We start from the raw sequence: 70,305 nt of genomic DNA on the forward strand, positions 1-70,305 counted from the left end.
AGTTGTGAGATTAGACATGGGGACAGTGGAGATCCAACAACCTTTACAACTGTAATTGCAGCTGCCTTCAGTTCAACACTCCCCAAACTTAGTGCCATCAAATCCCACCTAAACTGCACTTTTTCAGAAGCCCTCCACCAAAATGAATTTTCTTCTCATCTGGAACCATGTGGATAATTAGACCTTTTGTTCCAAATCTCCCTGCCTGCCAGAAGGCATTTACGGTGCAGCTTACAGACATGAGAGTCTCTATGTCCGGGGTCTGCTCTCACACACACACACACAACTCTTGCTGGCCCTGAGCAGCTGCCCTAATCCCACATCTTATGGTAGATGACTACTCCACCCCCCCCAAATACGCGTACAAATCATAGATATTGTAGCAAAGAAAGTCAAATATATTGAAAAAGAGCTTGAATTCCATCTCCCAGTTTGGGCCTGTGATTAAACAGTCAGCGTGACAACATTTCTGAGACTGCAGTTACAGAAAAGTCATCCTGCCCGAAGCTTTGGCAATAGACTGCAGATGTGATCAGTGAGGGCTCTGTGTTTTCCTTCAGGATCCCACACTTTGCTATGGTTGGTCCTTTCCTTCAGGACTCCAGGCTTTGCTAGGGTTGTACTCTGGCTATGATTTGTGAGCAGACACTGCTCTCTCTTTCCGGGGTCCATGCCCTTGGAGAAGGTTACTGTGGAGACCAGAGAGGAGGAGTGGACTGTGCTGGATCCAGGCGCAGGAGGTCAGGGGGGATGATCATGGAATTGGGTCCTCCTTGGTTAAGGATGCCCTTTCTCCCTGATGGGCAGGAATCAGCCAAGGACAGCAACCCAAAAGTAGAGCCATGCTCCCCTCTTTGGAGAGAGAAGGGGGCCTGTGCAGGATGAAGTGGGGACCCCAGTTTCTCATCAGGACTCCACACTCTGGAAAGCTGGGAGCAGCGAGAATGGGAATGAGGCTCTGGCCAATGCTGTACATTGAATATCTCTCCTGCAACAATAATAAAAATAAAAGCTGAATAATAAAAGCTTCTTCAAATATGTTAGAAGCAGGAAATCCACCAGAGAAGCGGTTGGCCCTCTGGATGGTCAGGGAGGGAAAGGGGAGATAAAAGGGGACTTAGAGATGGCAGAGAAATTAAATGAGTTCTTTGCATCTGTCTTCATGGCAGAAGACCTCGGGCAGATACCGCTGCCTGAACGGCCCCTCCTGATCGAGGAATTAAGTCAGATAGAGGTTGAAAGAGAAGATGTTTCAGACCTCATTGACAAATTAAAGATCAACAAGTCACTGGACCCTGATGGCATCCACCCAAGAGTTATTAAGGAATTGAAGAATGAAGTTGCTGATCTCTTGACTAAAATATGCATCTTGCCCCTCAAAATGGCCACAGTGCCAGAGGATTGGAGGATAGCAAATGTCACACCGATCTTTAAAAAGGGAAAGAGGGGGGACCCGGGAAACTATAGGCCGGTCAGCCTAACATCTATACCGGGTAAGATGGTGGAATGCCTCATCAAAGATAGAATCTCAAAACACATGATGAACGGGCCTTGCTGAGGGAGAATCAGCATGGCTTCTGTAAGGGTAAGTCTTGCCTCACGAACCTTATAGAATTCTTTGAAAAGGCATGTGGATGCGGGAGAACCCGTGGACATTATATATCTGGACTTTCAGAAGGTGTTTGACACGGTCCCTCACCAAAGGCTACTAAAAAAACTCCACAGTCAGGGAATTAGAGGACAGGTCCTCTTATGGATTGAGACCTGGTTGAAGACCAGGAAACAGAGAGTGGGTGTCAATGGGCAATTTTCACAATGGAAAGAGGCGAAAAGCAGTGTGTCCCAAGGATCTGTCCTGGGACTGGTGCTCTTCAACCTCTTCATAAATGACCTGGAGTCAGGGTTGAGCAGTGAGGTGGCTAAGTTTGCAGACAACACCAAACTTTTCCAAGTGGTGAAAACCAGAAGTGATTGTGAGAAGCTCCAGAAGGATCTCTCCAAACTGGAAGAATGGGTAGCAAAATGGCAGATGCGCTTCAATGACAGTAAGTGTAAAGTCATGCAGATTGGGGCAAAGAATCAAAACTTCACATATAGGCTAATGGGTTCTGAGCTGTCTGTGACAGATCAGGAGAGAGATCTTGGGGTGGTGGTGGACAAGTCGATGAAAGTGTCGACCCAATGTGCGGCGGCAGTGAAGAAGGCCAATGAACTTCTCCTCCAGAAATTTGTCCAAACCCCTCTTAAAGGCATCCAGGCAAGATGCCGGAACTACTTCTTGTGGCAAAGAGTTCCACAAACTAATTACAGGCTGATTAAAGAAATATTTTCTTCTGTCTATCCTAACTCTCCCAACACTCAACTTTCGTGGATGTCCCCTGGTTCTGGTGTTATGTGAGAGGGCAAAGAGTGTCTCTCTATCCACTCTGTCCATCCCCTGCATGATTTTGTATGTCTCAGTCATGTTTCCCCTCAGGTGCCCCTTTTCTCATAAGCCTTTCCTCATAAGGAAGGTGCCCCAGCCCAGTAATCATTTTGGTTGCTCTCTTTTGCACCTTTTCCATCTCCACTATATCCTTTTTGAGATGCGGTGCACAGAACTAGACACAATACTCCAGGTGTGGCCTAACCATTGATTTGTACAGCGGCATTACAATATTAAGATGTTTTAATATTAATATTTAATATAATTTAATATTATAATTAAATATTAAGATTAAGACTAAGATGATTACTGGGCTAGGGCACCTTCCTTATGAGGAAAGGCTACGGTGTTTGGGCCTCTTCAGTCCAGAAAAGAGGCGCCTGACGGGGGACATGATTGAGACATACAAAATTAGGTACGGGAAGGATAGAGTAGATAGAGAGATGTTCTTTTCCCTCTCACACAACACCAGAACCAGGGGACATCCTCTAAAATTGAGTGTTGGGAGAGTTAGGACAGAAAAAAGAAAATATTCCTTTAATCAGCATGTGGTTGGTCTGTGGAACTCCTTGCCATAGGATCTGGTGATGGTATCTGCCCTGGATGCCTTTAAAAGGGGATTGGACAAATTTCTGGAGGAAAAATCCATTTTGGGTCACAAGACACGATGTGTATGTACAACCTCCTGATTTTAGAAATGGGCTATGTCAGAATGCCAGATGCAAGAGAGGGCACCAGGATACAAGTCTCTTGTTGTCTTGTGTGTTCCCTGGAGCATTTGGTGGGCCACTGTGAGAAACAGGAAGCTGGACTAGATGGGCCTATGGCCTGATCCCGCGGGGCTCTTCTTTTGTTCTTAACAAGCGAACCAGCCGAGAACTGATTTTCCAGCCCAGGAGAAAAAGGAAGGGCTGCTGGAGGAGCCATCCAAGGCCTTCTGAAGGATCCACCCATGGAGGACATTCTCACCAGCTCGAAAACATGTGCTCTTGTCATATCAGTACACAACACAGCTTGGTTATAATTTTATTGATTATTGTACTTCTAAAACACAACTGTTTAACTGTTGGATGTTTTTAAAGTAACTGTTTAAAGTTTTGAATGTTGAACACTTCTGTACTATAATTTAATATGGTTCTGCTTAACCATAACAATAATGAGTAACTGCCCACAAATTGCCCCCTGCCCATCCCACCCTGTTCCCTCCCCAGCTTCACACCCTTCTTCCCTCAAAGCCCCCTTCCCTCACCTGAACAGAATCATCTGGGAGCCACTGGAGGGCATGCAAAGCCTGGAGCCATGTGAGTCAAAGGTATTTTAAACTGTTTTTCCCCAGCTGTGAATTTGTGTCTGAGAAGTTTGGGCTGAGTGCTCACTGACTCTTTTTCCAGACTCCAGGCAATTATAGACTTTCTCCCCTGTGCAAATTCTTTCATGCCTGATCGGGGTAAGCTCTTATCTTTAGGGCTTGTCCCCTTGTGTGGGATCTTTGATGCTTACCCAGGTGTGAGCTCTCCCTGAAGCTCTTTCCACACTCCAAGCATTGATATGGCTTCTCCCCTGTGTGAGTTCTTTGATGTACACTCAGACATGAGCTCTCACTGAAGCTCTTTCCACACTCCAAGCATTTATATAGCTTCTCCCCTGAGTGGGTTCTTTGATGTACACTCAGGTGTGAGCTGATTCTGAAGCTCTTTCCACACTCCAAGCATTGATATGGCTTCTCCCCTGAGTGGGTTCTTGGATGCTTAGCCAGGGATGAACTCTCACTGAAGCTCTTTCCACACTCCAAGCATTGATAAGCCTTCTCTCCTGTGTGGGTTCTTTGATGTACAGTCAGGTTTGAGCTCTTACTGAAGCTCTTTCCACACTCCAAGCATTTATATGGTTTCTCTCCTCTGTGAATTCTTTTATGTTCACTCAGGTGTGAGCTGATACTGAAGCTCTTTCCACACTCCAAGCATTGATATGGCTTCTCTCCTGTGTGGGTTCCTTGATGCACAGTCAGGTTTGAGCTCTTACTGAAGCTCTTTCCACACTCCAAGCATTGATATGGCTTCTCCCCTGAGTGGGTTCTTTGATGCTTAGCCAGTGATGAACTCTCACTGAAGCTCTTTCCATATTGAAAGAAGGTATGTGGTTTCTCTCCTCTGTGGGTTCTTTGATGCACAGTCAGATGTAACCTACTACCGAAGCTCATTCCACACTCCATGCATTTATATGGTTTCTTCTCTATGCTGGGTGCTCGACTTCTTTCCTGCCTCCCTGATCCATCCTGTTGTCCACAAGTCACTTCCTCTGAATCAACCATGCTAACTTCTGGTGGCTCCCCACATAGTTCTCCCTCATCCTGAATATCTTCTGTGTTACTTCCTGGAACAGAGAGTGAATTTTGATTAGCAGTTCAGTTGATAGATGTCACTGTAAAGTAGACTCTATCCTTGTGTCCTAATCCCCAGTGGATTCACTGGAAGTGACTCCCAGGTAAGTGTTGTGGCCATGGTCATGGGTTGGAGGTACTTTTGGATCAGAGGAAGATGCTAGTCCAAGGCTGTCACAAAAGAGCTTTATTCTAACTACACGTTCGGCCAGTGCAAGTCCCTGACAGAGGCTCTGAGTCTTGCGTTGGCCAAGCTCCAGCCTGGGTTCTAATCCTTAAAATACAACTTAAGAAGACACAGGCAAGGACAGTGGCCATGCAAGGTGTGTTCCCATCATTAGAGATGAGCTCTCTGGCAGGCGCATGTGGGTGAATACATGTGGGCTGGGGGCTTAGAAGGAGACACATTTTATCGCACTCTTCTCACAAGACTGGGCACGTGCAGCAGCACAGGGCACTCGTTGGAGCCCTGCTTCTCCTGGGAACAGTTCAGTGACAAAGCAAACAGATCCTCGGGCTGAGAAACTCACAGAAGATGACTGACAGGCGCACCAGATGGGTGGTGGTTGCTGGGCCTTGCACCAGCTGCTACAGTAAGGATGTCCAGGACTGCAGCCCTGCTCAGTGGCCGACTCTCAATGAGCTTTGTGGAGAACTAGCCCCAATCACGGCTCCTCAGCCTGGCAATCTGGCCCTATATTCTGTCTAAGGGGTCTGGGCTACTGCACAGAACCCTTCAGTGGCTGCATGGACACTGGGCAGTGTCTCCAGGTTCTCAGAGACGTGATCTCTGCAAAGGGAAGGGAAAGGTGTTGTCCTTTAACTCGAGCAGATTCCTGTTTGTCAGCCCTTCCCTACTGGATGCAGCGCTCCCTCTGTCAGCGTGGCTGCACTGGTGCCAATGGTGGCAGACAGCACTGGGGTCAAAGACAGTAGCCGTTTCTGACTAGAGCATCTAGAGAAGGGCCAATGTTATCCACAGTGTCAGGACCGTCAGAGTTTGTTCCCCGAACCAACGGGTTGGACCCACCTGGACTCTCCACAGGTGAGGGGAGCTGTGCTCCCCTTGCCTCCGGAGGGTGTTTTCAGGGGTGGGGAGGCAGCACGCAGCCTTCAGGTCCTCCAAACACCTTCTAAGGCAGAGATTCTCAACCTTTCTTCATCTCATGGCAGACTGAGATGTCCCTGAAATTGTCACGGCACACCATCAGTTTTTGGGACCATGGACAAGGCACACTATGATACTGCTGGGGGCTCATATCCTCCAATGGCCCTACTAATAAATGATCCTCCTCCAAATTCCTGAGGCACACCTGCAGACCATTCATTGTACACCATGTGCCAAGATGGAAAATCACTGCCGTAAATTTCTGTCTGCTTTCCGTAGAACTGGAAGTGAGTTTCCAGGTTCCCAGAGGCCTCAGAAGGCTTTTCAAAGGCCGAGGAGTCCAGGCACAGGTCCCAAAATCCGTGGATTTGAACAGGTACAGATTTTGGCATCCGTGGGGAATCCCCGCGGATGACACAGGCAGCCCTGTGAGGACATTTCAAATCCATCTGTTGCAATGCTCTCTCATCCGTCTCAGGTCAAGATGCTGGTTACCACTTCTCAAGACCTTGAGATCTCTGGACCAGGAATGGCCAAGACCTACGGTCACCCATGACTCTTCTTGCCAGCTGCAGGCCACTTCTGCTCTCGGTTTCTCCCCATCCGAAGCCCGACTTCCTCCCCATGAAGGCTGGTTGGACCCCTTTCTGCTCGTCTGGGTCAAGCGTTTTTGCTCCAAGAAGCACTGAGTGAATGGATTCAATGCTCTCGCTTCTTGGCCATGGGTTCTCCTGCCTCAAGTTTGCTTCTGCTTTTGGTTGCACTAATTTAGTTGAGGTGCCTGACTGGTTCATTTGAACGTGATCTTTGATTTATTTATACTGTGTATTTTTAATTGCCTGCTTCCTTTGATACTGAGGCACCTTGGGTTCGCTGCATGCTATATTTTAATCCACTTGGAGGTGTCTCTCATTGGAGCAAACGCTCTTTCCAGTCTCGTCTGGAGCTGAATCGGAGACTGGTGGGGGGTGGCCACGTCCAACCTCCCACCCCTTCCCATGGCTCCTCTCCTAAGGATCCTTTCACAGGGCACATTCTCCCTTACAAAAGGAGCCAGAAGGACTCAGGAAATCTGGAGGAAAGTTACAGGCCAGAGCATCAGTCACTCAGAACACACCAGCACTTTCAGTCTACAGCGCAGCAAAGATGCGATCGCGGCTTGCAGGTGAGGGGCTGAGAAGGTACTGAGAATGTACAGTACTGAACCTGTACTGAGTGGAATCATCCTAATGCGCACTGAGTTACCCCAAAAGGAAGTGAGTGTCGGGTGTGGTGGAATCCGCACTCACCACAGCACCCTTCTGGTCCCATTCATCCAGCACCCTCTGGGCTGAAGCTTCTGATCCTGTACATAAGCAACTCACCTGAGGATTGATCTTCTTCCTGGAGATCCTGATGTGTGCTAGTTACCCCACGGCATCTGCCAAGCTTTATCCCGGGGCAAAGGGACAAAGCATCCCCAGGAGACCTCTAGCAGCCAAAAAACCCTGCGGAGATTTGGTACTTTCCGGAATCAAGCAGTTTATGTTGGAATCTACATCCTGCTTCTCATCTCCCAAGAGGGCATTGGCCAGGCCATGCTCAGCTCTGCAACAGCGAAGTACATCAGGCATCTCCTGGGCACAAGTTCATGCCCCACAAACCCAATTTCTATAGAGCAGGAGTCGCCAAACTTGCGACTGCTGTACGCACTTGGACCAGAGTTTATTATTCTGCTGCAGTGTTTTATGTAGTCCAAGTAGACTGGGGCACAGGGATGCTCTGGGCAGTCGTGCCTGTTGCCTGGTGTGCCGAGCATGCAAGAGGATGTTTGGGCAGATAAGACTGCCCAGAGCGTCCCTGTGCCCCAATCTACTGCGGCTACACGCACTGCCGTGGCAGAATGGTAAGCTCCTCTCACAGGGCAGAAGGCTTTCCCCAAACGCCCAGCAGCCGGGGTTTGGAAAGCCCTGCTATAGAGCGAATAATGAAAACGGTAAGATGGAACATTCATGCCTTGGTTTCCTACCCACCATGGAGAAAGTGCATCCTTACCCAGAGAGGCTGCATTATCGTAGTTCTCCAGCAGGACCTCCCAGTACAGAGACTTTTGGCCGGGGTCCAGCAGAGCCCACTCCTCCGCCGTGAAACGCACAGTCACCTCCTCAATGGACACCGGACCCTGGAAGGAGAAATTGCCCACTCCTCACAAATCATGTCTCCATAGCATCCTTTGCCCTGATCTTTTATGCACAGCCTGGAAGGGAAAATGAAGTGGGGGGAACTGGGCATTGATTCCCATGCAGTATATTCAGTAAGATGACACCTGTTGGGTGCCCATTTTTATTCTCCTTTTCTGAGGGGGAAAATGCCAGCCCTACACAGGGCTTTGTGGTATGAGGGAAAATGCAGTGCCCCACATGGAGTGATCTCAGCTACAGCCTCCGTGGCCAAAGATGGGAGGGAGGACGAGTGGCCCATAACTGTGAAGTGATTTAAGTCACATTGGCAGAATGTCTGAATGTCACATAAACCTTGTTGCTTAAGAAAGAAAAACCAGCTACCGGAGCTCTTTTGAAGGAAACCTGGAGCTCTTTGGATCTTCCTGAAGTTGTAGGATAAAGGCAGGTGCAATCATTCCATATTTTTCCAGCCTGGTTATTTCAGTCTGCAGTTCTTTTCTACTGTGTCTTTACTATGCTTTCAGATGGCGAATCTCTGAATTTTATCTTCTTGCCAATAAATTAAGCATTGCTATGGAGATCTTTCTGAATATTTTTAAGTACCTATGATCAATATTTACTTATTGGACAGGGAAGTGGCAGCTAGCTCTCCCCCCCCCCCAATCCCAGCTTGTATAGTGGGTGGCTGTCAGGGGCCAACAGGTATGAGTGGTCCATACTGGTGTCCCTGCCAACTCATCTGCTTAAGCCATTACTGCCCAGCGTTGCATATATGCAACAGGGATCAAAGGTGTACACCTGTGGGCTGGGGAAAAACTCGTTAAGCAAGTCCTGGTTGCAGATGGCCAGATGTGGACTTTTTTGGAAAGATGGATGCTGCTGCCTCATTAGCAGCCCAAGAGGGGAAAGAGCCTGAGTGTCTCATCGGAAACTGAGGTACCTGGGAAAGCCTGAACCCCGTGATGGAATGTCATGTGGGTGTTCACTTGGTGCTTCTTCCTGATCATGCCAGATCACATGATCCAAACAAGCTCCAGGGTCATGTGGCTACAGGGGAGTGGGCAGAAAGTCTTAGCAGAGGATTGTGGAGCATTTCTAAGGTCAGTGTTGTGTGTGACTTTGATTCCTACAAGGCTGGGGAGATTCATACACACCCTTCTAAGAACTAAGGTTGAAGAAGAGAAGGAGAAGAACTGACCAGAGATCTCAAGGTTGCTGCTGCTGCTGTGGAAAGGGGGCACCTTCCACAGCTCTTTCCGCAGAAGCAGCAGCCCAGAAAGGAGCTTCCCTCCCTTTCAGGCCGTTTGCAGCTCAGTTTCCCTCCGTGGCCACTGCAGTCTCCAGCAGCATCTCCCCCTCACTGATCTCGCAAGCGGAAATGCTGCAGTGTTGACAGAGGGAGGAAGCGGAGGGAGGCCTGGCTGGCAAGAAACACTGACTTTCGGTTTGTCACCCTGGAGGGAGGGGGGAGGCTTCTGCTCTCCATTAAGTGCCAGAGTCCAGAAAACAGGAGTCCGGAACTGAGGCTCGGCCCCTCCCAGCAGGACCAGGAGGCTCCAGGACAAGTTTGCTGCAGTTTTCTGTCTGGCTCTGCCTCCAGAAGAGGTAAAAAGGAAGGTGCTTGTGCTCAAGAGAGGCAGGCACCCTACCTGACTGCTCGCTTCCTGCTACTTGTTTTGTATGGTATAGTTTGTTTTGACACTGCCCTGCCTCCCCCCCCCCCCCCAGGAAGCCAAGAATTCTCCCTGCCAAACCTGGGCTCCAGGGATCCCACCCCCTCGAGCTGATCTCCTTTGATTTATGCCAGCCATTTTGCTGGCAGAGGTCCAACAAGAGCAAGGGAGAGGAACGTGTGCAGCCTGGCTGCCACCGCAAGCAGTGAGTGGCTGGGTCCATGTGAAGATGGACCAGGCCCTCCACCAGAGCAAGTTAGGACAAGCAGGGGTGGGAAGGAGGGATGGAAGGCAGCAGCAGGCAGGCCGAACTGGGAGGAGATGGGTTGGAATTGCGCCTTGAGAGTATGCTGTGAAGAAAGGGAATAGAGGGATTTTCTCAATCCCTCGCTACCCTTGAATCATTTGACCTAATTGGCAGTGGCATTCCCAGGGGGGCGGGCACAGCACTATGTTTTGCAGGGGCCTCATTGCACCCTACAGGAGGCCCCTCCCCCTCATGGTCTGAGCCACTCCAGGAGGTGAATGCAATGTACAGGGATCTCCTCGGCATTGATTTCACCTCCCAGAATGGCTCCAACGACAGGGGGAAGGGGCAGCTTGCAGGGTGTGACAAGGTGTCCTGAAAAATATAGGACTGCGCCCCCACTTTGGGAACACTGCTGTTAACTGGTCATCCAATTAAAGTGACTGGCAGGTCACGTGCAGGGCTGGCCCAGTCTTGCAGCCAACTGAAGCTGTAGAATGGGCAGCAAACCAAGGGGGAGACTTTCTGGCCTCCACAGCTTCTCCTCCTCTTTCCGTCCCTGGACTGTAAAAGGAGGAAGGGAAATGTGGAGGGGAGGGGAGTGGTGAGCAAAGACTTTGGTGAGTGAGAGGAGCAGGGGCTGGCGCACGGCTGGGGAAGGGGGACAGCATTTGGCAGGCCATGCCAGGTATCTTGAGGTCGTGGGCAGGCCCTGGCATTCAGAGATAGGCTATTTCTAAAACCAGGAGAAGCAACATCCGTGTTTCAGAGGTGGCCTGTCTCTGCAAAGCCAGATGCAGGGAGTGGCATCCTAATGTCTTTTTGGTCCCTGAGGCATCTGGTGGGCCACTGTGAGATGCGGAAACCTGGACTATTTGGGCCTTTGGCCTGATCCAGCAGGGCTCCTCTGCCACCTCTGCCACAGTGCCGGGGGGGGGTGCGATGTCCTTACAGTGCTTCACTGTCAAATGCAGACATGCAAAACTTCTGGTTTCATGAGATTGAATGGCATGAACAAAGCAGTTCCTTTGTCCATGTAAATAAAATAAGTGGTATACTGTCAGCAGACATGGCCATGGTTTTATTTAATTTCTGGAAAATATTTTTGTTTTTCTTTTTGATCACTTAAACACCAAAACACCAAAATGTGGTGTTTTGCGCTTTTATGTTATCAACAAAAACAAACACCTCTAGTTATTCCCAAAAACTGGGCATCACAGTGGAAAATTCACAGATCTTCTGCAATGGGCAGTCTGTGAAACAGTCATTCCCCGGGTGGTATTTCTTCTGTCGCTGACCCACACCCACCTGCTGTCCTTGTACGGGTCTCAGAAGCTGCCTGAATCCATCCCTGGAGTCTCCATCGGCCATGGCCTCAGCCTCACCATCCATGGATGTAGAGGAAGAAGTCAAGTGTCCCATCTGCATGGAGTACCTGACAGACCCGGTGACCCTGGACTGCGGCCACAACTTCTGCAGGGGCTGCATCTTCCAGTACTGTGAGACCTGGGAAGACCTGGGTGAAGAACCCGGGGACTTGGAGTGTCCCCTTTGCAAAGCTAAAATCAAGAGAGGGAATTTCCGACCAAACTGGCAACTGGCAAACATAGCAGAGAAATTTAAATGTCTATCACGCAATCGGGGAAAAGAGCATTTATGTGTGATACACAAGGAAAAACTCCACCTGTTCTGCAAAGAAGATCAGGAGTTGGTCTGTCTGTTTTGTGAGAGATCCCCAGAACATCAGTCACATACGGTCCTGCTTTTGGAAGAGGCTGCCAAGGAATACAAGGTGAGTGAATACAAATCTCCAGGCCCAGGGATGGGTGTAACATGCAGCTTGGTTGGAGAGAAGCCATTGAGGGAAGGCCTTGAGCCCCACAGCAGAAAAAGGGTTTGCCTGCTGCAGGAGATGACATCTTTCTAGAAGGAGTGCTCCTGATGTCAGGGTTGGACACAAGGGGAGGTTGAAGGGCATCTTTTCCCTGCTCCATCTCAGGAAGGACTAAACACAAACTGAATGGACTTTGGCTGCAATCTCCTTCTACTCATGCAAGATACCACTGTTGGATCCTAAGTCAAGAGACCTGCTTAGAAAGCAGTGAAATGCAAAGAGCAAGCAGATACCTCAACTGCTTTCTCATTCCTATGCAGAGTGCTAATGCACCTTTAGGTAGTAAATCCCATCCCCTCCCTGAAAAAGAATCCAAACAGAAACTTTTCTCTTTGCTTCAGGACCAATTGTGTAGCTGCCTGGAAGATCTAAGGAAGGAGAGGGAGGGAATTCTGGCAAGTAAAGCAGGAACAGAAAAGGAAAGCCACAACCTGCTCGTAAGTGCCCCGGGGTTATGTGAAAATCCCCCTTTTTGTCTTTTAGCTTTTGATTTTCTCTTTCTATACCTGTTTATGCTCTATTATGAACTCTAAAATCATGCAAGCTAAACTGTTCTCCCAGCATACAGGCTACATTTCCAGGACTCTGGTCAAGCCACAAACCCATTGCTAATTTACACAAGCCCTTCCCCCGCCCCATAGTCACACCTTCTGGAAGGAACTCTTGTGTCTTAATCAAATCACCATTTAAGCATCTCCTACAATACTGTATGCAAACCTGAATTGCCTTCCAGGAACTCCCTGTATTTTGGTGTTGAAACTGGGTTTCTGGTTCATTGTATCGTACCTACATCCTGTTGGTTTCCCACACAGTCTGTTAAGTTCCCCTTTCTAGGAAGCCAGTCATGGACCCCCTGATTGACTTTTGCTGATAACTGACACCTACTTCCTGATCCCCATTCAGACTTCAGGGATACTTGTACATGTGAAAGCATTACTCCAAGCACCCAGCATTTAGTTAAGCAACCAGCAATCCAGCTACCTTCCAGCTCAGCAGGTAGGCGCGATCTCCCAACCCTTGTAAGAGAGGTCTTCCCCTCCCTTTTTTCTCTCCAAGGCCCAACATACTTGTGCTGTGTCAGAGTGTCCTCTCCACAGGACTCTCTCTCCCCCTCCAACTGCTCTACAGGACAGGAAACTATCTTGAGCCTTGAACTCTTTCACTTCTCTCCCCATCTTTAGCTAGCAGTTGAGGTTGGCATAACAGGGGCCTCTAAAATCCTTCCCTATAACCCCTTTCCTTTTGCACCAAATAGACTTCACACTCAACCACCATGAAAGGTATTCAATTATTAGGACCAAGAAACAGACCCCTATCATTTCTCCATATGCATTATTTTTACTTTTGTTCTTGTGTAATAAAACCATAACCCTTTATTGAAAGTTATCTTTTTCTCAGTCTCCTCTTTAAGCAAAACGGAATTTCTCTGCATTACGCCATCGTCTTATCCAGCCGGAAATCCTAATTTCCATAATTGTGCATACAATACTCTTGCTGCTGTATTAATCTGTATGATAAGGTATTTCTTTTGTAAGTCTTTAATTTCTAACATTATATTCAGGAGAAATTTTTCCGGTTTGAATTGTATAACATTAAATAGCTCTTGAAAAAATTTTTTGTATCAATTTCCAGTATATCTTGGCTTTTACCCAAGTCTACCACATATGATAAAAAGTACCCTCAATCTGGTTACATTTCCAACACTTATTTGACATACCTGGGTACATTTTTGCTTTTTTATCTGGGGTCAGATGCATCTGTAAAACATTTTTTATAAATTCTCTTTAAAAGAAACCACTTTTGTTCATTTAATATTTGAATTCCACATTTGGTTCCAATCATCAATCGAAGGCTTTCAGATCCCTCTTGCAGATATCCTTGTAGGGCCGCTGTGGTCTACCTGTAGGGCGCTTTCCCTGCACATGTTCTCCATAGAGGAGATCCTTTGGGATCCAACCATTGCCCATTCTCACAACATGACCAAGCCCTGCTCTCCTCAGGCACCCTTCCTGCTCACCCACTCCCCTGCTTACGGCAACTGGATCACAGCAATTCAAATACAGTAAAGTCATTGGAACATTAATTTTTTTTCAAACTGGGAAAGGCCATGCTGCACAGCCTGCCTCCAAGCGGACCGCTCAGAGGCCAGGGTTTCCCACCTGTTGAGGTCCATTCGTAAGGCCTTCAGATCCCTCTTGCAGATATCCTTGTAGCGCAGCTGTGGTCTACCCGTAGGGCGCTTTCCCTGCACGAGTTCTCCATAGAGGAGATCCTTTGGGATCCGACCATCGCGCATTCTCACGACATGACCGAGCCAACGCAGGCGTCTCTGTTTCAGCAGTGTATACATACTGGGGATTCCAGCTCGTTCCAGGACTGTGTTGTTTGGAACTTTGTCCTGCCAGGTGATACCGAGGATGCATCGGAGGCAGCGCATGTGGAAAGCGTTCAGCTTCTTCTCCTGTTGTGTGCAAAGAGTCCATAACTCGCTGCAGTGCAGAAGTGTACTCAAGACGCAAGCTCTGTAGACCTGGATCTTGGTATGTTCCGTCAGCTTCTTGTTGGACCATACTATCTTTGCAAGTCTAGAAAATGTGGTAGCTGCTTTGCTGATGCGTCTGTTTAGCTCGGTATCGAGAGAAAGAGTGTCGGAGATAGTTGAGCCAAGGTGACAAAGTCATGGACAACCTCCAGTTCTTTCCCAGTTTGAAGAGACACTTTGCCAACAGACTGAGGCGAAGAGGCAAAGCAGGAAGACCCATAGCCAGGGAGACAGACCAGGGACACACTACACTTGCTCCCAGTGTGGAAGGGATTGTCACTCCCAAATCGGCCTTTTCAGCCACACTAGACACTGTGCCAGAACCACCATTCATACCATAGTCTTTTGAGACTGAAGGTTGCCAACCTGTAATCCATCAATCGAAATATTATATCCAAAAATTTTTGTCCATAACACCATTGAGTCACTACCTCATCTTCCATCTTGATCTCAAGAAGAAAATTATACATTTTCTTAATATATTTTCCATCATCAATCAAGAATATTTTATCAAAATTTATATCTTCTTCATAGATGCCTATTTTAAAATCTTCTGGGTAAACACTTTCATTGAGCTATCCACCACTACCCCGAGATCTGATCTGTCACACACAGCCCAGAACCCATTAGCATATATGTGAAGTTTTGATTCTTTGCTCCAATGTGCATGACTTTACATTTACTTACATTGAAATGCATCTGCCATTTTGCTGCCCAGTCTCCCAGTTTGGAGAGATCCTTCTGGATTTCCTCACAATCTCTTCTGGTCTTCATCACTCGGAAAAGTTTGGTGACATCCTCAAACTTGGCCACCTTGCTGCTTTTCCCTGCCTCCAGGTCATTTATGAACAGGTTGAAAAGCACTGGTCCCAGGACAGATCCTTGGGGCACTTGGACTTAGTCAAGCCCTTCTTCCTTAGTGGTATACACTTCCACAGGGCCCCTATTACTGTTGTTTTAAGCAGCCTCCATGCACTTTGGAGAGATCAGATTCTTTTTACCTTCCCTTTGAACTTATTTCTAATTAGTCTCCTCATTTGTGCGACGTCTGCCCTTTGGGTTTTTGTATCAGATTTGCTTGCCACTCTTCCCTCTACATGCATGGCAAAACGGATTGCAGCACGGTCACTTTCCCCAATGGCTCAGTAACATTTACATCTCTAATCAGGTCCTGAGTACCACACAATATTAAATCCAGAGTCACCTGCCCTCTGGTGGGCTCCATGAGTAGCTGCTCTAAAGCACAGTCATTCAGCATGTCAAGAAATCTGGTCTTTCTTTCATGACCAAAGTACAAATTGACCCAGTTGATGTGAGGATAATTAAAAAACCCCATGATTACAACCCTGTCCCTCCTTGACACCTCCCTGATTTGTTTCCTCATTTCAAGGTCTCCTTCAGGTTTCTGGTCTGGACTATAGCATACCCCCAGCATGCTATCACTCCTTGCTCCTGGTAATTTAACCCACAGAGATTCTGTGTTGGAGTCTGACCCGCCCTTCAATCTCTACTTTTCTGGATTCTATCCCTTCTTTAACATAAATGGCACCCCACCTCCAACAAGCCCCTCCCTGTCCCTCCTATAGAGTTTATAGCTTGGGGTTGCAGTATCCCACTGGTTCTCTCCATTCTAGCAGGTTTTTGTTATGCCAACTATATCAATGTTTTCCCTGGTCACCAAACATTCCAGTGCTCCCATCTTTGCTCAGAGACTTTGGGCATTAGCATAAAAGCCCTCTCCAAAATGGGCTGCTTATTAGCTCCTCTATCCCTGCAGCCTCTCATTGTGCCAAACTGTCTATCAGATCCCATCATGCTTCCATTCCCAATTCCTACTCCTACTGTCACTACCTTTTTGTTCTCTAACCTCCCTATCCTCATCCCATAGGGATGAGGAGTTCCAAACCGGATGCCCCTCAGCTCCTGTTTAAAAGATCCTGTCATGGGTCAGTTTAAAAACTCTTTGGCCAGTTTTTTAATGTTACGTGCCAGCAGCCTGGTTCCATTCTGGTTAAAGTGAAGCCTGTCTCTCTTGTACAGGCCCTGATTGTCCAAAAATGTTCCCCAGTGCCTAAAAAATCTAAACCCCCCCCCCCTCTTTGCACCACTGTCTCATCCACACATTGAGACCCCTGATCTCAGCCTGCCTAGCTGGCCCTGCATGTGGAACAGGCAGCACTTGCGAGGATTGGAGAAATTTCTGGAGGAAAAGTTCATTACGGGTTACAAGTCATGGTAGGTATGTGCAAGCTCTTGGTTTTATAGGTAGGCTGCCTCTGATTGCCAGATGCAGGGGAGGGCACCGGGGTGTGCTCCCTGGGGCATTTGGTGGGCCACTAGGAGATACAGAAAGTTGGGTTAAAGATAGTTAAAGATGCAATGGTGCGTTGGGCAAAAAATTTTGGATATAATATATCGATGGATGCTTGGAATCAAATTTGGAATATAAATATTAAGATAACTAAAGCAGTGTCTTTCAAAGAGAATTTATATAAAATGTTTTATAGATGGTATTTAACACCAGAGGAATTAGCAAAAATGTACTCTGGGTTATCAAATAAGTTTTGGAAATGTAATGAGGTAGAAGAAACTTTTTATCATATGTGGTGGACATGCGAAAAAGCAAAGAAATACTGGAAAATGATACATAAAGTGTTGCAAGAGATATTGCATTGTGTATTACCATTCAAACCAGAAATATTCCTCCTAAATGTGACGACAGATATTAAAGACCAATCTAAGAAACACCTAATTGTACATACTGTTACAGCGGCAAGAATATTGTTTGCGCAAAAATGGAAATCTATAGATGTGCCAACTAAAGAAAATTTAATAGACAAAATTTATGAAGTAGCAGAAATGGAAGTTCTAACAGAAAGAATGAATGAGAGATTTAGATAGAGTAAGAAAATATTGGAAGTTTTTTTTACGATTGGGTAGACAAATTTAGTTAAACAATATTGAGTGTTTCGCTAAAGTCAATTTTTTATATTGATAAATATGATAGCCTTTGTACTGATGATTATTGTGTTTTTTTTCGTTAACTGAATGATGTATGTTGGAATCTAGGGCCAAACCCTTATGTGTAACCTGTGTTGTACTTACCCTAAGTAAAACCTATTTCCTTTCCTGTATCTGTAATAAATAAATAAATAATATATATATATAAAGATACAGAAAGTTGGACTAGATGGGCCTTTGGCCTGATCCAGCAGGGCTCTTCTTATGTTCTTAAGGCTACCTTTGGGGTCCTGGCTTTAAGCGTCCTACCAAATAGCCTAAATATTTCTAACATTTCTCTCCTTTCCTCTTTACAACTGCTTGTTGCAGGGACAAATAGAAGAAAAGAAGACAACGACAGAGACTGTTTTCAACAAACTACACCAGTTTCTGGAAAAACAAAAGACGTCTCTCCTCTCGCAGTTGGAAGAGCTGGAGAAGGAAATTGCAGCCAGAGGAGAGGAGCACATGGCCAAACTGGAGGAGGAACTGTCCTCCCTTGAAGGTCTCATCCAGCAGATGGAGGAGAAATGCCAGCAGCCAGCAAGTGAGCTCCTGCAGGTGAGAGGGGGTAGAAATAGCTCCGGTTCCTCCCCAGGGGAAGAAACTGCTCTGTGCTTCCTTGGCCTACACAAGAATGAAGGACTCAGTGTGTCGTGCTGAAGAAGAGCCTAATCTGGAGATACGCATGCCGGCTTACCACAAGTGTGCACTGTTGCAAGTGTGCCATAAGACACACTTGCAGGGCTTAGCACCAGCCAAGCACCAGAGCTAGCCCAGCGCGAACTAGAGTTGCGCTGGTGGAAAGCTGCTGCTCTGCTGCTTGGCAATCGACTGAACCCTAGGGCAGTGAAGAGGTAGATGGGGGGAGCGGTGAGGCGGCGTCTCAGGGCGGGGGGAGGTGGGTAGAGGGGTGGGGAGATTTTGTGCTGGGTAGAGGCAGCCAGGTGGGTGGAGGGCAGGACCTGTGGAACTCAGCTCCACCAGATCCTGAACTCCTTTTCAGGCTGCATGGTCTGAGATGGAACTCTTTGATTCTGAAGAAGCTCCAGAGCTACTGCAGAATCCTATTGTGGGGCCACTTTCCTTACCTGGGGAAAGGGAACAAACATCCCCTTCCCTGGAGGAGCTGCCAGAAGCTGCCCTGTAGTGCTCAGCTGTTTTCAGCACCGCGTCAGTCTCGCATCCCAGGCAGCTCAGGACTGGGCTGAAAGACCTCTCTTAGGTACATGCACACTCAAGAGAAAGAAGTCAGTTCATTTTATTTCAGTGTGGCCTGAAGGTTCCCAAGATCCTGGAATCTGTTCTCGTGGCTACTTCCTGACCACTGCTTTCCCTCCAGCTCTGCTCAGTTCTGCTGCTCTCAAGCCCCACTCACTAATGGGCTTCTGTGGTGCTCCAGTGGAGCCTCACCCACTGTCCAGGGTCTGTGCAGAGAAAGAGAGACCCGGGGCATCTGGAATGCCTATGCTGGAAGCCTGATAATGGAGTGGAATCCCTGCCTGGGCATTCCCCAATCTCACCCTGAGGAAGACAAGAATGAATGGGAAGCATGGGCTTGAGTTGACTGCCCTGGATTGCTGGTCAGCAAAGGATTTATGGGGCGGGGAGTGTCCTATCTCTAGCTGAGCAAGGGAGAGGGCCACGAAAGGGGAGCAGTGTCATCTCCACACTAAAGCGAAAGGTGTCCTGGGTCTCTCTTCCTTCTCATACTTGGTTTCAACAATAGCAGGGGAAGCTCAAGCAGAGCCCTCCCCGCGGTGGTGTTCCTAACCACTGTGGCTCCTGGGGCCACACCTCCAGGTGTGCTACCCCCACCTGGAGGTGCCAAACCCCATGCCCACTGCATCCCCCTGGAACTGTTCTGAGAGCCAGACATGCCGCCTGCGGTTTCCTTGGAAGTGACTATTTTTTGGATTCAGAAGGCCGTGCGTGGCTTCCCTGGCCCTCAAAATTCCTGTGGGAGGGAGCCCTCAGGGGGCAACCCTCAGATTGGCAGACTGATCCTTATCGGCAACCAACTGAGTGCCATGGAGGGGGGGAATGGATGGATGCACAGCGCCACTCCCCCCAAGCCTGGCGTCTGGGGTATTTGACCCCCTTGCTCCCTGAAGATATGCCTCTGCCTCCCCTTCTATCTTATACTGATGGAGATCCAAGGTTGTGGACGGAGGTCAAGGCCATTAGCTTGGTCTGATAATAGATCAGGAGGTGTGACACAGAATTGATGGATCAGGACAAGCAAAAGAAAACTTTTCTTTGCCCAGCTTGTGATTATTCTGTGGAGCTGCACCTCAGTCCTTGAGTGGAGTATGGAAGACAGATCACTACCAACTGGACAGTGGAGGACCAGAGAGCACCTCTGTGCAGGGAATGGACAGAGTGGATAGGGAGATGCTCTTTACACTCTCACATAATACCAGAACCAGGGGACATCCACTAAAATTGAGTGTTGGGCGGGTTAGGACAGACAAAAGAAAATATTTCTTTACTCAGCGGTCTGTGGAACTCCTTGCCACAGGATGTGGTGCTGGCGTCTAGCCTAGACGCCTTTAAAAGGGGATTGGACAAGTTTCTGGAGGAAAAATCCATTATGGGGTACAAGCCATGATGTGTATGTACAACCTCCTGATTTTAGAAATGGGTTAAGTCAGAATGCCAGATGTAGGGGAGGGCACCAGGATGAGGTCTCTTGTTATCTGGTGTGCTCCCTGGGGCATTTGGTGGGCCGCTGTGAGATACAGGAAGCTGGACTAGATGGGCCTATGGCCTGATCCAGTGGGGCTGTTCTTATGTTCTTATGGGTGTGAAAAGTCTGCCTTGCTTGTGGCAGGCGCTGAGATCTTTTTCTTTTTTCCCCCAGGATATTAGGAGGACCTTGCAGAGGTACGTGGATCCCACTCATTTCCCTTCTTGTCACCTGATGCTGGGAATGGTCTGTGAGGAACATGACTCTCTCATGGCTCTTGGGGGGAGAATGCAGGACTCCCCACCCTCCAGTGCTCCACTCAGGGCCTCTCTTTACAACATTCCATCTGCAAATCCATCAGGGCTGCCAGACATCTGTCCCCTTCCCTCAGCTACAAAGGTGCCTGCTGTACCTGTTGTATTTTAGATCCATTTACCATAAGAACATAAGAAGAGCCCCACTGGATCAGGCCCATGTAGTCCAACTTCCTGTATCTCACAGTGGGCCACCAAATGCCCCAGGGAGCACACAAGACAACAGACACAACCTGTGGCCTGATGACCTCTCCTGCATCTGGCAATCAGAGGCAACCTGTCTCCAAAACCAAGAGCTTGCACATACCTACTATGACTTGTAAACCGTAATGAACTTCTCCTCCAGAAATTTGTCCAATTCCCTCTTAAAGGCATCCAGGCAAGATGCCATAACTACTTCTATGCAATATGCCATAACTACATAAGGAGTTCCACCAACTAATTACATGCTGGGTAAAGAAATGTTTTCTTCTGTCTGTCGTAACTCTCCCAACACTCAACATTCGTGGATGTCCCCTGGCTCTGGTGTTATGTGAGGGGAAAAAGAGCATCTCTCTAGCCACTCTGTCACCCCCTGCATGATTTTGTATGTCTCAATCATGCACCTCAGGCACCTCTTCTCTAGACTGAAGAGTCCCAAACACTGTAGCCTTTCCTCATAGGGAAGGTGCCCCAGCCCAGTAATCATTTTGGTTGCTCTCTTTTCCACCTTTCCAACTCCACTATATCCTTTTTGAGATGTGGCTACGAGAAATGGACACAATGCTCCAGGTGTGGCCTAACCATCAATTTGTACAACAGCACTACAATATTAGCCATCTTATTACCAGTGCCTTTCCTAATGATCCCAAGCATGGAATTAGCCCTCTTCGCTGCCACCACACATTGGGTCGACACTTTCATCGAGCTGTCCACCAGCACCCCAAGATCTCTCTCCTGATCTGTCACAGACAGCTCAGAACCCATTAGCCTATAGGTAGAGTTTTGCTTCTTTGCCCCAATGTGTATGACTTTACACTTACATTGAAATGCATCTGCCATTTCACTGCCCAGTCTCCCAGTTTGAAGAGATCCTTCTGGAGCTCTTCACAATCTCTTCTAGTCTTCACCACTTGGAAAAGTTTGGTGTCATCTGCAAACTTGGCCACCTCGCTGCTTAGTCCTGCCTCCAGGTCATTTATGAACAGGTTGAAAAGCACCGGTCCCAGGACAGATCCTTGGGGCACACCACTTGTCACCTTTTTCCATTGTGAAAACTGCCCATTGACACCCACTCTCTGCTTCCTGGACCTCAACCAGTTCCTAATCCAGGATAGGACCTGCCTTCTAATTCCCTGACTGTGGAGCTTTCTCAGCAGTCTTTGGTGAGGGACCATGTCGAATGCCTTTTGAAAGTCCAGATATATAATGTGCACGGGTTCTCCCACATCCACATGCCTGCTGACCTTCTCAAATAATTCTAAAAGGTCTGAGAGGCAAGACTTACCCTTACAGAAGCCAGGCTGATTCTCCCTCAGCAAGGCTTGTTCGTTGATGTGTTTTAAGATTTTATCTTTGATGAGGCATTCCACCATCTTAACTGGAACAGACGTTAGGCTGACTGGTCTATACTTCCTCGGGTCCCCCCTCCTTCCCTTTTTAAAGATCGACGTGGCATTTGCTGTCCTCCAATCTTATGGCACTGCAGCTGTTTCAAGGGACAAGTTGCATATTTTAGTGAAGAGATCAGCATCTTCATTCTTCACTTCCTTAATAACTCTTTGGTGGATGCCTTCAGAACCTGGTGACTTATTGGTCTTTAATTTGTCAATCAGGTCTGAAACATCTTCTCTTTTAACCTCTACAAGTACTTAATTCCTTGGTCAGGAGGGGCCATTCAGGCGGCGGTATCTGCCCAATGTCTTCTGCCGTAAAGGCAGATGCAAAGAACATTTAATTTCTCAACCATTTCTCAGTCTCCTTTTACCTCCCCTTTCCCTCCCTCACCATCCAGGGGGCCAACTGGGAGGTTTCCTGCTTCTAACATATTTGAAGTTTTTATTATTCCCCTTAATGTTGCTGGCCATGTGTTCCTCAGTCTCTCTTCGCCTCCCGTATCATCTTCTGACATTTCTTTTGCCACAGTTTATGTTCCTTTTTATTCTCCTCACTAAGGCAAGACTTCCATTTATGGCAGGAAGCTTCCTTGTCCTTTACAGCCTCTCTATCGTGTTAGCCATGCAGACACCCTCCTGGACTTAGTGGAGCCTTTCTTCCTTTGCAGTATACACTTCTGCTGGGCCTCTATTACTGTTGTTTTAAACAGCTTCCACGCACTCTGGAGAGATTGGATCCTCTTTACTTTCCCTTACAACTTCTTCTTAACCAGCATCCTCATTTGAGGGAAGTTTGCCCTTCGGAAGTCAAGGGTTTTTGTGTCAGATTTGTTTGGCACTCTTCCCCGACATTCACGGTGAAACTAATTTCAGCATGGTCACTGTTCCCCAACAGCTCAGTAACATTTACATCTCTAACCAGGTCCTGTGTGCCACACAATATTAAATCCAGAGTCGCCTGTCCTCTGGTGGGCTCCATGATTAGTTTCTCTAAACCACAGTCATTTAGCATGTCAAGAAAACTGATCTCTCTTTCATGACCAGAGCACTAATTGACCCAGTCAATGTGAGGATAATTGAAGTCCCCCATGATTACAACCCTGTCCCTCCTGATCTGTTTCCTCATTTCAAGGTCCTCTACTGGTTTCTGGTCCAGAGGACAATAGCATGTGCCCACTATTACATCCCGTTAATATGTAATACATCCACTATTACTATGTTCCCGTTATGCCCACTATATCAATGTTTTCCCTAGTCAACAAACATTCCAGTTCCCCCATCTTTTCTCGGTGACTTTGGGTATTAGCATAACAGCACTTGTATACTGCCATTGCTAGAGAAGCCTCCTCACCTGAACACCTCCCATCTGTTCTTGCCCTTGCCTTCAGGGTTTCTGCTCTTTTCTTCTCCTCCATGTCATCCTTTTACTCCAGTCAGGAATTCCAGTTGCGTGGAGTGTGAGATCAGATCTTTTCCTCCTCCACATTAGGTATGAGAAGAAGGAAGCATTTGGGAATCCTGTGGCTTTTCCTCCTGAGCTGACCTGCAGAATCGGGGGATTCTTTGATGTAAAACTCCTTTTGAAGGGTGTCATGAAACAATTCTCAGGTAATCAAGAATGATGTACAAGGAGGCATATGACGGGCAGGTTTTGATAGGACTTCCCATGGTGCAAGGGCTGAGAGGAAGGTGGGGAGAGCTCATCAAGGTTCCAAAACAGATTTTTTTTTTTGCAACTTTATTAGTAGAACAACTATGTTTGCTTGAATGTCACCCAGTGAGCATCAGGAACTGAGCAGAGGACCGCCTCCCCCCAACCAGGGAGACAGAGGCCCCTGGTAAAGATAGAGGCGGGGGGGGCCCCAAAGGGAATGCAAGCCTGAAAATAAGTTAGTTCACCATTTAAGTCTCAGCACAGCAAACTTCCCTGCACCTGCGCCCAGTTCAGAGAGCATCTGAGCATCCGATGTTATGCATGTCCAGTCAGAAGCAAGTCCCACCAGTTGTGTAGGTAAGGGGGTGCAGGGGGTAGCAGTTGCACTGGGCATCTAGTTTTAGGGGGGCAACAAGCTGAGCTTGATACTAGTGGCCAAGCTTGATAAGTACAAATAATACCACCGTGTTATATATCATAGGAAAGGTAATTTAATGCAGAATGCAATGAAACAAACCTCATTGGAATATCTGTATTCTATCAAAAGTTATGGCCAATTAACCAGAAAATGAAAACACAATAGCTTTATGGAACAGAAAGTAGATTTTTTTAACTCAAAACTGACCGATGAGACTGATTGTTCTGAGAGCCAATGAGACGTTATATGATACAACATGGAACCAAGAAGGTGTTAATATGAGTCTTCTCTCATTTCCATGTATCATAATTCAGTCACCCTGCTAACTGGATAAAGAGGCACTTTTTCAAGTGGTGCTTCTCTTATATTTAGCGGGGGGAGAATTACTGTCCCTCTTCAGCCCAGCACAGCGTCTCTAACCAATAAGGGGCACACTTTCAATTTACTTAATTAAATTTTATTGTCATGGGGAGGGGGCTACAAAATCTTCTTTGACCCCAGGTAGTAGATAGACGCATTAGATATGCCACTGTCTGAGGGGTAGCGTCAGAGCAAGTGGGTGGCGAGCTTCTGGGGGGAGGAGGCAGGTTTTCCCCCAGTTTTCACTTTTTTAAAACCTGGGTGTGATGTCACTTCCGGTTGTGACATCACTTCTGGGGCATCATTTTGAGCTTGGCACCAGACTACACGATCATTAGCTATGCCACTGAGTCCCGCCATAGTCAATGAGATCTACTCAAATGGGATTGCAGCTCAAGCCCAAGCATATCTTTCTGGAAGCCAGCCCCACCATAGTCTATGGGGCTACTCCCAGGGAATGTAGATAGGACTGCAGCCTGGGCCCAAATCAATGCATCTCTGCTCAGAAGCCAGCCCCACCATAGTCTATGGGGAACGAGTCTATCCAGCAAACGGGCTCTCTTCCCCACGTTCCAGCCCCCAAGGGACTGCTTTGCCCCCTCCCTCCCGATTGCAGAGGGTAAGTCACGCCCCCCCCACTCTGCTCTTCCAGCAACAGCCAATCAGCTGCCCATCACCTCCCATCTCTACCCCACACCTTATTGTGGGGGGCAGGACAATGACTGCAGTCTGGTCACCGCCCCACAGCCCTTCCTGTCGCTGTGGCTCCTGATGACTCTCCTGATTCTGCTTCTCTTTCCTCCTCCTGCAGGCTCAGCAGCAAAGGTGACTCTGGATCCAGACACGGCTCATCCAGGACTTGTCCTGTCCAAGGACCGCAAGAGTGTGAGATGGGGAGACAAACCTCAAGCTCTGCCAGACAATCCTGAGAGATTTGACTTTGTGCCTTGTGTGCTGGGCCGTGAGGGCTTCACAGCAGGCAGACACTTCTGGGAGGTCACTGTGGGAGGGGAAGGATGGTGGGCTGTGGGGGTGGCCAGAAAGTCTGTGAGGAGAAAGTGTCACTTAGATCTTAGTCCTGAGGAAGGGATCTGGGCTGTGGGGAAGTGGGTTTGTTACAGAGTTTTTAATCCCCCTGCTAACACTCCTCTGTCCCTGAGGAAGGAGCTCCAGAGGATCCGAGTGTCTCTGGACTGTACTGGGGGACAGGTGGCCTTTTCCGATGCTGACACAGGAGTCCATCTCTACACTCACTCAGGAGCCTCCTTCTGCGGAGAGACCCTCCTCCCCTTCTTTCATGTGTATAGTAAAGCCCACCTGAGGCTCTCTCCCTGAGGCAGTTGCAGCATTTTCCTGGCAAGCTCTGCTGGCTTTGCTCTCCAGATCACCCTTATTTTACCACAGCTGCTCTCCTACTTAGATACTTCAAGACCCAGCAGCTGCCTGCCTGCCTGCCTGCCTGCGGAGTCAAATGCAGCAAAGCATCTCAGTGCAAGCTGATCAATGTGGAAAGGGAAACAGCTACTCGCGTTCACCTTTACTCACAAGTAGACAATGTTTCATGGCTGCTTTCTTTGTTGCTGTGACTCCTCCCCCCCCCACACACACACACTGTGAAACCAGTTTGTTTCCATAGAAGTTCAATGATGTGTTCAATTCTGTTGGTCCAAATTGTTATGTTCTCAGTGGCAGAAACACAAATCAGTGTGTAGATTAAAAATTAAGGGTCCAATTCTATGCATATCTACTCAGAGGTAGCTCCCATTAGAATCAATGAGGCTTACTCCCAGGAAAGTGTGGTTAGGATTGGGTTGTCCAGTATAGTTGTTCATACAAGCAGCCTGCAAATCTGAAATGGATCTTGTAAATTTAATCCCAGTCTGTGTGTTGGGAGGGGAGTAATGTGTCTTATGCCTGTTTTGCTCCTGTGACTATGTCTGCTGACAGCCACAAGCATCAAACACATATGTGCCACTTCTATGACAGTGATTACACCTGATAAAAATGCTTTAAGGATGGAATTTGGAATAAAAACACATCACACCACTTTCAGTTCCCTTTTTTTAAGGGTCCATGAAAAATTAAACCATTTTGGACACTTCTAATGATAGCCTAATCTGAGGCAGAAATGGGTGTTCCACTAGGCAGGCCTGTCCCTTGGGGAGGGCAACTAAGGCCCCCACCTGGTTCTGCACATGGAGGGACTCCCTTCTGGTCTCCCTGTGTCACTGCCGCAAGCAGGCATCTTGGGGAGAAGCGGCTTCAGAAGTGGCGACAGAAGTGCAGGGGGAGGCTGGGGCTGGTCTGCGCCCTCTCCTGTAGTGTAGCACTGAAGGCTGGCCAAAGTCACGGAGAAGGAGAGACCATCTTTGGCATGTTTACTCAGAGGCAAGTCCCATTTGTTTCAATGGCAGTTATTCCCAAGTAGGAGTGTACAGGATGGAGCCTTTAGGTAAGGAAGGCAGTGGTTTTGCCCTACATTAAAATTAATGATAATTAAATACCATCAGTTCTTCTTATCTGCTACAGTTAGCTACTATTTTGCCAGATTCCAAGGCCAAGCTCCGCTTAGAGAACCTATGTCCACTTTAAGCTAATTAGCTCCCCTTCTTTCTCCCTAGTTCTGCCCTGCAGCACTGCCGAACCCCACTACCAGGGCACCTGGCCTGTTCCACCTGCAGAGGTCCTCCTTCCTCTTCTCTCCTGCCAGCAGCTCCTCCTGCCACTACAGCAGCACCTTGGTCATCAGCAGGTCTTGGGTGCGGCAGCCACACCCCAGTCTCCAAAGTCCATTCACCCACCTGTCCTTTAGTCAGTTAGTCCATCAGTAGTTCCAGTCCTTCATCAGCCATTAGTTCCTCAGTCCATTAATCCTTCCTTTCCCTTCAGTTCAGTTCAGTTCCTTCCTTCAAGTGTTTCTCCTCCTCCTAACCAACAAACTCTCCCTTCATCAGGTGCTGCTTTTATCCCTTAATAACCTGGTTGCCTCTAGTGGCTGCAGCTGTGCAGCAAACCCTCTACTAGTTAGAGCCCTGAGATTCACCTTATGCTTGCCTGCCAAAGTAAGGGACCACTGTTGGCATCCTATCTCCTCCAGGGATCTTGTGCATTTCCATTATAGCTTCTTGGAAAACCTAAAGAAAAGAGAATCCTGAATCATTGAGCCTATGGGGAAAAATGGGTTAGATTCCCTCAGTGCGCTGAATGTTGTGGTGATGATTTTTCTGTGCTTGCTAATCTAGGGTTAGCTTGCTAATCCAGGGTCATTGAAGGTTGCTGGCCAACAACAAGGCCTCAGATTTCAGTGGAGGGGGGGGGGGTTGCTCCACCAGTCCTTCTCCCCCACCTGTCTCTTGGCTCCTTCCCTTGGTGTGTCCCAGCCCCAGAACAAACCTTAGGTAGTCTTCCAAAGACCTCCCATCATCACCAGGGTTGTGAATGTTCAGCTGGAATGCCGAAGATGGTGCCCAAGATGGTGGGCATAGTCTGGAAGCAGACACAAATGTGTCCAACTATTCTCCATGGGCCAACCCATGCCTGTTTGATGCAGCTGCAGCCCAGTTTTAGTGGATGACAAGAATATAATTGCAGATAAGGAGAGGTAGGTGGCAATTCTACCCCTCACAGATATAAATAAGTCATCTGCCACCTCTTGTGCCCCTTGCATGTCAGTTTGCATGAAGGAGTCCCACAGACGGGGTGAAGAATGAGAGTTGCTCTGATCCAATTGCAACAGGCCTGGGAGTGGGTGGGCAGGAAGGTGCCTGAGGAGAGCAGGGCTCCAGCAGGACAAGTGAGTTTTCTATTCAGGCTCTTAAGCCTGGGATGGGAGACTGACTGGAAACTGCTTCTGCCTCTGCTTTCCACAACTTTCAACAACAATGACCTGGAGACAGGTCCAGGTGAGGTGAGGTGAGGTGGCCAAGTCTGCAGATGACACCAAACTCTTCCAAGTGGTAAAGACCAGAAGAGATTGTGAAGAGCTCCAGAAGGATCACTCCAAACTGGGAGAATGGGTTGCAAAATGGCAGGTGCTTTTCAATGTAAGTAAATACGAAATAATGCCCATAGGGGCAAAAAATCAAAACTTTAAATATAGGCTAATGCAGTGGTTCTCAAACTGTGGGTCGGGACCCACTTGGTGGGTCACGGTCCAATTTCTGGTGGGTCACGAGAAGCTGAGGGCAGCCATCTTGGTAGATGGCAAAAGACCTAGGCGGCGCCATTTTGGAAGTGGGCAGAGCCTGGGTGTTGCCATTTTAAGCTTCCCGGCATTGAGGCGTAACTAAGAGCGGCTGCACATGTGCAGAGAAAGCAGCATGCCGCTTTTCCCCAGAAAGGGTGCTGCTGCAGCTGGACCTCCCTCTGCACTTGGAGGCTTCCCTGAGGGGGGCCAGTCGCGGAGTGCAGGGAAAGAAGAACTGGGAGAGATGTGGACGAGCCAGCCAGGCTTTTCCCCACCAGCCTTTGTCAGCTCGGCTTACTTGATGGGATGGGCTGCCTCAGGGATGCAAGACAGAGCAGCTCCCCCCCTGCAGCTGGACTGGGCTGGAGAGTGTAGGCCGAGACCTGAACACAGCACAGAGTGCTGCTCCCCCAGTCGCTTCTCCGATGTGCACCCTTCCCCTCTTCTTACTTCTCTCTTAGGCTGCAATTCTGTCTACTCTTACCTGGGAGTAAGCCCCATTGACAATATTGAGTAGACGTGCTTGGGCTTGGGGGAGATGAGGGGAAGCGTCCCTGCTTATCTTCCTTCTGAGGGGGATAGGACTGTTTTATTTCCTTTATTTGCAACAGCTCAAGCTACTTCTTGTATTGAGGTGCATGAGGAGGGTGCACCTGGTTCTGGCTAATGCTGTGCACAGTATCAATTGCCACATCAGTGTTTGTTAGTTTCAAGCGCAATACAATTGTAGCTTGAGATTTTGCAAATAAAGACAGAAATAAAAACAGTAGTAAATAAATACACCAATATTTTGTTCTAGATGTTTGATTTTTTGCTTGATAGCAATGGTAGTGAGGGCAGGGAGAATTGGAAGAAGCTTCTGAGCTGGAATCCTGTCTCTTGTCATTTACAGTTTGAGTTTCTAGCCAGGAACTTCCTGCTTGATGACATCACTTCTGGCTCTGACATCACAGTGATGTCACTTCCTGTTTGATGATGTCATTTCTGACTATGGCATCACTTCCGGGTTGCTGACATAACTTCCGGCGGGCCCCAGACAGATTGTCATTCTCAGAAGTGGGTCCCGGGCTAAAAAGGGTGAGAACCACTGGGCTAATTGATTCTGAGCTGTCTGAGACAGATCAGGAGAGAGATCTTTGGAGTGCTTGTGGACAACTCAATGAAAATGTCAACCCAATGTGTGGCAGCAGTGAAGAAGGTTAATTCCATGCTTGATATAATTAGAAAAGATATTGAGAATAAGATGGCTAATGTTATAATGCCTTTGTACAAATCAATGGTAAGGCCACACCTGGAGTATTGTGTCCAGTTCTGGCCACTACATCTCAAAAAGGACATAGTGGAAATGGAAAAGGTGCAAAAGAGAGCCACCAAAAAGATTACTGGGCTGGGGCACCTTCCTTATGAGGAAAGGCTACAGCATCTTCAGTCTAGAAAAGTGGTGCCTGAGGGGGAACATGATTGATACATACAAAATTATGCAGGGGATGGATACAGTGGATAGAGAGACACTCTTTTCTCTCTCACATAAGACCAGAACTAGGGGACATCCACTAAAATGGAGTGTTGGAAGAGTTAGGACGGACAGAAGAAAATATTTTTTTACCCAGGGTTTAATGAGTCTGTGGAACTCCTTGCCACAGGAAGTGGTGATGGCATCTTGCCTAGATTCCTTTAAGAAGAGATTGGACAGTTATTTGGAGGAAAGTGCATCGCAAGTTACATGTTATGGTGCACATGTGCAGGCTCCTGGTTTTAGAGGTAGTCTGCCTCTGATTGCCAGAAGCAGAGGAGGGCACCAGGATGCAGGTTGTGTCTGTTGTCTTGTGTGCTTCCTGAAGCATTTGGTGGGCCATGGTGAGATAAAGGAAGCTGGACTAGATGGGCCTTTGGCCTGATCCAGTGGGGCTCTTCTTATGTTCTTATATCAACCCCGTGACATCCTTCCATCCAGTCCTGTTGCCTGCAGCCTCCTCTGCCTCTATTTTTCTAAAGAGAGAAATCTCTCCAAAGAGGCTAAGGACAAAGTGCATTGGGGGGAGGGGTGCAAAGTATTTCCGTTTCTTGAACTGTGACAGAGATTTATGAAAGGTGCTGTTTTAAAACAGTCTTTTGTCCCCATCATAAAATATGGTGCCTCAGGATGCATTCCATATTACAAGCCTCTTACCCTTTTTATTCTCCTTTGGGCGTAATCCTAACCCCTTATGTCAGTGCTGGGTTAGGATTGTGCCCTTTGCTTCCTAGTGTCTTGTTCCCACTTCTTTCTCTCCTTTAGGTGCTTCCTTTATGCCTCTTCATAAAAAGAATATATATTTCATAAATATTTTTAAAAAGAAAGAGAGATCCTCTCTTTTGGGGCTTCAGTTGAGACTTTCTTTGGTATTTTAGGTTTCTTTAGGGCCACCAGATATCCTTCTGTTTCCATGTCCTTCAGTGCTGCTTTCAACCTTCCTTTTCCTTCTCCCTGTGAAGGTGCAGAACAAACAGAGCCTCATTCATTGTTGCTATTCAGAGAGGCTCTTGGGACATGGCAGGCGGAATCCCCCTTGACTGAAATCTCCAGCTCCAGCTGGTGTCAAAGGCTGCAGCCAAAATGCTGACTGGCCCCGTTTCTCAGAGTGCATGACTCCAAAATGGTTAAACCTCCATGGATGCCCCGTCTCTTTTTCAGCCCAGCTCAGAGTTCTGATTTATTATTTTTAAGGACAACACAAGCTCATTCACAGCCCAGTCCTGAGCTGCCTGGTGTGCTTAGGTTTGGTGGCACCGAAAACGGCTGCCGCCGCATCCTACACACCTCAGCCTGCCGTGGGCTGCGCCTCAGGAGAAGGGGACTTTCATCCTTTCTCCCGGCTAAGGTAAGCAGCCCCGCAATGGGGATATTCACTTTACCACCAACCAAAAGCTTGGCCTTAAAGTAAAGGTGTTCATGTAAAGTGCTGAGCCCTCCACGAATGGACAGGATCCACCCGCCTCCTGCCTCCCCGCTCCCTCCCCTCGGCATGCCTCCCACCCGCCCTCTCCCTGCCCCCGCCTCCCCGTCACACCTTGCCCTGCCCTCTCTCTGCCCCCGCCGGCCTCCACCCTCCCCAAAACGCCTCCTCCCCACCCCTGCTTACCTTGTTGTGGCTCAGCAGTCTGTGAGACCACTGAGCGGTGGAGGTTGGGCACCCACCCTGCCGGTCAGCGCTGGGCTACCACAGGCGGTAACCTGGCGGTAACTGTCGCTGACGTGCTTTATGGCAAGTTTGCGATGGTGCGCGCAGGTGCCACCGAGCTCAGGATTGGGCTCTCATTCATTCATTCATTCATTCATTCATTCAATTTTTACCTTGCTTTTTTCCCCAAAGGACACCCAAGGCAGCTAACAACCAATTAAAATACGTCAAATGCATAAATTATAAAATGCACATAAAACTATTGTAAAATACCCCTTAAAAGCCAGCCAGCAGCAGCATAAAAAAACCAACAATCATAAGACATTAAGAGCCCAATCCTGAATGGTGCGTGCCGGCTTACTGCTGCCGCACACTGTTGCAAATAAGCCATAAGGCACATTAGCAAGCCTTACCGCCGGGCCTGTGCCCGAGCTAGCCCAGCGCAGAGAGGGCAGAGAGAGGGTGGGGAGGAGTCGTGACGGGAAGGCGGGAGGCTGAGAGGGGGCGGGCGGGAGCCGTGCCGGGGGAGGGAGTGGGGAGGGAGGGGGGCAGGTCCGGTGGAGCTCTGCTATCCTGTCCATTCGTGTGGAGCTTGGTGCCCTACACGAATGCCTTTACCACACTTGAGTAGTCCCATTGCAGGGCTACTTCCCTTACCTGGGAAAAGGGGACGAAAGTCCTCTTCTCCTGAGGTGCCACCCGCGGTAGCCCATAGTGCACAGGGTCGGGTGGTAGCCGTTTTCAGTGCCACCGAAGCTGCATGCCACGAGAACTCAGGATTGGGCTGTGAAAAGCAGGGGCCAGTCTGTGTCCATCATCTCCTTAGATCTTACAGGGTACTTTTTGGCATAAAAATATCTTCAGGCTTCACTGGAAGATTAATAATGAGGGAGCTGCTCTTGGTCCAATGAGGAGGCAACTGCATAGTAGAGGTGCCACCACCAAGAAGGCCCTATTTCTGACCGACATCCCCCGACCTGTCTTAATGGCGGCACAACCAAAAAAAAGCCCTCTGAGATGACTGAAGAGAACAAACCAGACTGTACAGTAGAATGCGGTCTCTCAGATACATTGGCCCCAAGCCAGCACCTTCAATTGGGCCCGGAAATGAACCAGCAGCCCTTGTAACCACTGAAGCAGCAGTCTGACAGAGTCAAACCACTAAGTGCTTCTCATACTGTGGGTCGGGAGCCACTAGATAGGTAACGAGCCAATTTCAGGTGGGTGCCCATTCATTTCAATATTTTATTTTTAATGTATTAGACTTGATGCTACCATGGTATGTGACTGCATTTGGGGAAATGTTGCAGATCTGTACTTTTAACAGACTACTATGTAGATGCTTTTAACAATGACAGTCAATGGGACTTACTCCTGGGTAAGTGTGGGTCGGATTGCAGCCTAGGATTGTTAAAAATTTCCCTGCTTGATGATGTCACTTCCAGTCATGCCATCACCTCTGGCGGGTCCCTACAGATTCTCTTTCTAAAAAGTGGCTCCTGGTGTGAAAAGGTTGAGAATCTTTGCATGGAAAAACACTGCCTGTGAGCTTTTGGTTGGGAGGTTGTGTCTATGCCGTGTTTCAGCTGAGATGTGCATTCACACATGCAAATCATTAGTTCAGGCTGCTGCAGCCAACTGGGGTCTGTGCACCTGCCCTGGACAGTCCATGGTTGCTCCAGCTCTGATTACAGACACACTGACAGACCCTCTTTTGTCCTGATGTGTCTGCCCATTGCTGCCTATAGCCTGAGTATTGTCCTCTCCCCTTCAGATGTATCTGCTTGGCAACACACTACTCCGTCAGGGGGTTTCAGCAGCCATGGGCTTATCCAGAGCAGTAGTGTCCTTTGCTATCTATAGTCCGAGAATTGTCCTCTTCCCTTAAGATGTGCCTGCTTGGAAGCACTTTTCTGTCAGGATAGAGGGAAGGCACTCCAGCACCTGTGGGAAGTAGTGTCTAGTGGTTAGGGTATTCGCTCCCTTCCTGCTGCCCTCTCTCTCCCATAAGGACACGCAGCTGAATGGGGAAACTCCTTGGTTGAATGAATCCACTGCCACCAGCCCAGGAGATCAGGTTGGTCAGAGGGATTCCCTGGGCAAAACCCCCATCCTAGGAAAATACTGAGCCTCAGGGGCTCCTTTCAAAATCACTCTCACAGTAGTGCCTGCAGAGTGAAGAAGATGCGACAGAGACAAGGTTAAAATATGAAGAGTTAATTAAAAGTTTAATTTTAAAAAGGGAGAAACAGAACGAGCAAGAAAAGCAAAGAATGAAAGCAAAGAGATGCACTAATGCTTGCCGTCAGTAGATGGTGTGAAGGGGCTGCCGGACCTCATATGAGGGCTATAAATAGGAGTGGCTGCAAGTTAAACAGGAGACTTTGCACACCCTCCATAGGCATGCTGGGAAAATTACAGCCAGCCAGCCAAAAAATAACAGTCGCCTGACAGATTGAAGTACTCTAATGCCGTGTCTGAATTTCCTGAGCCTTTGGGACGGTGGTTCCTCACCACTTTAGGAGCCAAGGGACCATTGAGGCAAAATGGGAATCATCGTGGACCGCATGCAACCTGCCACCTCCACCCTCTACACACAAAACACAATTAAATTTGAAATACTGTAATTAGAGAAGATTTATTAGTTTGATTGTCCATAGAGAAGATTTGTGGATGGCTGCTTTTGTTGCCGGCAGTCCATTCTCCACTGTGTGGTGGTCTGTGGTGGGGAGTGCTTGCTCGGCAAGACACCGGGAGTCATCCTTGTACACATGTGTAAAATATACCTGGTTTATGTTGAGTGAGCTTGAAATTCATGCACCAGAGGAATGGAAAAGGAGAATCGTTTCCAGGTTTAGGGGAGCCCTAAACTCTCACCCCAGCCCCTAAGCTTGAGGTGGGGAAAGGAGGGGTTGGAAGGAGAGCAAAGGAAGTGGAAAAGGGAAAGGAAGTTTCAAAGCACCTTTATAACTATCTGATAGCCCAATCCTAGGCATGTCTACTCAGAAGTAAGTTCCATTACAGTCAAAGGGGCTTACTCCCAGGAAAGTGTGGATAGGATTGGGCTGTCAGTCCAGTGTGAGCAGGACAGCCATGCAGCTGGGCAGCTCTGACTGAAGCAGGATGGCCATGCCCTGTGCAATTTCCCCCTCTGTGCTCTGGAACTTGATGATGATGATGTTCTTGATGAGTGCTCCATAGCAGCCTCCACACAGGTGCAGTGAGGCTCCTGTGGGTTCTGAGCTGTCTGTGACAGATAAGGAGAGAGATCTTGGGGTGGTGGTGGACAGGTCGATGAAAGTGTCGACCCAATGTGCGGCGGCAGTGAAGAAGGCCAATTCTATGCTTGGGATCATTAGGAAGGGTATTGAGAACAAAACGGCTAGTATTATAATGCCATTGTACAAATCGATGTTAAGGCCACACCTGGAGTATTGTGTCCAGTTCTGGTCGCCGCATCTCAAAAAAGACATAGTGGAAATGGAAAAGGTGCAAAAGAGAGCGACTAAGATGATTTCAGGGCTGGGGCACCTTCCTTATGAGGAAGAGGCGTTTGAGCCTCTTCAGCCTAGAAAAGAGACGCCTGAGGGGGGACATGATTGAGACATACAAAATTATGCAGGGGATGGACAGAGTGGATAGAGAGATGCTCTTTACACTCTCACAAAATACCAGAACCAGGGGACATCCACTAAAATTGAGTGTTGGGCGGGTTAGGACAGACAAAAGAAAATATTTCTTTACTCAGCGTGTGGTCGGTCTGTGGAACTCCTTGCCACAGGATGTGGTGCTGGCGTCTAGCCTAGACGCCTTTAAAAGGGGATTGGACAAGTTTCTGGAGGAAAAATCCATTACGGGTTACAAGCCATAATATGTGTGTGCAACCTCCTGATTTTAGAAATGAGCTATGTCAGGTGCAAGGGAGGGCACCAGGATGAGGTCTCTTGTTATCTGGTGTGCTCCCTGGGGCATTTGGTGGGCCGCTGTGAGATACAGGAAGCTGGACTAGATGGGCCTATGGCCTGATCCAGTGGGTCTGTTCTTAGGTTCACACATTGTGGGGGGTAATTAGAAGGAACATTGGTTGCAGAAGGCCCTGAGCAGCTTGTGGAAACTTGATGTCACACACACAGACACAGACAACAGGGGTTGTTGTGCCAGGGAGAGCGACAAGTTGGTCAAAATCCTCCAATACTTCAGGGGTTCTAGAAGGCTGCCTGTGTACGACTTGGGGACTGGTTCCTGCAATCTAATTCTCAGTGGGTTTGAAAGGACTCCAGAGCTTCTGATTCAGTGTGTAAATGTGTGCCCTTGCAGGCAAATAGACTCAGAGGGGGAGTTGCTGTAGCTGTTCCTGGCACGCAATCCAGGGGAGACTCTTGAATCAAAATGCAGACCTGCTGGGCACGTGACGCAATCAGGGCAGTTGGGATACAGAATGTACTGGGGTTTCGCACAAAGTAGGAAATTAAAGAGGTGGAAGAATTGAGTGTATTCCTGAAATTTTTCCCAGTGCTGTTCCCATCCTGTGTGTTTGACAAAGACGTGTCCTCTTCTATTCTCACTAACACAGTCTCATTTTTTTTTTTTGTACCTATGATGACAAACTGCTTTGATGACCTTTTTATTGCCACTTCTGGGGAACTTCCCAGTTGAGGATCTCTCTTTTATCTTCTGGGTTAGCTTGACAGGTGGCATAAAAAAGTAATATCAGCCAAAGTATATTCTATACTACACTTTTTCTCCTTGATTGGTTATTGACACCATTTGCTGATTCAGTCTTTACTGAGGATTCAGATGTGACTCACCTGCAACTTTTCCTTCCTGTGCTTCCTGCTTTGTGCTCCCACATTTTTTTCCTAATACAAATTCATCACTTTTTGTAAGCTTTCAGTGCAGTGGGAGGATATGCCTTGCAGGTGTGAGTTGCACGGTGCTAGTGACTAGTTTGGAGTTCTGGGGACGAGGGATTGGTGACAATGTGGACTTCTGCATCTCTCCACCCCGTGCTGGCCTGGCAGCATCCCCTGCTTGGAATCCAAAACCAGGCAGAGTCTCATGGTTAAGAAACAGCCTTGAAAACAAACAGGTTTATTGGTGCCTAAGTTTTGGTTGACTACCGGCATCTTCATCAGTGTAATCCGCCCCATGCCTGGGAACAGAGCAAAGAACCTGAACAGGCTGGAGTGGAATGCCGGAGGAGAGGCCAGAGGGAGAAATCCATGACAAGGCTGACAGCAGACAAGAGAACACACCTGCTCACTCCCTCCTGTATTTGATTGTGAGTTTTCATGTCCTTGCTTCATCCAATGCACACCCCCTTCTAAGAACTAAGACTGAAGAAGAGAAGGAGAAGAACTGACCAGAGATCTCAAGGTTGCTGCTGCTGCTGTGGGAAGGGGGCACCTTCCACAGCTCTTTCCGCAGAAGCAGCAGCCCAGAAAGGAGCTTCCCTCCCTTTCAGGCCGTTTGCAGCTCAGATTCCCTCCGTGGCCACTGCAGCTGTTCAGTCTCCATCAGCAACTCACCCTCACTGATCTCGCAAGCGGAAATGCTGCAGTGTTGACAGAGGGAGGGAGGCCTGACTGGCAAGAAACACTGACTTTCGGTTTGTCACCCTGGAGGGAGGGGGGAGGCTTCTGCTCTCCATTAAGTGCCAGAGTCCAGAAAACAGGAGTCCGGAACTGAGGCTCGGCCCCTCCCAGCAGGACCAGGAGGCTCCAGGACAAGTTTGCTGCAGTTTTCTGTCTGGCTCTGCCTCCAGAAGAGGTACAAAGAAAGGTGTTTGCGCTCAGAGAGGCAGGCACCCTACCTGACTGCTCGCTTCCTGCTACTTGCTTTGTACGGTATAGTTTGTTTTGACACTGCCCTGCCTCCCCCCCCCCCCCCGGAAGCCAAGAATTCTCCCTGCCAAACCTGGGCTCCAGGGATCCCACCCCCTCGAGCTGATCTCCTTTGATTTATGCCAGCCATTTTGCTGGCAGAGGTCCAACAAGAGCAAGGGAGAGGAACGTGTGCAGCCTGGCTGCCACCGCAAGCAGTGAGTGGCTGGGTCCATGTGAAGATGGACCAGGCCCTCCACCAGAGCAAGTTAGGACAAGCAGGGGTGGGAGGGAGGGATGGAAGGCAGCGGCAGAACTGGGAGGAGATGGGGTGGGATTGCGCCCTGAGTGTATGCCATCACCTCCGCATTGATTTCGCCTCCCAGAATGGCTCCGATAACGAAGGGAAAGGGCGGTTTGCAGGGTGCAGTGAAGGACCCTGCAAAACATAGTACTGTCCCCCCACTCTGGGAATGCTACTGTTAATTGGTCATCCAATTAAAGTGACTGGCAGGAGGCTCAGGGCAATGAAAAGGAAGGACTTCTTCACTTACATTAATCTCTGGAACTCAGTGCTGCAAGATTGGTCACGTAAGAGGTTGAAGGGATCTGGTGTGCCTGGGAGGGGGAGGGGGCTGTGTGGCTGCCTGTCCTGGCACTGGGCTCCAGGAAGCAGCTGGGTGGCCATTGTAGGAAACAGGTTGCCGGACAAATGGTCCTTGAGCCCCAGTTCAGCAGGGCTGTTCTTATGCTCCTGCCTCTCTGTCAGGGCTTGACTCTCACAGCCAGCCACAATTCTAAAGTTCCCTGACAGGCTCTCTGGTGAGCCCTCTCATTGATCCACCCATCACTAGGATATTATAGTTATAGAACATTTACAACTTGAGGTGGGCAAGGAGGGACCAGGAGTTTTGCCAGGAGCCAACTACGTCCTCTGGGTTAGCTGAAGAGACCTGCTGCTGTCACAGTTCTTGCAATTCCAGTTCTGGGGCATTTCCACAAGTGGCCACACAGTGGGATGCTGGCACCCTCAGAGAACACTCTCCCAGGAACGGCTTCCCTCCACCGGCCCCCTCTGAGTGAGTGCAATTCCTGCTATAGCTGAGAAATCTCTCTTGCAATACCTGGACAGACCGTGAGGAGCCACGGTTCTTTCCCATTCCTGCTGCATTCCTAGGTTCACACTCAGAGTGCCTCTGTTGCCCTGAGGGTGACTGACCCTCTGCCTTGATTCTGATGCCTCAAGAACACAGAGCCAGAGAGGCACCTGCTTGGCTGGCTCTGGCTGTGCCCAGAGATCTGCTCTGGCAATGTCTTCATAGGGACAGATGACATCAGCACCAGCATCAGAGACCCACACTGCAGTGTGATGCCTGCTGCCCTCTCCCAGCACTGCCCCCTGCTGCCCATGCAGGGCAAACAGTTTAACCTTTACACAAGAGAATATAAATGGACAGATACAGATCACCTCAAGTACCGCCAGTGGTGTGTGTACTACTGACTGAGAAACACTGGTACAGAGGATCAAGTGCTGGACTTGAGGTTCCCATCCCCAGTCAGATATGGGGCTCCCTGGCTTACCCTTTGTTTCAGCTTAGTCCTCTTGGGTCTACTGTGAGGATCATTTCCACTATGTCTTTTTTGAGACGCAGCAATCAGAACTGGACACAATTCTCCAGGTGTGGCCTTACCATAGATTTGTACAACGGCATTATAATATTAGCTGTTTTGTTTTCAATACCCTTCCTAATGATCCCAAGCATAGAACTGGCCTTCTTCACTGCCGCCGCACATTGGGTCTTGCATGACTTTACACTTACTGACATTGAAACGCATCTGCTATTTTGCTGCCCAGTCTCCCAGTTTGGAGAGATCCTTCTGGAGCTCTTCACAATCTCTTCTGGTCTTCACCATGCAGAAAAGTTTGGTGTCATCTGCAGACTTGGCCACCTCGGTGCTTAGCCCTGTCTCCAGATCATTTATGAATAGGTTGAAAAGCACCAGTCCCCAACAGATCCTTGGGGCACTCCGCTTTTCACCTCTCCCCATTGACACCCACTCTCTGCTTCCTGGTCTTCAACCAGTTCCTAATCCAGGATAGGACCTGCCTTCTAATTCCCTGACTGTGGAGCTTTCATGAGTCAAGACTTACCCTTGATGATTCTCCCTCAACAAGGCTTATTTGTCTATGTGTTTTGAGATTCTATCTTTGATGAGGCATTCTACCATCTTGCCTGGATCAGATGTTTTGATGACCAGCCTGTAATTTCCCAGATCCCCCCAAAAATCCTTTCCTTCCCCTAAAAATCGATGCGATATTTGCTATCCTCCAGTCCTCTGGCACATTCCCCTTTCGCAGAGTAGGTGAGGGGGTCTGCCCAGCTCTGAAACCAAGATGAAGTCCATTTGAACTGCACACGTGTTCAGGAAAGAAGGTGTATGTAACAAGGGACAGTGGTCATCAATCTTTTTTCACGTCATGTCCCCCAATGAATGATTGAATGAATGAATGAATGAATGAATGAATATGAGGCTGGCAACCCACCTCACAGCAGCCAGTCCTCACCTTCCAGCTTTGCGTCACTTCCAGACCATTCTCTTGCCAGCTGCTTGGCTGCACTGCCTGATGTCAGGGACCACAGAAGGTGCTTGCCCAGCTTTAACAAGCTGCTTCCCTCTCTCTCCCCCTGGGACAGTGGAAGCCTCCTGATTTTAGAAATGGGTTATGTCAGAATGCCAGATGCAAGGGAGGGCACCAGGATGAGGTCTCTTGTTATCTGGTGTGCTCCCTGGGGCATTTGGTACAAATGATACAGGAAGCTGGACTAGATGGGTCTATGGCCTGATCCAGTGGGGCTGTTCTTAAGTTCTTACGTTTGCTTTGTCCCAGAAAGCGATTTTATGTTTTTATTCCACATTCTCATACAAAGTTCTCAATTTATTATTTTTAAATGCTTTAAAAGTGTACTCAGTAAGTGATACAGTGTCAGCAGACACGGCCATGGTGTGATTTCTAACTGGAAAACTAATCTGTTTTTATTTTTGGAAAATATCTTAAACACTAAAATAAGGTGTTTTCTCTTTTTATTTGGATCTCTTAAAGACCACAATGTGGTGTTTTGTGCATTTATGTTGTTATCAACAAAAACAAACATGTCTAGTTATTAGTCCCACAAACAGGGCACCACAGTGGAAAATTCACAGATCTTCTGCAATGTGCAGCCTGTGAAATTCCCCATATGGCATTTCTTCTGTCACTCACCCACACCCACCTGCTGTCCCTGTACAGGTCTCAGAAGCTGCCTGAATTCATCCCTGGAGTCTTCATCAGCCATGGCCTCAGCCTCACCAACCTTGGAGGTAGAGGAGGAACTCAAGTGTCCCATCTGCATGGAGTACCTGACAGACCTGGTGACCCTGGACTGCGGTCACAACTTCTGCAGGGACTGCATCACCAACTACTGTGAGGTGTGGGAAGATCTGGGGGACTTGGAGTGTCCCCTCTGCAAAGCCAGAATCAAGAAAGGGAATTTCCGGCCAAACTGGCAACTGGCAAATGTAGTAGAAAAAATTAAATGTCTATCCCTCAATCTGGGAAAAGAGGATTTATGTGTGAGACACCAGGAAAATCTCCATCTGTTCTGCAAGGAAGACAAGGAGTTGATTTGTGAGGGATCCCCAGAACATCAATCGAATACAGTCCTTCTTGTGGAAGAGGCTGCCAGGGAATTCAAGGTAAGTGGTTACAAACCTTCAGGATTAATGATGGGTGTAATATGCAGCTTGCTTTGGAGAGAAGCCATTGAGGGAAGTGCTTAAGCCCCAGAGCAGGAAAAGGGTTTGCCTGCTCTAGGATACGACACTGCTCTAAAAGCAGCAGTCCTGATGTTGGGTTGGACACAAGGGAAGGGTGAAGGATATTCTTTCCCTTCACCTCAGGAAGGGCTCAACACAAATTGCACTTGGATCTTAGAGTCCATTCAATCTGTTTGTGCTCATGTAAAATTCCCTTGTAGGACATGAAGCCCAGAGACCTGTGGAACGCACTGAGGTGGGAGGCCAGGAGAGACAGCAAGTGCTTTCTCATGCTTATGGAGCAACATTATGTAGTAACCCCACCCCCAAAAGATAAAAGATAGACCAACCAGAAACTTTTCTTTTCTCTTTGCTTCAGGACCAGTTGTGCAGCCGCCTGGAAGTCCTGAGGAAGGAGAGAGAGAGAATTCTGGCAAGTCAAGCAGGAACAGAAGAGGAAAGCCGAGACCTACTCGTAAGTGTCCCTGTTGCACTGGAAGTGAGAGCCACTAGAAGCCATCTCTGTAAACTTGCAGCATGAAACACGGAAGAGTCAAAAGAGCCTCATGTCTCCAAAAATGTTTGTGAAAGGCCGTTCTCAAGGTGGAGTCTTGTCTGTTTTGTGCTGCTCACAGTTTTTTGATCCCTGCAAAAAGTCAGAAGTGCCCTTCCTTGCAGGGCTGGCCCTCTAATCAGTCCTGAGCCAAATATTAGCAGCCCAACCCTATTTTGGGCTGGCCTGAATGGTGCCAGGCTGCTTGCACAGTGTCCGGGTGGAGACCAAGCTGGCTGGGAAAGATAAATAAGGGACAATTTTACTTACTTCCTTGGCCACCACCTGATCCCCAACAGCACTCCTCAAAGGAGTCTTGAAGAGCCTTCTGGGGCTGGAACAGGGGTTCTGGATTTGGTATATATGTCCAATTTTCCCCTGATCTCTGCTTCGACACATCCCTAGCACCAGCAGAACTCCGTTAGTGGCCGATCTGTGGCGAGTGCAGCCTTCTGGGCCCTGCTGCAATGCTGCACTGCATGGGTAGGACTTGGCCATAGGAGGACCAATTCACTCGCATGTTACCTGGTGGTGGTGACGGTACAGTGATGGAGGAGACCCTGGCAGATCTGCCTCCCTCCAGCTCCTCCAGCTTCCCGACATGCTTCTGACCAGAGATCTCCCACCACCTACTTCCAAAGGCTGACAATATTCCTGACATTTGTTCACTGTCCACTGTCATAGAAAAGACAGAAGAGACAACAGAACCACCCAGTCATGGCAGGTCCACTTCCCTCCAGCTCCTCGAGAATCTCTTCCTGCCATGTTTCTGACTAGAGATTTCCCACCACTTACCTGCAAAGGCTGACAATATTCCTGACATTTCTCTCCTTTTCTCCTCACTGACACAGTGCCCGCGTGGGGACCCAGCTGGCCAGGAAAGGTAAATTAAGGAAGATTTTACTTACCTCCTTGGCCACCACCTGATCCCCAATGGGACTTCTCAAAGGAATCTTGAAGAGCCTTCTGTGGGCATGTCTGGGCTGGCACAGGGGTTCTGGATTTGGTATATATGTCAGTGCGGTTGAGATCTGCACTTGATTTGCCCCCACCCCAGCCTGATTCTGGTTTCGATCCATTCCTAGCATGTCAATGGCTAATCTGTGGGGTCTATCAGCAGTGTGCAGCCTCCTGACCACTACTATAATGGTGCACTGTATAGATAGGTTTGAGCCATAGGTGAACCAACTCACTCACCTATTATGTGGCGGTGATGGACTGACAACAATCCTGATATTTGTTCACTGTCCACTGTCATAGAAAAGACAGAAGAGACAACAGAACTCCCCAGTCATGTCAGGTCCACTTCCCTCCAGCTCCTTGAGAATCTCTTCATGCCATGTTTCTGACTAGAGATTTCCCACCACCTCCCCGCAAAGGCTGACAATATTCCTGACATTTCTCTCCTTTTCTCCGCTTTCCATCTGCCTGTTTTAGGGCCAAATAGAAGAGAAGAAGACAAGCACAGTGGCTGCTTTCAACCAAATGCACCAGTTTCTGGAAGATCAAAAGATGTCTCTCCTCTTGCAGTTGGAAGAGCTGGAGAAGGAAATTGCAACCAGAAGAGAGGAGCACGTGGCCAGACTCAAGGAGGAACTGTCCTCTCTTGAAGATCTCATCCAGCAGATGGAGGAGAAATGCCAGCAGCCAGCAAGTGAACTCCTGCAGGTGAGAGGGTGGTAGAAATAGCCCAGGTTCCTCACCAGGGGACGGAAAGCAACTGCTCTGTGCTTCCTTGGCCTACACAAGAATGAAGGAACTCAGTGTGTGGTGCGGACAAAGACCTCTCTTATGAACAGGAAAACGCCAGAGAAATAAGGAAATTCATTTTATTTCACTGAGGCCTGGAGGTCCCAAAGATCTTGGAATCTGTTCTCATGTCTCCTTCCTGACAACTGATCTCTCCTCATTCTTCTCAATTCTGTCCTGCTACCCACACACCCCACTAATGGGCTTCTGTGGTGTTCCAGTGCACATCATCTGGTGTCTGTGCAGAGAGAGTTATAGGGCATCTGGAATGCATAATGCTAGAAGCCTGCACATATCTCAGTTTCCCTCTGAGGAAGATAAGAGTGACTAGGAAGCATGGACCAGAGCAACTTGGTTTCAACAACACCAAGGAAAGCTCCAACAGAGCCCTTTCCTCAGTGGTGTTCATAGCCACTGTGGCAACTGGGGTTATACATTCAGGGGTGCCACCCCCCAGCTGGAGGTGCCATCCTCGCTCGTACTGCCTCCCTCTGAAGGTGTTCTGAGAGACAAATAAGTCACCTGCAGCTTTCCCTGATGTGACTATTTCTGGCACTTAGAAGGGCATCCACAGTTTCCCTGGCCCTCAGAATGCCTGTGGGGTTGCCCTCGGATTGGCTCACTGATATCCATCAGTGCAAGATGGATCACTGCCAACTCTAGATGGAGCGCTAGAGAGCAGGTCTCTGTGCAGGGTGTGAGAAAGCTGACTTGCCTGGGCAGGCTCTGATGTATTTTTCTTCTCTTTCCCCCCACAGGATATTAGAAGGACCTTGCAGAGGTACGTGGATCCCACTCATTTCCCTCCTTGTCACCTGATGCTGGGAATGGTCTGTGAAGGACATGGCTTTTTCATGGTTCTTGGGAAGAGAATGCAGGCATCTCCACCCTCCAGTGTTCCACTCAGGGCCTCTCTTTACAACATTCCATTTGAACATGCCAGACCTCTGTCCCCTTTGCTCAGCTACACTGGTACAGGCCGTATTTTCTATCCATTTGCCTTGCCATAGCTAGAGAAGCCTCCTCTCCTGAACACGCCCCATCTGCTCTTGTCCTGCCTCCAGGCTTCCTGCTTTTCTCCTCCGGGCTGTTCCTTTTACTCCAGTCAGGAATTCCCAGTGGATGAATTATGAGATCAGATATTTTCCTCCTCCACATTAGGTATGAGAAGAAGAAAGCATCTGGGAATCCCGTGGCTTTTCCTCCTGAGCTGACCTGCAGAATCAGGGAATTCTATGATGTAAAACAGCTGCTGGTGGGTGTCATGGAGCAATTCCCAGGTAATCAAGAATGATGTGCAACAATGCATATATTGGGCAGGTTTGGACAGGACTTGCCATGGTGTGAGGGCTGAAAGGAACGGGGGGGGGGGGGAATCCTAGAAAATGGACTCAACAATCATCAGTGAGTGTAAAACAAAAACCCCTATTGGGAAATGGGCGTAATGTCACTTGCAGGACACTGGAGGCAGCGTATTGTCCTGGAAGCAGGTGACTCAGAGGCTCCTTGTCTCAGACCTTGACTTTGTCCCCCTCACCTGTGGGACTGTGTCCCTAATTGGCTTCCTCTTGCTCTCTCTCCTCCTGATCATCCAACATGCAAGGCTTTGATCCATAAGCTCTGACCCATAGCATGAAGTCAGTCATTCCTTGAGGCAGGGATGGCTTCAAGCCAACTGGACCAATTTCTCCCAATCACACACCCAAGGTAGCCTAGGGTAAGCTACTCTACCGTGCATGGTGGGGGAAGACTGCCAAGCAAATCCAGCACAAAAGCCCTTGAATTCCAAAGGGTGGACTTCCCTTAATTGAGGAGACTAGTTAGAAAGAAAATGAAAGAGAAGGTAAAAGGAGACCAGTATCTCCAGTGTGAATACAGTCTGTTTAAAACGGTAGTAATAGAGGCCCAGATGAAACGTATACTGGAAAAGAAGGGCTCGACTAAATGCAGGAGGATGCCAGCATGGCTAAGTAGAGAGGCTGGGAAGCTTCCGTCTGGAAATGGAAGATTTTTATACCGCTCTTCTAAACATCCAAACTGGTTTAGAGTGAAGCGTAAATACAAAAGACTGTCAAAATAAATTATTAAGATCAAAAACCATTAAACAATTTAAACAACAAGAATAAATGAGCAGATAGGAAATAAATAATATAAAGCAGCATAAAAGCTTTAAAAGGTTAAAAAAATTAAGGGGTCCCTAAGGAGCACCTCCCTCCCCAAAGGCAGGCGAAACAGAGAGGTTGTCAAACCCTGCCGGAAACCATGTACTGAAGAAGCTGCTCTCAGATCTTCTGGCAGCTGGTTCCAGAGCTGTGGTGCCACATCTGTGAAGGCTCTGCAGCTTGCCTCCATCCCTCTGGCTTCAGATGGCAGCGGTATCCTGAGAAGAGCCCTCTCTGATGACCACAGGGGATGTGCAGGAATGTGTGGGGGAAGGCGGGCAATCCCTGAGGCAGCCTGGTCCTATGCCTTACAGAGTTTTAAACAACACCTTGCAAAGGACTGGGCAGCCAGTGAAGCCCCTGGAGCAATGGCATAGCAGATTCCGCATGCCGAGCCCCAGTCACCAACCAAGCTGCTGCATTCTTCACCAACTGCAACTTCTGAATCATTTTCAGGGGCAGCCCCATGTCGAGGGCATTACAGTAGTCTAACCAAGATGTCACTAGGGCATGGACCACCAAGGCCAGGTCCAACTGGCACAGGTAGGGCTGCAGTCAGCGCACCTGCTGAAACTGGGCAAAAGCCCCCCTGGCCACAGCTGCCACCTGAGCATCCAGGGACAGTTGTGGGTCCAGGAGGACTCCCATCCAGAGCATGTTGTGGGACTAATACCAGCATAGCCACCTTCCAGCTCAGGAGGACCTCTGTATTTGCATCTGTCTTCATGGCAGAAGACCTTGGGCAGATACTGCTGCCCAAAAGGCCCCCTCAATAGTGGGTGCAGATCCAGGAAGACCCATTGGGGCTGCCATTGCTCAATATGCAGTAAGGGAAAGTTGTTTCCTTACCCCCAGAGACCACTGGATACAGCGGTGGCCATTTTTGGTGATTGGGAAGCATAGGATTGGCCTGTAAGTCGGATAGAGGGTAAAGGAGAAGACGTTTCAGACATTTGACAAACTAAATATCAGTAAGTCATCAGACGCAGAAGGCATCAACTCAAGAAGAACTAAAGAATTTGCAGACCTTCTGAGAAAAATATGCAACTTGTTTGTTAAAAGGGCCGCTGTGCCAGAGGACTGGAGGACAGCTAATGTCACACCAATCTTTAAAAAAGGAAGCAGGGGGGATCTGGGAAACATCAGTCCTACATCAGGAAGTAGGTTTAAAACGTTTGCTCTCCTGGGCCTTCATTGGCCATCTGGCGCTCTTGAGCCTCAGTCTAGTCGGGGCTTGTTCGGCCTCTTTGTGGACCTTCATTGGACGCCCCACACCTTCCCTTTTCCAGCCCTGCAGGCAGCCTCCTCTTCATAAACATCTCAGCTTGGGCCATAAGAACCATCACCTCCCCCGTGTCATTACCAGCCTCAGAGGAAAAAGTGAGCTCCAGTATGCAAGGGGCAGGGGGCTTGGGAGCCTTCCTCCCAACCTTGAGCTTTCTTAGGCCTAGTCAAACACAAACAGGAGAGGGGGCAACCACCCCCTATAGTTGTCAAAAACCCAGACAAACACACCAGAGGCTGCCCACCAGCTCAGACGCCACCCAGCAGAGCAAAACTAGGAGCTGCCACATACTGAGTCAGACCACTTGGTCTGTCTACTTCCGCTTGGCCAATCCAGGCTGGTCCAGCTCACCAAGGTTTAAAAATAGGATATTTTTTGCAACATTACTAGTAGAACCACTATGCCTGAATGTCACCCAGTGACCATCAGGGACTGAGCAGAGGACTGCCACCCCTCAACTAGGGAGACAGAGGCCCCTGGTAAAGAAAGAGGCAAGGGGGGGACCCAAAGGGAATGCAAGCCTGAAAATGAGGCAGCTCACCATTCTTTAAGCCCCAGCACCTGCACCCAGTCAGAGAGCACCTGAGAGCCCTATGCTATGCATGTCCACTCAGAAGCCAGCCCCACCACAGTCAATGGGGCTTACTCCCAAGCAAGCGCAGACAGGACTACTGGTTGGACCCAAAGCTAAGCATCTCCACTCAGAAGCAAGTCAGTGGGGCTCACTCCCAGGCAACCATGCGCACCTGCCGGGAGCCACACTCAGACAGGGCGTGCTGGCTGGGAGGAGGCTACAACCCCACTACAGCCCCACTGGCTGTATTATTATTATTATTATTATTATTATTATTATTATTAACAACAGTATTTATATACCGCTTTTCAACTAAAAGTTCACAAAGCGGTTTACAGAGAAAAATCAAATAACTAAATGGCTCCCTGTCTCAAAAGGGCTCACAATCTAAAAAGATGCAAATGAATACCAGCAGGCAGCCACTAGAACAGACAGTGCTGGGGTGAGGTGGGCCAGTTACTCTCCCCCTGCTAAAAAAAGGAGCACCCACTTGAAAAAGTGCCTCTTACCCAATTAGCAGGGGTTAGGATGCCGTGAGGGTCCACACACCCCTCGCTGCCAGCCAAGCCAAAGCCAGCTGCCCGTAGTCTCCCGCCTCTGCCTGTGCCATCGTGGGGGGCAGGGCAATCAACTGTGGCCTGCTAATCTCTCTGTGGCTCCGGATGAGTGTCCTGATTCTTCTCTCTCCTCCTCCTGCTCCAGCCTCCGAAGCAAAGGTGACTCTGGATCCAGACACGGCTCATCCCAAACTCATCCTGTCTGAGGATGGCAAGAGTGTGCGATGGGGACACCAACACCAAGATCTGCCTGACAGTCCGGAGAGATTTGACTATTGGGATTTTGTGCTGGGCCGTGAGGGATTCACTGCAGGCAGACACTTCTGGGAGGTCACTGTGGAAGGGGAGGGAAGGAGGGCTGTGGGGGTTGCCAGGCAGTCTGTGAGGAGAAAGGGCTGGTTTCTTCTTAATCCTCAGGAAGGGGTCTGGGCTGTGGGGAAGTGGGGAGGTCAGTACAGAGCTTTTAGTGCCCCTGATTACACTCCTCTGTCCCTGAGCCAGGAACTCAAGAGGATCCGAGTGACTCTTGACTGTGCTGGGGGGCAGGTGGCCTTTTCGGAGGCTGACACAGGAGTCCACTCTACACTTACTCAGGAGCCTCATTCTGCGGAGAGACCCTCCTCCCCATCTTGCAGGTGTCTGCTGAAGCCCACCTGAGCCTCTCTCCCTGACAGACTGCGCATTCGTCCAGACATGTCCTCTTTCTCAGCTTCTTGTCCTCCGAAATGTCCTCCGTTTCAGGCTTCTTTTCCCTTGAGAGCTCAGCCCCTCCCACAGGCAGCCTCCTCCAATGCGCTCAGGCTCCTAATAACCCAGTTTAGGGCCAATCATAGCGATCCCCTGATAGTCGCAGGACATGAAGGTGCCTGCTGAGCTCCACGTGCTCTCTGGTGCGCTCCGTCTTTTCCTGGGAGCTGTGTGGTGGCAAACATGCCCAGTGCAGGGTCCTGGAGCTGCTCCTGCTGAGCTCTGGTCTGGCGTCAGCTGGGGGGAGTTGAAGCCCTTTTTGCAATGTTTCTTTCATGCGCAGGAGGGAAGAGGGCTTGGGGCTTCTGGCAGGGGTGGGGGGAGAGTGAGAGACTGAGAGTGCATGTGTGTAGAGTGAATAAAAAAGGGTCACGGGAGGGGCTCCTTGGAAGTTATGGCATCCGGTCACCCTGCCCTTGTCCAGAGCACATGGAGCACATGGTGGGGTTTTTGCCTTTCAGATACATTATTAAAATTAATGGCTGCTGCTTGGGAGACCCTTTTTCTGGTGGGAGAAAGCATGGAAAGCATTTGAGCTAAAGAGAACCAAGAACTTCAGTGTGGAAAAGGTTCTAAGCAGGAGCGGATCTGGGGGGGGCATTGGTGCATGTCCCCCCTAAACTGTTCTGTCATCAGGGAAGGGCACACACCCAGACAGAGCAAAATTGAGTGCCAGGGGAATGCCCACCGGACGGTTGCCAAGGAGATTGGCTTGAATGGGAGCCCAGGTCTAACCACCCAGCAAATAGCCACAGAGCTCAATATAAGCTCAATCTACCAACCAGGTAGACCAGGACTCCACGTCCAGGCAGAAGCCCAGGTCTAGCTGCTCAGCAAATAGCCGCAGAGGCTAGAAGCTCAATAAGGAGCCCAGGTCTACCTGGCTGGTTGACCTGGGCTCTGAAGGTACTGTTCATGCCCTGCCCCCCAAATACAGGCACTGGATCTGCCCCTGGTTCTAAGGAGATTCAACTCTGTTAGGCAGATTCAATAAATTCAAATCTTCTGTCCTTTGCTTAATCAATATTGTAAAAATTAATAAAATTAATTAATATTGTAAAAACCAATGTTCTAATGGCGTTACTGTATTGGAATTGCATATCTTTCCTCTTGCTTTTATGTGAAGTATATAAATAGAACTGACTGTAAGTGAGCTACCACCCTCTGTGCCCCTTACATACTTACATGCATGAAGGGCTCTCACAGACACAGTCCTGGATGAGAAGGAGGAGGAGAGTTGCTCTGATCCAATTGCAACAGGCCTGGGAGCAGAGACGAGGGAGTTTTCTGATTCAGGCTGCCGAGTGTGGTACTGGAGACTGGCTGGATGCTGCTCCTGCCTCTTGCTTCAACAAGCCCTTGTAGTCTTTCCATCCAGTTCTGTTTTCTGCAGCTGCCTCTGATCTTATATTTTCCAAATGAAAGAAATCTCTGCCAAGAGGCTAAGCACAAAGTTTTGTGTGGGGCTGGGGGGTGGGGGCAGGGAATGCGCAGTATTTTAGTTTCAGATTTATGAAAATGCTGCTTTGAAACAGTGTTTTGTACCTATCATCAAAGGAGGTGTGATGGGGAGGCAGAGGGCGGGGAGAGGGCGGGGGGAGGTGTGCGGGGGAGGAGTGGGGACGGAAGGAGGTGGGACTGGAGGAGCATTGCTCCACCGGATCCAATGCCTTCACGTATGGCTCACTGCCCGACACGAACACTCTTACTTCACCGCCAACCTTAAATTTATTAATCTGAGTTTGGTAGAATATCTTAATTTAAGAATATTTTAATACCTTATATTCTGCACAGACACTCATGCACAAGCACACACAGACATAGACACACACATTTACATATGGCCATAATGGGGCCCCTGCACCCTTCCGGGGCTGATGTGCCACATAATCTTGGGGAACACAAGACAGATTCATCACATCTTCCACCACTCCAGAGGAATCCAGCAGTGCCTTGCAAGGCCTGCAGTTGGGAACTGGAGGGTGAGATGCCCCCCAAGCCTCATCCCTTCTGGTTGCATTCAGGTCCAATTTGCCAGTTGTTCACACCTATGGACTGCAAAAGCTTCTGCAGTCACGACTGGCTCTGAAGGCAAGGCAGAGGGGCCACTTTACACCAGCAGCCAGGTGCCTGAAGAAACTTAGTGTCCCGTCCCCTCCACAGGAATACCAGAGGTGGAAAATTTTCTGTTCTTGGCTCTAAAACTCTTTGACGGGTCTTCAGCAAATCCTCATTTCCCAGCCTGGACTACCCTGCAGTGTTGTTGTGAGGCTAACAATTAACAACGCTCCCTTAGTAGGGCCACTGGGGGATGGGAGCTCCCAGCCAGCAGTCCAGTGCTCCAGCCATGGATCTGCTTGGAGGAAAGGCAGGCTAGAAAACAAACCACAGAAGCCAGTCATTCCTATTGTGGAAGAAAGAACGCGCTGATATGGGGATAACACACTGCATATGCTCAGAGATACTCTTCTTCTTCCCCCAAAGCCTTGCAGTCTTCGCTCTAGCAAGCTTTGGCTCCAGGGCATCTCCGCTGTTTGGGAAGGTGGTTGCTGCTGAGAGCTGCAGGGGGCCAATGCAGCCTGGAGCAGAGAGGCCTGATGGAGAATAAGCAAGGAATCCTCTGGCCAGTGTTTGAACTTGTGCCTGCAGTTCTCTCCCCCTCTGGCCTCTTCACTGAAAACTGCTCTCTCTGCTAGACAGAGCGCAAGGAAGGCGCTTAGCAGGGGGTGCCGGAACACAGGGGTAGGGCAGCTTCTTTCCATGCAGAAGGTCCCTCATTCAATCCCTGGCGTGTCCAGGTAGGGCTGCTAGAGGGTCATTAATGAAACTGCTGCTGCCAGCTGCAGCCAGAGAAGTATTGGGCCAGATGGACCAGTCATCATCCGAACCACCCAATAAGGGAAATTTCTTCCTTCACACATTTGCAGGGAGTAGAAAGAGGGAATATCAGCTCAATGCTTGTCCTCAACAAACCACTAGGTGGCAGCATCTGACCATTTTGCCTGTGATGAGTTACTGGAAAGGACCTGTGGTTGAGAACTTTCAGATCAAAAAGGCTTTCAGGAAGGGTTCTTAGCTGGCCAGCTTCACACCAGTGCTGCTGACATTTAACCACATATGGCAGCTAGAATGAATCCTTTTTGATTACCCCCCATGATCACAGCCTCTTCTTCTTTAATGGTGAGGTAGCACTTGGGCTGGATCAATTTGTGTTCAAAATGCTGACAGCCAGCATTGAAGTGCACAGAGCCCTTCTTGAGCTCAGTGTCTGAAGCTTAAAACGAAAAGGATTATCCATTGCAGGGTTGGTCGAAGTCCGCATTGTGGTTGCAATTATTCCTGGAGAGAGGGGTCAGCTTCTGAACAATCGGGGCAGTAAGTCCTCTGCAACCTCGACCTTCCGTATAGATGCAGCCAGTAAAAGGAGGGATCCTGGACATGTAGCAGAGACTAGTGCCTGTGGGAATCAAGGCAAGAGACTGACCAGGAAGCACCGTCAAAGCTTCAGGAGATTTGCTGAGTGTAGAGGGCTGCAAACTAATTCTCACTGTGTCCTCTTTTAGTGTGTAAATGTGTATCCTTTTAGGGGAATTAATTCAGAGTGGGTGTTGCTGCAGGAAAATTAAAGAGCTGGAAGAATTGAGTGTATTCTTGAATTTTTTCCCAGTACTCTTCCCATCTGGGGTGTTTGACAATCACATGTGTGTTCTTCAGCTCTCATTTTCACTTTCTCATTCTATGCTTAGGATCTGTTGGGCCTCCCGTCCAGGGTGCCACTCAACATTAGCAGATGGTCCCAAAGGCATGGCTCGCCCCTAACCTTCAGTGGGTCTGGAGTCTGTAGGGGAAGCTCAGGGAGGCCTCAGACTATTCCCATGGGGGGTTTGAATGCACCCTGATCCCCTGCCTGGGTCCTGAGGCAAGCCAGTGGCTCCCAGGCAGACAGCCTTCCCTTGCACTGCCTGCCTCACCTGTCCTCAGATTCCTCCTCATCACTGGCCAGCCCCAGCTTTATGGAGCTTATCAGCTCCACCTGACTCCTCCCCTTCCTGCCAGACATCCTTAAGGTGACCCCAGCCTCCTTTCCCCTGCGTATTCCCTGATGCCTAATAGGATGGCAGGCAGTTGCTTGTCAGGTTGGGGGTGCTTCAGCTCCTCAGAATTGCCTGCCCTGGTGGAGAGGGTGCCCAGCCCATTGCCATGGCACATGGTGTCCTTGCCCAGAGGGCGGGGCTCACTGCAGGCATCTCCAACTGGCAAGGTCCTTGCCACGGGCCGTCCTAGGAAGCCACAAGTTTTCCTGGTGCCCTGGCAGCAGGCGGGGGTCGTGAGCAGCGGCTGCTTCTCCCGCTGCCTGCCCTGGTTAAAGGGGTGCCTTGGTGCAGGGGGCAGTGGGGGAGGCTATGCCTTCCCTGCTGGGACTGCGGTAGGAAGCTCTGCCTTGGCGAGCGCTTGCCGCCTCCAGGTGGCCCTCCAGGGATGGCGGTAGCAGCGCTCTTGTATGACAGCTCAGGGTTGGATGCTGCCCCCTCATCCCTGGCAGGTAAGTCAGGGGCTCTCGGGTGGGCTGCCGCTGACAGGATCACTAGAAAAGGTATTGAGAACAAGACAGCTAATATTATAATGCCATTGTACAAATCTATGGTAAGGCCACACCTGGAGTATTGTGTCCAGTTCTGGTCGCCACATCTCAAAAAAGGCATAGTGGAAAAGGAAAAGGTGCAAAAGAGAGCGACTAAGATGATTGCTGGGCTGGGGCACCTTCCTTATGAGGAAAGGCGTTTGGGCCTCTACAGCCTAGAAAAGAGGCGCCTGGGGGGGGCATGATTGAGACATACAAAATTATGCAGGGTGGATAGAGAGACGCTCTTTTCCCTCTCACATAACACCAGAACCAGGGGACATCCACTAAAATTGAGTGTTGGGAAGGTTAGGACAGACAAAAGAAGATATTCCTTTACTCAGCATGTAGTTGGTCTGCAGAACTCATTGCCACAGTGATGCAGGCTAAGAAAGCCATAAGCCAAATACAAACAAATGCTTACTGATGCTAACAGACTAAGTGTTTAATGAAGCCAATGTTATGCTATGCTATGAATGCATGTAGCAATTATGCTAAGACTAATCATTTATGTTAATAATGTTAAAGCTATGTTATGAGTGTTTATAGCCATTTAATTTAAAACTTGTAGAGTCTCACACACCCCTGTGTCAACTTACTAACAATTTATGGCAGCAGTTCTCAAACTTTTAGCACCTTGTTTTGCCAGATTCCAAGGCCAAGCTCTGCCTGGAGAATTATGCCCAATTTAAGCAAATTAGCTCCCCTTCTCCCCAACAAATGACCCTGGTTCTGCCCTGCAGTCCTGGTGGACCCCACCTCCAGGGTAGCTCACCTGTTCAACCTGCAGAGGTCCTTTCTCCTGCCAGCCGCCTCCCACCATTACAGCAGACCCTTGGTCCTCAGCAGGTCTTGGGCACAGCAGCCACATACCACACTCCAGTGTCTCCAGCAGTCTCCAAAGTCCATTCACCAGTCAGGTCACTACTCCGGTCTCCCCTACCTCAAGCTTTCATCCTTCTGCTGCCCACAAACCCTCCCTGCCTCAGGTGCTCCTTATATCCCTAAGGGCCCTATGGCCTTCAAGTGGCTGCAGCTGTGCAGCACACTCCCTGGAAGACCAGGCCTTACCCTTAAAGGGGCCACTGCTGACACCACAGCCTACCTCCTTTCCAGATCTACCGAGATTCCAATACACACTGGGACCCACTTTTTAGGACCCACTGGAAGTGATGTCATGGCCAGAAGTGACATCATCAAGCAAATTAAAATAAATAATTATAAAAAAATTAAATTAAAAGAAAATATTAAATAAGGGGGAGCCAGTCCTGTTCCACCAAGTGAATCTACTCTGAAGTAAGTCCTATTGTGGTCTATGGAGCTAACTCTCAGGAAAGTGTGGGTAGGATTGCAGCCTGTGAGCCCAATCCTATGCATGTCTACTCTGAAGTAAGTCCCATAGTGGTCAATGGAGCTTACTCTGTAGCCTGCCTGCAATAACCCCCCCCCCCAAAAAAAAAAAAAAGAATCAGTGAGATTTCCAGTCCTCCCCAGTGCCCAGTTTAAAGTTCTTCTATTTCAGGTAGATCAAGAAAAAGACCCTCCTGGCTTTGTAAGTGCAAAATAGAAAACTTTCCCCTTACCACCTGAAGCCTCTTTTTTGTCCTTTTTTGGGGGGTGGGGGGAAGAGGCTGCCTTCTGAAGTATCTCCAGCTCCATGGGATCGGGACCATTCTGGTGTCCTCACATTCCCCTTTGCCTGGCCTGACCAACAGCCAAGGCACGTCTGCCTACTCACGAGTACACACAATGTGAGGCTGCTTGCTTTCCATAGGGCTCAATAGACTGCAGCTGGGAGGGAGGCAGGGATCTCCTTCTCCCTTTTGTGTTTTGGGGGGCTGCATTCATTGGATCAGGACCATTCTGACATCCTTGGAGTCCTCTCAGCTACCCTTTCCGATGGACTACTAGCGAGTAAACACGGCCATGTGGCTTTGTTTCTGGCTCAGACTCAAAGCTGGGAGGGATGGTAGCATCTCGGGTGTTTTTGGGAGGCTGCATTCATTGGATTGGGGCCATTCTGGTGTCGTTGGATTCCTCTCAGCCTGCCCTTTCTGATGGACTATGGCAAGTATGCCTACTCACGAGTAATTACACGATACGGCTCACTTTCTCTTTCCATAGGGCTCCATGCATTTTTTCCTGCGGGGACTGCATATAAAAAGGTGCAGGAATGTCGTTCTGGTGCGTTCTGTTACAAAAAAGCCCTGGTTATTACCCCAGTTCTTCATCCTCTCACCCACGTCCATCCTGCTGTCCTTGTACAGGTCTCACAAGCTGCCTGAATCCATCTGCAGAAGCTTCATCTGCCATGGCTGCAGCCTCGCCATCCATGGATGTAAAAGAAGAACTCAAGTGCCCCATCTGCATGGAGTTCCTGACAGACCCAGTGACCCTGGACTGTGGACACAACTTTTGCAGGGGCTGCATCACTGACTACTGTGAGAAGTGGAAAAATTACGGACCCTTGCTGTGTCCCCTCTGCAAAAGCAAAATCAAGAAAGGGAATTTCCGGCCATACTGGCAACTGGCTAGTATAGCAGAGAAAATTAAATGTTTATCGCACAATCTAGGCAAAGAGGATTTATGTGTGAGTCACAAGGAAAAACACAACCTGTTCTGCAAAGATGGTCAGGAGTTGGTGCGTCTGAATTGTGAGAGATCCCCAGAGCATCAATCACAAACTGTCCTGCTTTTGGAAGAGGCTGCCAAGGAATGCAAGGTAAGTGGATACAAATCTCCAGGGCCAGTGATGGGTGTAACATGCAGCTTGGTTGGAGAGAAGCCATTGAGGGAAAGCCTTGAGCCCCTCAGCAGATAAAGGGTTTACCTGCTCTAGGAGATGACAACTCTCTAGAACAGGGCTGTCCAAACTTTTTGGCAGGAGGGCCACATCATTTCTCTGACACTGTGTTGGGGGCCAGGAAAAAAAAAGAATTAATTTACATTTCAAATTTGAATAAATTTACATAAATGAATACATTAGAGATGGAACTGATATGAATGAATGAAGGTCATGCAATAGCTCAAGGCCTATAAAAGGCCTTGCACAAAGCAAGGCCAGCCTTTCCTTTGCTGCCACTGCTGCATCACAGATGTGAAACAGTAAGCAGTGGAGAAAGCCCTTATGCCATAGCTCATGCAAGAGGTCAAACAGTTGGCGGTCACATTGAGAGCAGTTGCATCAGGCCAGCAAATCTCTGGCAACTCCTGTGACTTCGCTGGAACCAACTGTATTGGCTTCTGCCTTTCCATTGGACCATTTCAGTGACGTGGAGAGGGGGGATTTGCTGCATGGGTAACAGTCTATCCTCCATATCTACTTTACCCAGGCTTCGCACACTGGAGATGACACTCTGTTCCAGAACCACTATTCAGAGCGCGATACCATAGTCTTCCGAGACTGAAGGATGCCAACCACAATCCTATTCCACTTTCCAGCACTGCCTCTTCAGCCTAGAAAAGAGACGCCTGAGGGGGGACATGATTGAGACATACAAAATTATCCATGGGAAGGATAAAGTGGATAGAGAGATGCTCTTTACACTCTCACATAACACCAGAACCAGGGGACATCCACTAAAATTGAGTGTTGGGAGGGTTAGGAGAGACAACAGGAAATATTTCTTTACTCAGCATGTGGTCGGTCTGTGGAACTCCATGCCGCAGGATGTGGTGATGGCATCTGGCCTGGATGCCTTTAAAAGGGGTTTGGACAAGTTTCTGGAGCAAAAATCCATTACGGGTTACAAGCCATGATGTGTATGTGCAACCTCCTGATTTTAGAAATGGGCTATGTCAGATGCAAGGGAGGGGACCAGGATGCAGTTCTCTTGTTATCTGGTGTGCTCCCTGGGGCATTTGGTGGGCCGCTGTGAGATACCGGAAGGTGGACAAGATGGGCCTATGTCCTGATCCAGTGGGGCTGTTCTTATGACATAAGGGCAATGCAGCTCCTAGGTAAGGAAAGAAACATTCCCTTACTTTGGGGAGGCCTCTGTGAGTGCCACCCAACTGCAGGATACAGCAAACATCCCATTGCCACTACTACGCTAGTGCTGGAAAGTGGGTTTGGATTTGGGCCTAGGGGAGGTTGAAAGGCATTCTTTCCCTGATCTGTTTCAGGAAGGGCTAAACACAGACTGAATGCACGTCAAGACCCAAGTGCAATTCCTGCTCCTGTAAGATACCACTATAAGATGCCATGTCCAGAAACCTGCCCAGAAGGCAGTGAAATGCAAGGAGTAAGCAGATACGTCAGCTGTTTTCTCATTCTTATGGAGTGTTCTAAAGCACCTTTAGATAGTAACCTGCCCAACCAACCCTGAAAAAGAATCCAAACAGAAATGTTTGCTTCAGGACCCATTGTGTAGCCATCTGGAAGATTTGAGGAAGGAGAGAGAGAGAATTCTGGCAAGTAAAGCAGGAACAGAAGAAGAAAGCCAAGACCTGCTCGTAAGTGTCCCTGTTGCATTGGAAGTGAACAGCTACTAGAACCCATATCTGTAAAAGAGTCATATGAAAGGAAGAAGAATCAACAGAACTCCCCAATCATGTTCATTTCAGGCCAATCTAAAGGTGGAGTCTTGTCTGTTTTCTCCTTCTCACAGCTGATTTGGTCTCGCTGCAAAAAGTCTAACTTGCCCTTCCTTGCAGGGTTGTCTCTCTAAATGAGTCCCAGTGGGTGCATAGCTTCACATTGGAAGAATCAACTCACTCACCTGTTACCTGGTGGTAGTGCCTGTGTGCTGATGCAGGAGACCCTGGTGATCTGCCTCCCTCCAGCTGCTCCAGTGTCTCTTCCTGCCATGTTTCTGACCAGAGATTTCCCACCACCTCCCTGCTAAGCCTGACAACATTCCTGCCTTTTCTCCTCTTTCCATCTGCCTGTTTTAGGGCCAAATAGAAGAAAAGAAGACAAGCACAGTGGCTGTTTTCAACCGACTACACCAGTTTCTGGAAGAACAAAAGACATTTCTCCTCTTGCCGCTGGAAGAGCTGGAGAAGGAGATTGCAACCAGAAGAGAGGAGCACGTGGCCAGACTCATGGAGGAGCTGACCTCCCTTGAAGGTCTCATCCAGAACATGGAAGAGAAATGCCAGCAGCCAGCAAGTGAACTCCTGCAGCTGAGAGGAGGGTAGAAATAGCCCGGGTTCCTCATCAGGAGGGAGGGAAAGAAACTGCTCTGTGCTTCCTTGGCCTACACCAGAATGAAGGGACTTGTTCTGTGGTGCTGGCAAAGCACCCAAGATAAAAGGAGCACCCAAGAGAAATAAGGAAGTGCATTTATTTCACTGTGGCCTGGAGGTGCCAAAGATCATGGTATCTGTTCTCATATTTACTTCCTGATCATGGATCTCTCCCCCCCCCAATTCTGCTCAGTTCTGTCCTGCTACCCTCATGCCCCCCCATTGGGCTTCTGGGGAGGTCCAGTGCAGCCTCATTGTCCACTGTCTGGTGGCTGTGCAGGGAAAGAGAGTCCCAGGGCATCTGGAATGCATGTGCTGGAAGCCTGATAATGGAGGGCAGTCCCTGCCTGGGTAAACGTCCCCACCCCGAAGACAAGGGTGAATGGAAGCGTGGGTCAGAGCATCTGCCCTCGACTGCTGGTCAGCAAAGAATTTTTAAGGGGGGGTCATATCTCCAGTTGAGCAAGGGAGAGGGGCATGACAGGGGAGCAGTTTCTTCTCCGCTCTCCAGCTGAAGATGCCCTCTGTCTCTCTTCCTTCTCATACATGGTATCAACACCACCAATGGAAAGCTCCAGCAGAGCCCTCCCCTCAGTGTGTTTCTAGCCACTGTGGGGCTTTTGGCCACACCTTCAAGGGTGCTGTTCCCCCACCTGGAGATGCTGTCTTCTGCACCCACTGCCTCACCCCCCCCACCGTGGTGCTCTAAGGGCCGGAGAGGGTGCTTGTGACTTCCCTGGAAGTGAAAGTGATTTTCAGCACTGAGAAGGCTGTGCACGGCTTCCCAAACCCTCAGAATGCTTTTGGGGGGAGACCAGATAGGTGTGCTGATACTATCGGTGCCCAACTGAGTACCGCTAGTAGGGCAGTGCGGAGAGAGTGGATGGCATCATGGCACCGCCCCCCCAAGCTTGGTGCCCGGAGGTACCACCTTGTCAGGTATGCCACCCCTCCTGTTTTATAGTGATTGGGACCCCCAGGCTGTGGACAGAGCTTGGGGCTGTTAGCTGGGTCTAATAAGAAATCAGGTAGTGTGGTACAGAATTGATGGATCAGCAGAAGCAACACAAAATATTTCTTGACCCAGCACATCCTTAACCTGTGAAGCTGCCCCCTCAGTCTCTGAGTGGAGCGTTCAAGGCAGATCACTGCCAACTGGACTGTGGAGGATGAGAGAGCATCTCTGTGCAGCGCCTGAAAAGACTGACTTGCCTGTGGCAGGCACTGAGGTCTTTTTCTTTTCTTTTCCCCCCAGGATAAGAGGACATTGCAGAGGTGTGTGGAGTCCACTCATTTCTCTTCCATTTGCACACCCATCAAGGCTGCCAGACCTCTTCCCTCATCTGCACAGGTGCTTCTGTACCTCCTGAATTTTATATCTTTTTATACTGCCTTAGCGACAGAAGCCTCCTACCCAGAGCATCCCCAGGTCTTCCCTTGCCCCTGCCCCAGGCTTTCTGTTCTTTTCTTCCCTTCCATGCTGTCTGTTTGCTTCAGACAGTAATTCCCGATTGGACACATTTTGGGATCAGATTTTTTTAAATCCTATTAGGTCTGAAAAGAAGGAAGCATTTGGGAATCCTGTGGTTTTTCCTCCTGTGCTGACCTGCAGAATCAGGGGATTCCATGATGTAGAACCCCTTCTGGAGGGAGTCATGAAGCAATTCCCAGGTAATGAAGAATGATGCGCAAGATGCATATGATGGGAAGGTTTGGACAGGAGTTTCCCATGGTGCAGGGGGCTGAAAGCAAGGGGGAGAGAAATGCCTCGAAAATGGGCTCAACAAACAGTGAGTGGAAAACAAACACACTGTTGGGAAATGGGTGCCATGTCACCTGAAGGACACTGGGGGGCAGCATATTGTCCAGGAAGCAGGTGACTCAGAGACTCCCTGTTGCAGACCTTGTCCACCTCACCTGTGGAAGTGTGTCCCTACTTGGCTTCCTTTTTCCCTCTTGCTCTCTCCCTTCCTGATCATCCAACATGCAAGACTTTGCTCCATGAGCTCTGCCCAGCAGTATGAAGTCAGCCATTCCTTGATGCAGGGCTGGCTTCCAGCCATTTGAATCAATTTCTCCCAATTCCATGCCCAAGGTAGCCTAGGGCAATCTACTCTACCAACCCTTGACCTCCAAAGGGCAGACTTCCCTTAAAGGAGGAGAGTAGTTAGAAAGATGAAAGGGAAGGTAAAAAGAAACCAGTATCTCCCGTGTGAATGGCGTCTGTTTAAAACAGCAGTAATAGAGGCCCAGAGGAAATGTATACTGCAAAAAAGGACTGGATTAAATCTATGAGGGTACCAGCATGGCTAACAAGCAAAGCTACAGAGGCTGTTGAAGGCAGGGAAACTTCCTTCTGGAAACGGATGTCTTGATCCTTATAGAGTGTCATTTTGAAAAGGTGGGTCCGGGTGCTGAAAAGTTTGGAACCTCTGCTTTAGTATAATCAAATATGAAGCATGATACAAAAACAACATAGAAGAAAAACTGTATTCTCAAGACCCTGCTTGGCAGAACTGAGACACCGTCATTGTCCCTGAAAGTCAGAAGTGGTCTGTTTGCACAGGAAGTGTCAAGGAAGCATCAGCCATTTTCTCTCCTGCCTTCCGTACAACATTTACCAGCCAAGGAATATAGTATGTGTCTTAGGGGTGTTTTGGCTTCTTTTAAGCTGCCTGGAAGAACAGGAAAGGCAGGATACACTTAAAGTATAAAATATGGGCACAAATGTGAGGAGGATATTCTTTCTATTTCTGGGGCTCAAGTATTTATTAAGGCAGTTAGTAATTCACTTCTTTTTCCTCCTCTTCCTCCACCCCAACAGCCAGTGTGATTCTGGATCCAGACACGGCTCATTCCTGGCTCACCCTGACTAAGGATCACAAAAGCGTGAGCTGGGGACACAGCCGCCAAGATCTGCCCAACAATCCTGAGAGATTGGACTATTGGACTTGTGTGCTGGGCCGGGAGGGATTCACATCAAGTAGATACTTCTGGGAGGTCACTGTGGGACGTGAGGGAACGTGGGCTGTGGGGGTTGCCAGAAAGTCTGTGAGGAGAAAGGGTGAGTTTGACTGTAGTCCTGAAGAGGGATCTGGGCTGTGGGAAAGTGGGAAGGAGAGTACAGAGCTGTCAGTTCCCTGGTTACCACCCCCTATCCTTGGCTGTGAGGAAGAGCGTATGCCTGGACAGAGTTCTTAATCCCCGCAATTACATTCCTCTGACCTTCAGACAGGAGCTCAAGAGGATCCGAGTGACTCTGAATTGCACTGATGGGCAGGTAGCCTTTTTCAGTGCTGAAACAGGAGCTCAGCTCTACGCTTACTCAGAAGCCACATTCCGCGGAGAGATTATCCACTCCTTCTTTTATGTGTCTAGTAAAGCTGACCTGAAACTTTCTCCTTGAGCAGTTGTGGGATGTTCTTCATGGGCTCTGCTGGTTTTTCTCTCCAGATTAGAGAGAAATGATCCCTGAAACAGAGATGTTATGAATGTGCAACACCCGTTGTTAAGAACGTCATTTCCTTATGACTGTCCAGGGTGCTGACATATACTGTGGATTCTTGCCTATAAGTTTGCTCTCACAGATGAGGCGAGGGCAGGTTTCCAGCCATAAATCCCAGAATGTTTATGACCCTCTGATAAGGTGAAGGCAAACTTGGGGAAGGTGCACGTGAGGAAGAGCTGCAGCTTGCCCTGGAGCCTGATTGAAAGGGGGCAAAAAATCTGAACTGTGCCACTGTTTCTGAAGACATTAAGGAGGTCACATGCCGGCAAAGCCTCTCCCTGCAGGAGGGAGCTGTTGAGAGAAGCAAAGTAAGGCCAGCCGGAGCTGAGCTTGTGCCTGCCACTTCTTTGAGCTTCTCCTGACTACTGCAATGCCCCTGAACTGCCCTGACCCCCTGAGTGACCCACAGAGAAGAAGGTCTATGCTGGAGTTTTGGGGTAAAATGTCTTGCCTTATAGGCTAGTATCTATGGTAACAAGGAATTGATTTAGCAGCCAAAGCCTCTTTTCCAGCTCTGCAGAGGCCTCTAAACACAGGCATTTATCAGAACTGAATGACATGAAATCTGCTTTTCCGTCTGTGTCCCAGAATTCCCTCTTCCTCCATCAACTTGTTTCTGGAAGAGACAATCACACATTCATGGCAACAAATAATAACTAGGGAAAATCTAAAATGGTAAAAATGCAAAATTGGGCTTATAAAACAATTAAAAGCAATATCCTGCTCAATCAATGTAATACCACCAACATGTAGGGGGGCAGGAGTTCTGGTCTAGAGGGCAGAGCCTCTGTTTGCCTGAAGATAACATCTGAAGGTCGCCAGTTCGAGGCCACTGACACCCTGAATGGTGAGACCTTGAAGCAGCTAACAAGCCAAGCCGAGTTATTCCACCTGCTCTTTGGTGTGAGCGAAGAAGCATCTTGGCTGCCCTCCATGTGAGAGACGAAGGAGCTGCTTGTCAGCTTGCGTGGGAGGAATCTGGAGGCCGGAATGTGAGACCAGATCAGAAAGATCCATCTGAAATGTTGTGGTTCTTGAAAGACAGAGCCTTTCTTCGATTGTAAAAATCCCTATGGGGATTTAGGACAGCCTGCCTTTGTAAACCGCCTTGAATAAAGTCTGAGGAGAAATCTGACAACCAAGAAAGGCGGTATATAAACACCTGTATTATTATTAGTAGTAGTAGTATGATGGTGATGATGATGATGATGTACCTATTGAAGTGGCTGTGGAGCATCTGTGGCTTGTTCTGAGTGCTTCTGACTGTTTCTAAGCCCCCAACCCCCTTGGAACTTCACTTTTCCTCGTCCTCTCTGCCCCCTTTTGTTTTTGCAATCTAGAGAATGGAGGAGCAGTGGAGCCAACAAGCTGGCTAGAGAGCAGCCCTCCCCCCCCCCCACTAATCTGCTGCCTCGTAGGGCAGCTTCATGGTTGTTGTATGGAAGGGCCAGCCCTGCATGTGACATTGCTTTACTGCAATGTGAAGTAATTATACAAAAGACTCTTATGGCCCCTGAAAGTGCCTTTTTGCACTGGGATAGTAACGTGCAGAGCAATCCTATCTTGCACTGGAACAGGCAGGCCAGGAGGCTTGCGCTGAATCCAGCACCAGACAGTGGCTCAGCCAAAGTTCAGGGGAAACTCTTTGGCTGATGTTACATAGATTACTTTTCACATGCCCCCTTCTATGTTATTGCTCAGCAGTCTTAAAGAGTGGTCATCCTGTCAGTCTAACCCAGAAGATAAAAGAGAGATGGTCAACTGGGAATTTCCCCAGAAGTGGCACTAAAATGGTCACCAAAGCAGTTTGTCATCCTAGGTTTAAAAAAAAAATGAGAAAGTGAAAATGAGAATAGAAGAACACACAAGTCTTTCTCAGATGGGAACAGCACTGGGAATAAATTTCAGGAATACACTAAATTCTTCCATCTTTTTAATTTTCCTGTTTTATACGGAGCCCCAGGAGGTTCTGCATCTCCAGTGTACTGATTGTGTCATGTGCCTGGCCTGCCTGCATTTCAGTTACAAGGGTTTCCCAGGATTGTGTGCCAGGAACAGCTGCAGCAACACAGGATCTGAATCTATTCACCTAAAAGGATACATTTTATGCACTGAAAGAGGACACAGTGAGAATTAGATGGTAGCAACTATTCCCCAAGTAGCACATGGACAGCCTTTGTCACTCTACCTCATACTACAACCCCTCTGTGTGTGTGTGTTGCAAAAAGTTTCCACAAGCTGCTCAGGGCCTTCTGGGGCCCTACAAGGCCCCCAGTAATTTGCTGCATCTATCAGCCTAACCCTAACCCTAACCTTAACCCTAACCCTCTCCACAATCTCCCAACCCATCCCATCCCATCCCATCCCACTTAAGTTACAGTCCAGGGAGTAAGACCAGCCAAGCTGTCCACCCTACTGGAGCAGTCAAGCAAAACTATACAGTGGGGTCCAGAAAACTAATTATGGGGCAGCATCCCACAAACATCTGGCATAGCTTAGGGGCCACCTGCCACAATGAAGAATTCAGAGCCCCATCCTCTGCCTGCCTACTCAGAAGTAAGTCCCACCAGTCAATGGGGCTTCCTCCCAGGAAAGTGTGGCCAGGACTGCAGCCTGGAGAGGGCAGTGCTTTCTCTAGCCAGCCTCACATCACCAACTGTGGGGTGAGTAGCCAAGCCAACTCTCTCGCTGCTGCGTTTATCTCGGAGGCTTTTGTGCCTCTTCCTCCTCCTCCTGCTGGTGCTGCTCAGACAGACTGAAGCTGCCCACCAATGCAGCCGAGTGCCTGCTTGTCTGCCTACTCAGAAGTAAGTGCCATTCTAGTTCATGGAACTTACTCCAAGGAAAGTGTGGCACAGATTGCAGCCTGAAAGGGGAGATGTCAGGATGCCCCCGCCTGCTGCTGCTTCTGGTCCATTCATTCCCCAAGGGGCAGCCGGAGGAGGGCAAGAACAAAAGGCTCCCCGCAGATCATGGACCCCCCCGGGTGGTCTGGGGCTAGGACAAAGCTGCTGCCTGTTTCCCGGGTGCCAAGGTGGCTGGAGGGGAAAGGGACGAGGCTGCACAGGCAGGCTGGGCTGTGATTCGTGCTGCAGGGCTTGGACTGGCCACCAATCCACGAGCAGCTGCTGCTCCAGCCCTTCTCCGAGCACGCTTGCAAGGACCGAGCAGGCAGCAGTCCCACAGCCCAGCCCAGCCCGCAGCTCGTTAGCAAATGGTTCTCAGAACTGCTTCCTATAATAGCTAGGGGTTCAACACAACCGGTGAGAACCGGCTGAATCCCACCACTGAACGTGTTGTATGTTTGGCTGTGGAATAACATCCCGTCCTTATGAAAACCCTACTCAGGTAAGTGTTAAGCCTCCGCTTAGTGGCATCCAATCTATTGGGATTCCTAACCCCTCTCCAAACGTAGGGGGCAAACAGGACCAGAGGATGGAATCCATAGGACACTATCGCATTCAAATCTTGCTGGACCTGAAGACTCCAGGACAATGATGTACTCTGGCTGAGCTTGTTTTCACCTAGATGAAGGACTACCTGGGGAGGTGGATGGGAATTCAGATATTCAGCAAATGCTGGTAGCAGTTGGCTCTATTTCATGCCCTTCTTTGCTTCCCAGTCAACGCAGGTTGCCCAGGCCAAGCTGGGTGCTGAAGCCATGCAAAATTGCTTATTTCTGTGCCCCTCACAAGACGGAGTGTCCGCAAAGGAGCACCTGCACTGGATATGCCCAATCAGGACCTGCCAAAAGAAACAAGAGTGATCGATTGTCCTAACAAATGAGGAGCAATCACAAATAACCTCATTTAACTACCCCAAAATGGATCAATGAAGGCCCAAAATAACTAGGAACCCTTACGGCACCAATGAAGGCAAAATGGACACACCCGCAGATACCCTAAGACCACCAGACCAATGAAGGTCAACTGGACCCACCAACAGGTGGACCAAGAAACTGTAAAAACCAGCACCAATGAAGGCGTGACAGGGTAATATCCCCCAAATTTTGACCAGTAACAGCAAAAAAGAGGGGTCCCCTCTGGGACAAACAGCAAAACAAAGAAGGGGTGGGGGTGCTGCTCCTCTTTTCTATTGTAATACTTAAGCACCCCAGACTGCCTCCTGTAAATCCTCCAAATGTCCTCCCCTGAAAGCCCCAAACTGGCCGCTGTAGAGGCTGCTCCGATCTGTAGCAAAAGAAACACACACACACATACACACACCCCTCTGATCAGTCTTAGGCTTGCGGATCGTAATATTCAAACCACTGGGCACAAAATGCAGGTCACCTACCTGCAGTGCCCGCCCTGAAGTATCGGATTTCAAAGGGCTCAGCACTTTACCTGGCCTAAAATCCCCAAAGAAGTTTACCAGGCAGGCAGCTTGAAATAAAGCACCTTCCATGGTGAAGCACACAGGAAATCGAAAGCTCTGTGCAGACCTAATAAAATCCAGGGGGGTGACTGAGGTCTGCAGGGAAGTAGACTGTCTCAAGGCCTGAACATGCTCACTTGCTTTCTACCTGACTCCACTTCTCCAACGGCCTCAGAATGCTCTTGTCCTTCAGAACATCTCTTCACCAACAGCTAAAGACGTGACTAGTTCCAATTCCAGTTCCAGTTCCATGAGATCCTCCCAGCAGCCTTAAGGAATTCATTTTGCAGAAAACCAAATATACCCACCACTATCCAGAGGGGCACATGCCAAGTTCTGGTCCCAATCCCTGCTAAGTTCTGGTTCCAACCCCTGGCCAACCACTGGGGGATGCCTTGTTTAAGACTCAGTTCAGCTGTGAGTTGCTCAGCAGCCTCTTGACCTCTGTATTCCCCTGGCATCCTTACGTTCCAGTTAGGAAGCCCCGATAGCACCTTTCCATTGCCCCACAGGAAAAGGAAGGGGACTGGGAAATCCCAGAAACCCAATTCCCAATTCCCTCATGAAAAGGGAAGATCAGCAAGGACTTTGTGTGAGCAGGTTGGAAAGAGTGCAGGAGGTGCCTTTGTTTCTTCTAGGAGAGTGGATCTTCATGCAGGGACTGTTGAGGTAGAAACCGGCTTTCTTTTCTTTTACTTTGCTTATAAACCATGTGTTGTCCTCTGTCTCTTCTTTCAGTCTCAAAACACATCTTTTCTATATTTTGAAAGCATCCTGCCTGTCCGGAAAAAGACAAGAGCTAAGAGCTATTAGCCTCCTTGTTCGCCGAGTGATTTGACCAAATGCTACAAGATGTGTGACCAGGAGCAGAAAACAGCCTTGTCCAGTTCTCTCCCACAGCAACTTATTTGGTGTTAGGAGACTGACTGTTCAGTCATTCAAAAGCTACAAATGTTTGACCCATCTGAGGAAGAAGTGACACCGTGAGGCCCACTCCATTGGCTTGGCTGAAATCAATGGTAGTTTGGCTCCTTCCTTCCAGAATGGTCTTACCTGGTTGCATCTGAGAGAGAGGAAGGCAGCAAGGCTCATGCCATCCACTGTCCTTTGGTTCCTCCCCCTCTCAGAACTGACACCCTCACTGGACATTCCATCTGGGCATGAGAACAATTGTGTTGTATCGTATATGAACGTAAACTTGAATTTGCCTGCTTCCACATCAGGCAGGCCGAGGAAGGCATACGAGACTCCTTAACGCAGTGTCAATCTGGGAGGAAACTGGCCTGCTACAGTAGCTATTTGACTTGTGGATCTACTTACCGTGAAGGAGTGTAGAGGAACTGTGGGCACAGTTGCAGGGCTACAGCAACTGCAGAATTTAGTGGGTAAAGGACTGAAGCGTCCAGTCCAAGTCCACAGTCTCTAGAGTACAGTCCAGTCTTCCTATTTCAGTCTTCTGCAGCAGAGTCCCTCCTCTGTGTCCTCTCCAGCAGAGTGTCTCCTTCAGCAGGGTCCTCCAGCAGAGTCCTGGCAGTCCCCTTCTCCCGTAGGTCCTGGTTTGTCCGTGTCCCGTAGGTCTGGGTGGGACTTTTGCTCCTTCTGAAGCTGCCTTTTATCCTTGGATGTTCCATCATCCAAAATGCAGCTCAGCTGTGAGCTGCCATGTTAGCCCATGACCATTCAAAGTCCCATCAAGGTCAAATGAAGCTCAAGTGTCCATCAGAGTCTCCATTGGCCTTGGTGGATTACAGCTGTACAACCAGCCCTTCCCTTCCCAGAGTTGTCAAACAGCTGTCAAAACATGGGAATCACTGTCATCCACCTGATGATCTTCTGATCTTCCATTGCAATGACCTACCAACAGATCCCAACCCACAGTTTGGGAACCACTGCCTTAGCACATCACTTCTGGTTTTTTGGGCAAAACAGGTAGCAACATATTAAGACCTTCTCAGGCTGCATGCAGCATCCCTGAGTCTCAAACACCCTCCAGACATGACCAGAGCACAGCTCCAGTCACGTTCTGGGGGGTAATTGCTGTAGGAGCAGCACCGCCACACCCCCAAAACCTTGCCCAGAAGCACAGCATCTCCTGTGCCTCCCAGCTACAGAGGGAGCCTGTTTTTGACATACAAAAGGGGCATTCAAGAGTAAGTGGTTCAGGAAGAGGCTCATTAGCTTGTTCTGTAGAAAATGCTGTGATGAGGGTGAAAGAATTTATTGTAGCTTTGAACACACAAAGGCTCAGGCAATTCAGTTACTGGCCTAGATGGTGTTTGTTTTGCAGTTAGCGAGGAAATGTCTTTGGGCGCAATCCTGCCCTTCACTTAGGCTGGTGCAAGTCCCTTGCACTGGCCCAGGAGGGTCGCAAACGTCGCAAAGCACCTCCTTAGGAGGAAGCCGCGCTCAAAGATGCGGGGGGACAGTGGGTGATGGGTGGCCCCGGGGGGGGGGGCGGGGATCAGTCCATAGACCACACTTTGAGCAACCCTGATCTATGTGAGCTTGCAAGCTAAGCTAGAAACTACTTTATTCTTCTTTTGAACTTGCCTCCGGTCTCAATCCCTCATATAGATTTGGGGAAGGCATCAAAGCTTTTTCATTCATTAGGAAAGGATTTGTGTGAACTATCCTGTTAGAAATGGTCAACGTTTATGCATACAAGTTCTGAGCATATTTTCAGAAGTTCTTGTTAGACAATGTAAGACAATGAGGGCACAATCCTAACCAGGTCTACTGAGAAGTATGTCCTATTTTGTTGAATGGGGTTTACTCTAAGGAAAATGTGGTTAGGATTGCAGCCTGAGTTGGGCAATTATGCCTTATTTAAGAAGACAGTTCAAATCAGCTCAGAATCCAGGCAGAGCATGTAAGGCCCACATTCAGAGTCTTAAAGGAAAAAAATAAAGTATAGCCCAGTGTACTCCATGCTTCAAGAATCCTTTATTTCAATGATCAGCTTTCAAGGCAGAAAGCAGAGTTTGCTACTCCATACCTCTATGGCCAAAGCTTTTGGGGATTAATAGCCCCACAGGAAAAGGTAGGAAGCAGTGACTATTCTGGCTCCTGTGCTGCCTGGGGTCAGGGTTAAAAATGCTGGTTGCGTCTGGAGGCCTTCTGAGGATCTGAAAATATAACTTCCAGTTTTCCAAGAAACGGAAAGTGATGTTTTAAGGCCCTCTGGAGTGCAGCCTCTCCGGCCCTCAGAAGGCCTCCAGATGGAGAGGCAGTGGAACTTGGTGACCCTTGGGGCAGCACAGCTTGGGGGGCTGCACCACCTCGGCTGGAAACACTTGCACCCATGGACCCACCCCTTGTTTAGCTCCCACATCCCCTGGCAGTCACATGATTGGAAAAAGACAAGGTCTACTGCAGGAATCTTTCAGATGCCGAAACACCACAGAAGCCTCCAGGGGATCAAAGTGCCCCAAACCAGAGAAGAACGGGCAGGAAATGGCAGAGAGAGCTCAGCCTCCACTGTGATGATGCAGGTGCTGTGGCTTCTGGGTAGCCTGTGGCTTCTGGTCGCCCAACATGGAGGCTCTTGATTCTACGCT

At 48.9% G+C, this 70,305-nt stretch overlaps 3 protein-coding genes across 4 annotated transcripts; 2 read left to right on the forward strand and 1 right to left on the reverse strand.

The window, feature by feature from the left end:
* Positions 1 to 3,809: 3,809 nt before the first annotated feature.
* Positions 3,810 to 11,366, reverse strand: LOC136639111 (zinc finger protein 436-like). The gene is made up of 3 exons (XM_066613130.1): positions 11,304 to 11,366; positions 7,948 to 8,074; positions 3,810 to 4,798 (listed from the first exon to the last, which is right to left on the reverse strand). The coding sequence occupies exons 1-3, from the start codon at positions 11,364 to 11,366 to the stop codon at positions 3,858 to 3,860; spliced, it is 1,131 nt and encodes a 376-aa protein (XP_066469227.1). The 3' UTR covers positions 3,810 to 3,857.
* Positions 9,257 to 26,507, forward strand: LOC136640453 (tripartite motif-containing protein 10-like). 2 transcript variants are annotated; one of them, XM_066615599.1, is made up of 7 exons: positions 9,257 to 9,680; positions 11,190 to 11,787; positions 12,231 to 12,326; positions 17,762 to 17,992; positions 20,295 to 20,317; positions 23,519 to 23,637; positions 25,273 to 26,507. In XM_066615599.1, exons 2-7 carry the CDS (start codon positions 11,365 to 11,367, stop codon positions 25,794 to 25,796), a joined length of 1,416 nt encoding a protein of 471 aa, XP_066471696.1. In that variant the 5' UTR covers positions 9,257 to 9,680; positions 11,190 to 11,364; the 3' UTR covers positions 25,797 to 26,507. The 2 variants fall into 2 exon arrangements, with proteins under 2 accessions (XP_066471696.1, XP_066471695.1); XM_066615598.1 differs by having other exon boundaries at positions 11,328 to 11,787.
* A 10,936-nt stretch (positions 26,508 to 37,443) lies between these two features.
* Positions 37,444 to 50,057, forward strand: LOC136641193 (tripartite motif-containing protein 10-like). The gene is given in 8 exon segments (XM_066616874.1): positions 37,444 to 37,577; positions 40,920 to 41,365; positions 41,805 to 41,900; positions 43,416 to 43,646; positions 44,486 to 44,508; positions 44,889 to 45,007; positions 48,451 to 48,879; positions 48,882 to 50,057. Coding segments are annotated over 7 exon segments (1,395 nt in total). The 5' UTR covers positions 37,444 to 37,577; positions 40,920 to 40,963; the 3' UTR covers positions 48,977 to 50,057.
* The last annotated feature ends 20,248 nt before the right edge of the window (positions 50,058 to 70,305 follow it).

This window comes from Tiliqua scincoides, chromosome 2, assembly GCF_035046505.1.
Source record: "Tiliqua scincoides isolate rTilSci1 chromosome 2, rTilSci1.hap2, whole genome shotgun sequence".
NCBI lineage: Eukaryota > Metazoa > Chordata > Lepidosauria > Squamata > Scincidae > Tiliqua > Tiliqua scincoides.

Coding starts and splice junctions, on each gene's coding strand:
- LOC136639111 (XM_066613130.1), bottom strand. CDS start 11,366: ATGGCCGATGGAGACTCCAGGGATGGATTCAGGCAGCTTCTGAGACCC. Junction 8,075..11,303: donor GACCCGTACAAGGACAGCAG/GTGGGTGTGGGT, acceptor TTCTCCTTCCAG/GGTCCGGTGTCCATTGAGGA. Junction 4,799..7,947: donor CGATAATGCAGCCTCTCTGG/GTAAGGATGCAC, acceptor TCTCTGTTCCAG/GAAGTAACACAGAAGATATT.
- LOC136640453 (XM_066615599.1), top strand. CDS start 11,365: ATGGCCTCAGCCTCACCATCCATGGATGTAGAGGAAGAAGTCAAGTGT. Junction 11,788..12,230: donor AGGCTGCCAAGGAATACAAG/GTGAGTGAATAC, acceptor TCTTTGCTTCAG/GACCAATTGTGTAGCTGCCT. Junction 12,327..17,761: donor AGGAAAGCCACAACCTGCTC/GTAAGTGCCCCG, acceptor TGCTTGTTGCAG/GGACAAATAGAAGAAAAGAA.